Consider the following 64,508-nt stretch of genomic DNA (forward strand, 5'->3'; position numbering starts at 1 on the left):
CTTTTCCTTTTCCTGACCCTGCTCCAGGACCTTTAAATCAGCAAGGATTTATTGATTGATATAACAAAACAAAGGTCCGTATAGTAAAAGCTATGGTTTTCCCAGTGGTGATGTATAGAAGTGAGAGCTGGACCATAAAGAAGGCTGATTGCCGAAGAATTGATGCTTTTGAATTCTGGTGCTGGAGGAGACTCTTGAGAGTCCCATGGATTGCAAGAAGATCAGACCTATCCATTCTGAAGGAAATCAGCCCTGAGTGCTCACTGGAAGGACAGATCCTGAAGCTGAGGCTCCAATACCTTGGCCACCTCATGAGAAGAGAAGACTCCCTGGAAAAGACCCTGATGTTGGGAAAGATGGAGGGCACAAAGAAAAGGGGATGACAGAGGACGAGATGGTTGGACAGTGTTCTCAAAGCTACCAGCATGAGTTTGACCAAACTGCGGGAGGCAGTGGAAGACAGGAGTGCCTGGCATACTCTGGTCCAGGGGGTCACAAAAAGTCGGACACGACTAAACAACAACATATACCATTTGATTTTAAGAAGCCCTCCAAGTGGTTTGCAAAAGATGGTTGATGTGCACACACAATACATTTAAAGCACACTGTATCCCCACACAAAAAATTAAAATAAAATCCTGGGCCCTGTGGTTTGTGAAGGGTCCTGGGCCTTTCAGCTACATGAGGGATAAACTACAGTTCCCAGGATTCTTGAGGGGGACTATATATAATTTGCATCCCACCTTTTGTCTCCAAGGAGCTCACATGGTTCTCCCCCATCCTTCTCATTTAATCCCCACAACAATCCTGCAATGTAGACTCGACCGAGAGAGACAGCTGGAGACCCCATTCACCTTCCCAGATGTTGCTGGACTCCAACTCCCATCAGCCCCAGCCATGCCTGAATAGCTCAGTCCATAGAGCATGAGACTCTTAATCTCTCAGGGTTGTGGGTTCAAGCCCCATTGGGAGAAAAAAATCCTGCTTTTCAGGAGGTTGGACGAGATGACCCTTCAGGTCCCTTCCAACTTTGTGATTCTATGATTATGGCCAAATTTGTTGGAGGCTGATGGGAGCTGAAGTCTAGCAACACCTGGGAAGGATAGCAGGAGGCCTTCAGCTCTGATTTAAACCTTCAACAGCAACCTGTCACAGAAACCTTAAAGCAGGGAAGGACTTTGCTGCCTTAATAACTACTGTTAACGGTGTAGTTTAGTGGTTAGAGTGTCGGACTAGGATCTGGGAGACCAGGGTTCAAATCCCCACTCAGACATGAAGCTCCCTGGGTGACCTTGGGCCAGTCCCTCACTCTCAGCCTAGAGAGCCACAAGCAAATACCAACCAGACAGACACTCAAAGAATTAAGCAAGAAGACATCTTTCCCATCGCTTTATCTCCGCACTGGGAAAAGCTGGGGATAGGAACAGGGCCGGATTTAGGTTTGATGAGGCCCTAAGCTACTGAAGGTAATAGGGCCCTTTATATGTCCAGCTGTCCTTTGTCAACAACAAATTGTCCCAGTTTTTTGTGTTGAATATATGCTATATGTTAATTTATGGCTCTAATTGGTATCAAAAGCCGTTTGCACATGTTGCCATGCAACCAGTCCATGCAGAATGTAGGCACCCTATATATTGAAATGAGCAAACCAGTGATATTTGAGGGGGCAGACATGGCCCATTACTTACATCACAGGAGCCTACACAACACAAAACACTGTTGCTGTATGTAGTTTATTTGTTTTTCATCTTATATTTTGGAAATGTACATTCAGTTGTTGTTTTCCCCTGTAATTTTTTCGGGGGCCCCCAAGAGGATATAGCTTCTAGCTTGTCTAGCTTATACATAAATCTGGCATTATCATAGGAAAGCAATCCATAAATGATTTAAGTAAACAAACTCAGGTCTGCCAAGGAAGGAAGGAATCAGCAATCAGACACATTGACGTGGAAGTCAGTCCCAGCGAGTGCAATGGGACGAAGCGCACAATTGATCCGGGATTGCTCAATCGGCAGAGTATGAGGCTCTTGACCTCCGGGTCGTGGGTTCGATATCTGCATTGCAGAGGGCTGGACTACATGACTCTGGGGGTCCCTTCCAATTCTACCCTTGTGTCCAGGCGCCTACCTAACAGGACTGGCCGCAACCCACTGGGACCCCCACCTCCTCCAAGCTCTCCCCCCTACCCCGCGGCTGTCACTCACCCTCCCCGGCGCCATCCAATCCGCGCTCGGGAGAGGCGGGCCCTTGGCACTTGCGGGGAACAGCTGCTTCTGCTACGCGGAGGGAAGTGATGCGTCTGAGGAGTGTGGATGCAGAAAGAGAGGGAGGAGGAGGGGGGTCCCTTGGAAGAAAAGGGGGGGCTGCGCTGAGCGGGGCGGAGCAGCGAGCCCCTTGCATTAAAAAACGGGGCGGGAGCGAGCTTTTGCTTCTTTGAAGACCGGAGGAGCGGGGGTGGTGGTGGAAGAGGCGCCTCTGCAAAGCCTTCCCCCTCTTGCGGCGCATCTGAGGCCTGAAAAGTGAGGGGGGGAGCCAGTTGCATGGAGGGGGGCCGCAGGGCGAAGTTGCTCGCTTGCACCGCCCGCTTCTGGATGTAGAGATTTGCAGAGGCTGGAAAGGAGAAGGAGGGCGCGCTGGCATGGGGGGTGGGCTGAGGACAGCAAGGGCATCGCTGGGGGGCGCCCTCTTCCGTTTGCAGACTGCTGCAGGGAGGGGTGGGTAGGTAGGTAGGTAGGCAGGCAGGCAGGCAGGCGAAGGTGCTGGGCTCTTTGATTCCTGGAGATCTCCTCTGGCTGCTGCTACTGCTGCTGCTGCTGCCCTCCCCCAGTCTCCAGCCTCCGCTGGGCCCGGGCCTCCTCCACGCTGGATGCCCTCTGCCGCCTGCACCCAGCTGGAGCCGTGGGCCCCCCATGCGCCGCCCCCGCTGCCGCCCTCTATGTTCTACGTGGGCTTGTTCTTCGTCAACCTGCTGATCCTCTACTACGCCTTCCTGCTGGAGTACATCGCCCTCAACGTCGGCATCGTCTTCCTGCCCGAGGACATGGACCAGGCCCTGGTGGATCTCGGGGTGGTCTCCGACCCGGCTCTGGGACTCTACGAGCTGGACAGCGAGGTGGAAGTGCTGGACGGCTACTGGGAATAACTGGGGCACCCTCCCCGAAAGAGCAACTGGCACGGGCTGGGAAGAGGAGCGCCGCTGCATCCAGATGTGGGCACAGCTGGACGGACCCTTTGTAGACTGCGATGGGGGCACAGGGACAGCCAAGCTGGGCAGGTGCCGGGGGTGCCAGGAGTTTCTCTGCCCCGCCTGCCCCAGTCGTGGGTTTTCTGCTTGAGCTGGAAAGACTGGGGAGAGGCCCACCGACTTTTGGGGGTGCCATGCTAAAGGCAGGCAAGATGACGGCACGGCAGGAAGAGGGAACCAGAGTTGGCACAGACGGACGGGGTCCCTTTGGGGCACTGAAGTAAGTGGCATTTTACGGTTTGATCCAGCTGTGCAGAGGGAAAGAAGTTGCACGTTGAAAAGGTCTGGGGGTGAGGGTTTGATCCTGTATCAGTTCTGCCAAGCTGGCACTCTCCAGGTTTTGGACTACAACTCCCAACTCCCAACAACAACAGGTGCGTTGGCTGGGGTGTGTGTGATGGGAGTTGTAGTTCGCAACGCCTGGAGGGCGGAGGCTCTCGTACATATTGGCATGCCTCTGTGACGATCCAAGCGGTTGCTTTTATCTGCCTTGCCCTTTCTCCTGTAGGCAGAGAGCAGGTTCAAAACTTGCCCAGGTAGAAGGGACTGCTAGTGCTCCCCCAAACCGCTGTGGAACACAGAAAGGGTAAGACTGTCAGTCCATCTAGGTCAGTGTTGTCGACACGGACTGGCAGCAGCGCTCCACATCGACTGGGCTGCCGGCCCTATCCCTAGATACAAAGTAAGAAGCCTCGTGGTGCAATGGGTCCCTGTGTCTGGCTGTTAACTAGGAGGTTGGGGGTTCAAGCCCACCCTGGGATGGCTGTGGGCAGGATTCCCTTCCAACTGTACGATTCTACGAAATCTCATTCCTCATGATTCGGTATAAAAGGCTGCCTTATACAGAGTCAGATTGAGCTCAGTATTGTCTACACAGGCTGGCAGTGGCATTCCAGGATTGTAGTGTGGGGACAATCCCTGAATTGAACCTGCGACCTTCTGTCTCACGAATGTTTAGCACTGAGCACTCTCCGTTATGTGATGCCTCTAATCAGACATGAACACCAGCCATGAAAATGCAAGCCCCCCCGCCCTGGCTGCCTGCACAGTTTCACTCATTCCTAACCCACCCATAAGATGCGGCTGGGGCACCCATTTCTGCAAAGCCCCATCTCCTCCCAACACATTCGGCAAGGGTATTTTGTGTGCATAGTGCAGATCCGCACCATGCATTCCGCACACCCTTAAAAAGTCTGTGGCTTTCTCCCAAAGAATCCTGGGACTTGTAGTTTGTTAAGGATTCTGGGAACATGTAACTTTGGTGTGGTGAAACTACGGTTCCCAGGATTCTCTAGGGGGAAGTCACATTTGCCTGAACGAAAAAGCTTTCATCAGGTGCCAAGAGTGCGGTGAAGGTGCCTGCCGTCAATAGGCAGGGAGTTCCAAAGTGTGATTTCTTTCTTTTCTTCAAATTTTTTTACTGATTTTCACAAAATTATAGACACACAAACATACAAACAAACATAAATCATAACCTTATTAAAACTAATCTTATTAACATTAAGTGACTTCCTCATAGCCCCCTAGTTGAATTTCAGTGCAAATCATTTTAACGGTTTTCCAAATCAAAATTCTTATAAACTTAACTTAATCACTTAACATCTTTCTTACCAATTCAGCATTAAACATATTAATTCATCACATTACATATTTAAATCCTAAGCCTATCTGGTAATTGCAAGCTTTTTCCAATTAATTTAACTTAGCGTATTTAACTAAATAGTCATTAAATTTCGTCCATTCTTCCCAATACTCCTCCTCCTTCTGGTCGTGGACTCTTCCTGTCAGGTCGGCTAGCTCCAAAAAATCCATCATCTTCATCTGCCATTCTACCACAGTTGGTACTCAAAGTGTGATTTCTTGCAAATGCAGAATGAGTATTATGCAGAGAGAGTAGATGGGGCCTGAGACCTTCTGCGTGCAAAGCAGATGCTCTGAGCTGTGGCCCTGTCACAGATCACATGGTGGCTGGGCATTATGGGAGTTGTAGTCCAGAGGGTGCCAGATTGAGAGAGGTGAGATTAAACTCAGATTGAAGTAAAAAAAAAAAAAAAACCACCTTGGATCTGATCTTATACATCTGCCAGATGTTTCTATCTTGTTGTTGTTGTTTAGTTGTTTAGTCGTGTCCGACTCTTCGTGACCCCCTGGACCAGAGCATGCCAGGCACTCCTGTCTTCCACTGCCTCCCGCAGTTTGGTCAAACTCATGTTTGTAGCTTTGAGAACACTGTCCAACCATCTCGTCCTCTGTCGTCCCCTTCTCCTTGTGCCCTCCATCTTTCCCAACATCAGGGTCTTTTCTAGGGAGTCTTCTCTTCTCATGAGGTGGCCAAAGTATTGGGGCCTCAGCTTCAGGATCTGTCCTTCCAATGAGCACTCAGGGCTGATTTCCTTCAGAATGGATAGGTTTGATCTTCTTGCAGTCCATGGGACTCTCAAGAGTCTCCTCCAGCACCAGAATTCAAAAGCATCAATTCTTCGACGATCAGCTTTCTTTATGGTCCAGCTCTCACTTCTATACATCACTACTGGTTTCTATCTAGTCAAGGCCAAAGTGAGTTCTGTTTTCTCTCTCCCTTTGCTACCCAGCTGGCTCATATGAGTTGCGCTTGACTCCGGGTAGCAGTTTCAGATGGCGTGAAAAACTTACCTTACCCTCAGGCCGGCACTGTTAGTTGCTCAGTATCTGCTCCCTCAGCTGAAATGGAAATAGTTTTAGCATGGTGCTTGCTATTTATTCATTTAGTAACTGCAATTAAGCCCCATATCTTAAGCACCTGCACCAACCAGATCTACAAGGTAGACCTCTGTTGCTCCCATTTCACAGACGGGAAGACCGAGAGGTGCTAAAGCACATCCTAAGCAGCTGCAGCAGATCAAAGCAAGGTGGTGCTGGTGGGATAATGCAAGTCAGGACCCAGAAGGGACTTCTTGCCTGAGCACCTGCTGTCATTGCCTTTTTGGGGGAGGGTTGCTCTCTGTTAACCCTCCCAACCTCCTCGCTAGCTGTCCCTCAGCTCCCTCACCCTTCCTTTAAAACTTGAGTTATATTATTGCATTTCTTGGTATCTCTCCAGAATACAGAGAGAGGAGCCATTTAAAATGTCAGCAAAAGCAGTTTAAGCCTTAAACGAATGAGGTTCAGATCTCCCTTCCATATGCAGCTATCAACATCATGATATATATATATATATTAAGCACACTGATTTGTAGAAAACCATGCTGGCTGTCAGTTATTTGGCCCGTGGGCCAGATCCTGACCACCCTCCCCACCACCACCACATTGACAGCAGGGGACAATTACAAAGGGGTGTCGATCGTCTGGTTGGGGTTTATATGAACCTCCTTTGAAGGGGATGCAAACCGTGTTTGCGAAGGAACTTTTCCCTCTTTGCAGACCAGCAAAGGTGCCTGCAAAACCATTGGTGCTGCCTGTGAAGTTGGCTTGCCAAACCTGGGCTAACCCCCTCATTGCCCCTGCAATGGATGCTACTCAAGTCCATTAAACTGGCTGGGATGTTGTCGAACTGGGAAGATGCTTGCCTGCCTGGATAGAGGCTTGAAGATGCCTCTGAATGTTGTGCGGCTGGAATGTAGCAGAGGCAAAAGTTACATCTGTTGCTCCACCCATTATTTGCCTCTGGCCCCGACAAAGGTTACACCAAAGGGGAGAAAGGGTTAACTTGCCAATACAATGCCCCTCTGACTGTATATTTCAGCCTTTCTCAACCTGTGGGTCCCCAGATGTTGTTGAACTACAACTCCCATCAACCCCTAGCTAGCAAGGCCAGAGCTCAGGGATGATGGGAGTTGTAGTCCAGCAACATCTGGGGACCCACAGGTTGAGAACCGCTGGTTTAAAGCAGCACCATACCAATGTAAACAGTCGTGGCTTCCCCTAAAGAACCCTGGGAACTATAGCTCGAGAGCTGAGAGGTGCTGGGAGGCCCCTATTCCATGCCGCTACAGTTCTCAGAGTGGTTTCACAGTCGCTTCTGCCTCCCAGGGAACTCTGGGAATGGGAGCTCCGTGAGAGTCCTAATGACTTTCAGCACCCTTCAGTGGCAATCTGTCCATTTTGCCTCAGGGGGCAAAATGTCCTGGGACGGCCCTGTCAAGCCCTATCGGTGGTGTAGCATGGGTTGCCAGAGCCCAGGGCAAGGAAATTATTATGCCTCCATGCGGTACTGCTGCTGCCAGGCAGAGCAGCAGTTGGACATGCATGTGCATCTCCTCAGGCTGGGGCGCTGCCACTGCTGTGAGCCTTGCCCTCTGCCCGTCTCCACCACCAGTGGGGAACGCAAGGGCCTACCCTAGTGGTGGCCAAACTTGGCCCTCCAGCTGTTTTTGGACTACAACTCCCATCATCCCTAGCTAACAGGACCAGTGGTCAGGGATGATGGGAATTGTAGTCCCAGCTGGAGGGGCGAGTTTGGCCACCACTGGCCTATCCTCTCCCACTTCTTGCTCAGTGTGCTGCTTCGGTGAGGCGGGCGGAACGGGGAGCACCTCCAGTCGGGGCAGCAGCTGCAGAGGCTCCCCCCTAAAAATGGTTGCACCCAGCGCGATCATCTTGGTAGCCTCCACCCCCCCATGCTGCGTCTCTGTCACCCTTAAACTACAGTTCCCAGGATTCACTGGGAGAAGCAATGCTTAATTAAAGTGGTAAGATACTGCTTTGAATGTGTAGTGTAGATGGGGCACAAACCTGCCCCCTTCCTCAGATGGTTTGCCTAGGTCTGAACTCAGGGCCGGATTTAGGCATAGCTGTCAACATTTCCGTTTTTTTAAGGGAAATTCCCTTATTCCGAATAGGATTCCTTGCGAGAAAAGGGAAAAGTTGACAGCTATGGATTTAGGTTTGATGAGGCCCTAAGCTACTGAAGGCAATGGGGCCCTTTATATGTCCAGCTGTCCTTTGTCAACAACAAGTTGTCGCTAGTTTTTTGTGTTGAATATATGCTATATGGTAATTTACAGACCTAATAGGTATCTAAAGCCATTTGCACGTTAACATGTATTTTATCCAAGTAATTGTTACAACCAGTCCATGCAGAATGTAGGCACCCTATACCTAAAGGTAAAGGTAAAGGGACCCCTGACCATTAGGTCCAGTCGTGGCTGACTCTGGGGTTGTGGTGCTCATCTCGCTTTACTGGCCGAGGGAGCCGGCATACAGCTGGTCATGTGGCCAGCATGACTAAGCCGCTTCTGGCAAACCAGAGCAGCGCACGGAAACGCCGTTTACCTTCCCGCTGGAGCAGTACCTATTTATCTACTTGCACTGGCGTGCTTTTGAACTGCTAGGTTGGCAGGAGCAGGGACCGAGCAATGGGAACTCACCCTATCACGGGGATTCGAACCACTGACCTTCTGATTGGCAAGTCCTAGGCTCTGTGGTTTAACCCACAGCGCCACCCTATACATAGAAATGAGCAAACCAGTGATATTTTCGGGAGCAGGCTAGCAGGCAGGGCCCATTACTTACATCATAGAAGCCTACACAACACAATGTACTGTTGCTGTATGCAGGTTTTATTTTATTTTTTTTTTATCTTATATTTTGGAAATGTACATCCAAGTTTTTTTCCCTTTAATTTTTTTGGGGGGCCCCAAGAGAGTGGGACCCTTAGCTATAGCTTGTTTAGCTTATACGTAAATCCAGCACTGTCTGAATTGCACAACTCTGTGCTCCCGGTGTGGGGTGGTGCTGGGAGCAGATCATCACGTTTCCTCCTTGAGAGCATTTGGTTCCTCTTCACAGGTCCCCCAAAGCACCCCCTCCCTTTGTCCTGAGTCGCAAAGTGCACTTTTGGCCACTTGAGCCGAAATACCGTTAATGCACTGACTTTGCAGAAAGACGGTGACCAGAAGGAAAGCATTAAAAGGAATCTGTCGCTGCCCAAAGCTGTGGCAATTGTTGCAATGCAGGGTATATAAAAAGCAGAAGGCTTTGGCTTGGCGCTGCCTGTGCCTCGGGAATCCATCAATGTCATACAGATTTAGCAAGCGCAGGAGATGATCCGGTTTCAAAACAGAAGATGTTATTGACCACTCAGCCTCCAGGAAAGCTGGGTAAAACGGTTTATGGGTTCCTGCGGTAGGAATAGCAGAATAGGAAAACAATACATAATAATACCTGCTTGCATTAGGTAAAGGTGAAGGGACCCCTGACCATTAGGTCCAGTCGTGGCCGACTCTGGGGTTGCGCGCTCATCTCGCTTTATTGGCCGAGGGAGCCGGCATACAGCTTCCGGGTCATGTAGCCAGCATGACTAAGCCGCTTCTGGCGAACCAGAACAGCGCACGGAAACGGCGTTTACCTTCCTGCCAGAGTGGTACCTATTTATCTACTTGCACTTTGACGTGCTTTCGAACTGCTAGGTTGGCAGGAGCAGGGACCAAGCAGCGGGAGCTCACCCCGTCGCAGGGATTTGAACTGCTGACCTTCTGATTGGCAAGCCCTAGGCTCTGTGGTTTATCCCACAGCGCCACCCACATCCCTCCAGCTTGCGTTACCTAATTGGCATCAGCCTTGGGGAAGGGTCGTAGCTCAGTGGGTAAGACACCTGCTTTGCATGCAGAAGGTCCCAGGTTTGATCCTCCGTATCTCCAAATAGGGTGGGGAGAAAGAGTCCTGTTTGAAAATCTGGAGAGGTGCTACCCGTCAGTTCTGGGATAGTTGGACCAATTGTCTGACTCGATAAAGGAGAGTTTCCTAACTTCCTATTTCAACCTTTTTTTCAGAACCATGTGGGATCAGGGCATGTTGAATAGCTTAACTTTCAAATTTGAAAAATTAGGGGTGCTAAGAAGTTGTAACATGACTTGGGGATTTAAAGGATGATTTGGTTAAATTAATATAATTTAGGTTTTCTTGGTAAGTAAAATGTGTGTAAAACTGCATAGAAATCAATATAAATGATAGCTCATTATTATTATTATTATTATTATTATTATTATTATTATTATTATTTATTTAGCATTACCTGGTATTTTCAGAAGGTATAATAATAATAATAATAATAATAATAATAATAATAATAATAATGATGTGGATTTTTGTGGGGGTGTATTGAGTTGGTGTTTTTATTTTTATTAGGCATTTTATGGTTTTATATCTTGATTTTATTCTGTCAACCACCCTGAGACCCCCCTCCCCGGGTATAGGGTGGTACATAAATTCAATCAATCAATCAATCATAATTAAATTTCTTTGGTTTTCCAAAAGCAGTTTATGTGCTTCTTCATCAGATGTAGACTTACTAAGTATTGTCTAATCACAAAAATAATAGCAGGTTTGAATTCCTCACACCCAAAAACATGTTTTTAAGACCCCTCACTGCAGAAATGTGCAAACATTTATGTTTCAGACCCTAAAATGGCACGCCCGGATGTTTGTAGGATCTTGCTTTATCTGGGGAATGGCCCTCACTCTGGGGTGTGGAACATCTGCTTCAGATGAAGGAGGTCCCAGGTTCAGATTCCAGCATTTCCACATACAGCTGGGAGAGACCCCTGCCTGATACCCTGCCAGTCAGTGTAAGGAACACCAGGAGCTACTCAGAGGATAGGACCTGAACCCGTGGCTTCAAGTCACAAGAAAGGAGATTCCAACTAAACATCAGGGTGAACTTTCGGAGAGTAAGAGCTGTTTGACAGTGGAATGGACTCCCTCATGACTCTCCTCCCTTGGGGGTCGGATGACTATCTGTCAAGGATGCTTGAGTTGAGATTCCTTCATTGCACGGGGTTGGACTAGATGACCCTCAGGGTCCCTTCCAACCCCACAATTCTCTACTTTGACTCAGTATAAGGCAGCTTCTTACATTCCTAAGAGACAAACGTGTATTAGGAAAGTAAGAAGAGCCCCGCTCAATTGGAGCTAAGGCTTTCTAATTCAGCATCCTGTTTTCAGTCTCCAACCAGATGCCTATGTTTGTAAAGGTAAAAGGACCCCTGACCATTAGGTCCAGTCGCGGACGACTCTGGGGTTGCAACGCTCATCTCGCTTTACTGGCCGAGGGAGTCGGCATACAGCTTCCGGGTCATGTGGCCAGCATGACTAAGCCGCTTCTGGCGAACCAGAGCAGCGCACGGAAACGCCGTTTACCTTCCCACCAGAGCAGTACCTATTTATTTACTTGCACTGGCGTGCTTTCGAACTGCTAGGTTGGCAGGAGCAGGGACCGAGCAGCGGGAGCTCACCCCGTCGCGGGCATTCGAACCGTTGACCTTCTGATCGGCAAGCCTTAGGCTTTGTGGTTTAACCCACAGCGCCACCCGTGCCCCTGCCTGTGTTAGTAGTCTCCATTAATTCCAATAGATCTACTCTGAACGGGACTAAGACTGAGATGCAACCCATCAGGGTTTGAGCATTCTGAAACAGGGAGGGAAATCACTTTCTGTTTCCTGCTTAATTTCATCCAGCTCTGTCCTCTCCCCGGCCGTGCTTTTCTCTTGCGTAACGTTTCCTTTTCCTTTTTTGAAATCCAGATTTGCACACGTTTTCTGCACATGTGAAAAAGAAGCTGGGAGCACCAGATTACGGGGCAAGACGGCACGGTCGTGAACTTGCATCTCTGCGAGAGGAAACGGCTTCCAGAGCAACGTGGGCTTCCTAACAGCCTGGCTGAGGATGTCCTCAGTATTTGCTTGTTTTTCAGGGATTGGCCATGATTCTGCAGGAAACTGATTATGCACAGCTATCAGAATTTGCTTAGATATTCCAGAAGGGCTTCCAAGTCACGAGAAATACTGCCGGGTCATTTTTAATGGCGAGCCGGGCTGCCAATCACACGTCACAAACTTCCAGGGAACGGAGAAGTCGATGCCGATATGTTGAGCTAGGTGGTACTGTCAGGATAAGAAGCCTGAGTGCAGGTGTGTGGTGAGAGGGGGCCCAGATATTGCTGAACTACAAATCCCATCAGCCCCAGCAAGCACGGCCAAAGCCCAGGGACGATGGGAGCTGCAGTTCAGCAAAATCTGGAGGGCCAAAGATTTTCCCTGCGCTTGCTAAAGTGGTTGATGGAGCAGGATGGGGCATGCTTTTACACAGGTGGGTGGGGAGACTTACAATTATCCAGATATTTCTGAACTACAACTCCCACCATCCCTGAGCATCAACCATGCTGGCTGGGGGCTGACGGGAGTTGGCACTGAACCACATCTGGAAGGCTCCCAATCCCTGTTTTTTTAAGGGGCGCTGGAAAAACCACCATGAGATCTCAAGAAGTATTGCAAGAGAGCCCTGGCACATTTTTGCACCGTCTGCACACAGTTAGAGGGTTGGTTTTGGCCGTCCCCACAACCTTGCATGCGGTCCTGGGCCCAGTTTGCACAGACCGGTCTCATAAGGGTAGCCACCTTCGGTTCAGGACCTGGTGCATTCCTTGTGTATCACCAGTACAACTCTGCAATGCATGTGAGTGGTTGCTTTAAAAAATCTCTGCCATGTCAATGTTTGTGTTTGGAAAGCTTGCGTGTCGTTAAAGGACCCTTCTCCCTGACATGCTAGATTTCTACAAGCAAGGGAGAGTTTGATGTGGGAACACTTGCATCCGGAGTTGTTACTAGTCCACAGGGACTGCAGTTGCACCCTTCCTAAAACGTGCAGGATCTACTCTGCCGTCATCATAACCTCCCAGCCGACAATCTGCATTTGCTGTTGATGAGCTATAGAACAGGTCACACTTTTCTGAAAGGAAAAAACCCCCCACCCTAATCCCATTAAGCTTCAGGAACTCATTTCATAACCCTCAAAACGTCGCCTTTTAAAGAATAAAAAATGAAGAGAATTGCAGCGAGTTGGTGCGTCTGCCACACAGTGTTACGGGAAAGAATTGCTTTTGTAAGTATTTTTGTAATTTGGGGAAAGGAAGGGGGTCTTGTTAATTCCCACGTTATTTTGCCTAGTGTTGAAATGCAGTTCTTATGTTTAAAAAAATAATAATGTAAAAAGCAATATATTGATAACCAGCCTCTTTCAAATACACAAGTATGCAGGTCAGCTGATCGAGAGTGTTGCCCATTCATTTATCTGTGAAGCGGTTTCAGTTCCCGTGTCTTCTTGCGGTTATCTTGTGTCGTCCCCGACAGCAGGGCCCGAGCCATTGTGCTCCAATGACAAGCAGAATTGTTGAGAAGAAACCTTGAAAGGCTATGCCTCCTCCATTAGAGGCTTTTAAGCTGAGCTTGGATAGCAGTAGATCTGCATTCTGCCTGCGGTTGGATTTGCGGCCCCAGCTATGTTTCTAGGATAAATAGCCCTCTCTGCAACCATCAAAGAAGGCGCATGCAAAGAGGTTACCTAAAAGATTTAACACACATTTATTGAAGATTATATGCATATTTACTGAAGGTTGCACACGCGGTAAAACCGTGTTCAAATGACTCACAGACAGAGACAGGGAGGGGGCGTGGGAAATCTACAATGGTCTAATAAGAAATGTGTGTACAGTGGTATCTTGGTTCTCAAACGCCTTGGTACTCAAACAACTTGGAACCCAAACACTGCAAACCCGGAAGTAAGTGTTTCAGTTTGCGAACTTTTTTTGGAAGCCGAACGTGCTCTGTTTTGAGTGTTATGCTTCCAATGTAAGTGTTACGCTTCTGTTTTGAGTGTTACACACTTAATAATAATGATAATAAATTTTTATTTATACTCCGCCCTCCCCGGCCAGAGCCGGGCTCAGGGTGGCTAACACCAGTAAAATTACAATAAAAACATAATGTGGGGGGGCAATTTAAAATACAGGTTAAAAATACAATTTAAAATTCCATTTGGAGTGTCTGTTTTTCCTATTTATTTAGTGCTTTTGTTTTTGCGGCTCTTTTTTGTTTGTTTTTGTGACTGTGTGGAACCCAGTTCAGCTACTGATTGATTGATTGATTGATTGATTTTGTGACTGCAGTACATTGTTTATTGCTTTCATTATATGGATCAATAGTCTCGTTAGATAGTAAAATTCATGTTAAATTGCTGTTTTAGGGGATGTTTTTAAAAGTCTGGAATGGATTAATCCATTTTGCATTACTTTCTATGGCAAAGCGCGCCTTGGTTGTGGAACGCTTTGGTTTTGGAACGGACTTCCGGAACGGATTAAGTTTGAGAACCAAGATACCACTGTATACACAAAAAGACCTTGCACTGCTCCACAGTCTATTCATCTGCTAAAGATCATTTTGCAGAAACTGCGCTTTGCATTCTCTTGTGGCTCCTCAAAACCGTGTCAAGCTATTTCCCAAATCTATGCTTTCAGGACAGAGGCCCCCGTAGCCGGATGTTGTCGATTTCCGATTTTCATGCATGAAGCACCCCATGCAAAATGTCAGGTTCTTCGTCCTCCATTCGGAAGGATGTGCCTGTCAAGTCATAAACACACACATCTTTTCTGGCTTGCTTTTGTTAAGGGCGTAACATCAGAAGAGTCTTGCAACCTGATTTCGCAGTGGCCACTCAGACGTCCCGATGGGAAATCTCCATGCAGGACCCGAGTGCAAGAGCCACACTCCTCTCCTGTGGTTTGCAGCATCTGGCATTTATCTGGGAGCATCACTGCCTCCAGCCGTGACGGCAGTAGATTAAGCCTTTGGGGCTAGTAGCCATCGGTAGCCCTCTCCTCCATTAAAAGGTAAAGGGACCCCTGACCATTAGGTCCAGTCGTGACCGACTCTGGGGTTGCGGCGCTCATCTCGCTTTACTGGCCGAGGGAGCCGATGTACAGCTTCCAGGTCATGTGGCCAGCATGACTAAGCTGCTTCTGGTGAACCAGAGCAGCGCACGGAAATGCCATTTACCTTCCCGCTGGAGTGGTACCTATTTATCTACTTGCACTGGCATGCTTTTGAACTGCTAGGTGGGCAGGAGCTGGGACTGAGCAGCGGGAGCTCAACCCGTCGCGGGGATTCGAAACGCCAACCTGATCGGCAAGCCCTAGGCTCAGTGGTTTAACCCACAGCGCTACCCGCGTCTCCTCCATTAATCCTCTTTTAAAGCCCCCTAGTCTGCATTCTGAAGCCAACGTTTTCACGCGATCTTCTCCCTGCGGTGCTAAGCAATGCAAAGACTTAAGGGTGGTCTCCGAACTAACAGTAACTCGGAGCAAACCATAGAAATAAATGGACATGGCTAGGCTAGGTCCGTTGCTTTCAATGGGTTCTGAGCAAAAGCTAGCTGAGTACAACTCAAACACACTTTCCTGCTACGACCTCTCAAGCGGGCCAAGAGGACATAGAAAGAGCTGGATTAGACCTGCAGTGGCCAGCGAGAGGCATTCCTTCCTGGGAAGCCTCCTGGGAACTGAATGCCTGTACTGGGTTAAAAGGGAAAATGGGTGGGGCAACAGAATCAATTTCCAACCTGGCCTTCCAACTGTAGGTGGCACCAGAGCCAATGTGCACTACACATTTCAATAGGTGGAATGATACCTTGAACCGTTTTTCAAAATAATAATAATAATAATTAATAATGCATTTTCATTTTAGTTGTTCTGCTTTCAGACCCATTTAAAATTTATTCGGCGTTCAGGTCCCTTCTGCGCTGTACATTTGAAGCACGACGATACCACTTTAAACAGGAACAGCTTCTCCCAGAGAATCTTGGGAAGTGTAGTTTGCTAAGGGTGCTGAGCAATGTGAGGAAGCCCCTTGTTCCCTTCACAGAACTACATTTCCCAGGCTGGTATAGCAGTCATGCCCTCTTCCCAGGGAACTCTGGGAATTGTAGCCCCATGGAGGGAACAGGGGTCTCTGAACAAGGCCCTAACTAACTACATTTCCCAGGATTCTTTGGGGGGAAGCCATGACAATTTAAAGTGGCACGATACTGCTTTAAGTGTATAGAGTAGATTGGACCTTAGATCAGTGCTAGCAGAATTAAAGAATTCTATATAAACATAAATAACATTTAAACTACATATATGGACACAATTTATTCCGGCGGCAGAATCTGGGGGTTTTAATATCTGACCACAGTATCTGAGATGGCTGGCAGACAATTCCAGCTCCACATATTGAACTCCTGATAATGGATGGGGAGGCATGGTCATTTGAGGGGGGGTGGAATCAGCAGGAATATTTCATTTAAGAGGGACTATCACTTTTTACAGGAGAGCAGAATGCAGGAGCCAAGAACATCCTAAATACTGATTCAAAATACTTACGCATTTCAAAATCCCAACCTTGTTTGGCCCTGGTTTTGCTGGATCTAGAGTAATCTGATTCGAGAATCCAGCTGCTGCAGATGATCTAGAAGTCCATGGGGAATAGTGGGGTTCCATAGCCTGAAAAAGGGGGATTGAAGAAAAGAAAACAGAATGAGGAAATTTGCTTTGTTGAAGCCCCTTATCTTGAGCAAGGATATACAAATCTATGGGTTTCAGTTTCTCACAGATTTTGTATTTCCAATTTTCAAATCTCTTCATTTCCATGTAAGTTTGCATTTCTTTCAAAGTCTTCATTATATATCAGCATTTCAGTACAAATTTCTTCTAATACAAACAGCTTTGCATGCCCTGTTGCCCCAATACAGACGTTTTTGCAAGGCATTTCCTCCCAATGCAATGCATTTTTAATGTTATTTTTCACTAATATGCATTCTTATGTACACTTTGTCCTGGTGCATGCATCTTTCTGCACATTACTTGGCACTGCATTGCAAAGTTTGGAGAAGCAAAGATTTCGAAAACGGCTGTGTTTCAGTTCATGCAATTTGCAAAGTGTGTTCACCTTTCAAATGTTTAACTGCATTGTATTTCTCCATTATTAGTAAAATTACACCATTATTAGTAAAATTACACACACACACACACACACACACACACACACATATGGGTAAGATATGCAAATAATGGAAGAGACTCTGGTAGAAGGGAATGGGAATCCAGATAATATAGTAGAAAAGATTCACAATCATGGGTTTTGTGTATTAATGGTAAAGGTAAAGGACCCCTGGACAGTGAAGTCCAGTCAATGGCAACTATGGGGTTGCGGCACTCATCTCACTTTCAGGCCGAGGGAGCCGGCATTTGTCCACAGACAGCTTTTTGGGTCATGTGGCTAGCAGGACTAATCCGCTTCTGGCACAAGGGAATACCTTGGCGGAAACCAGAGCGCACGAAAATGCCGTTTACCTTCGCACCACAGTGGTACCTATTTATCTACTTGCACTGGTGTGCTTTTGAACTGGTAGGTTGGCAGGAGCTGGGACAGAGCAACGGGAGTTCACTCCATCACGGGGATTCGAACCGCCGACCTTCTGATTGGCAAGCCCAAGTGGTTTAGACCACAACGCCACCCGCGTGGTCTACTGGATGCATTGGGGAAGCCATGACTGTTCAAAGGGCTTGAAATGCTTGGTTTGGATATGACCAGGGACCACACCCAGCTGAGAGCATTTGCGTGTGTTGCGTGATCAAGGTGGGATGCCAAGCCAGGCAAAGACTTACGCCACACTCTGGACGCGGGGACATTTCCTCAAGCTGTCCGTCAGGTGCTGAGCTCCAGCAGCCGTTATCTTGTTGCAATGGATGCTGGAAAGAAACGAGTGTACCAGCTGTTAGCCTAAAGAGCCTCCTCTGCTTTGCTAAACCTCAGCAGTAGCAGGGTGGTCCTGAGTTTCCTTACTTCATTTGCTTTAAATATTTAAAACATTTAACAGAAAAACACACAAACACTTCAATTCTCTCCCCCACCCCCCGCATTTCCCTGTTTTTCAACCCTAAGCGTTTCACAACATAAAAACAACAAACAGCGCCATGAAAGCAAAACCACCACTAGTGAATGAGGAGGGGGAGAATCATAGAATTGTAGAGCTGGAAGGGACCTTAAGGGTCATCTAGCCCAACCCCCTGCTCTCTGGGAATCTCAGCTAAGGCATCTGGAGCACCACCTTGAGCTCCTTGGTGATAAATATTTTTTAAAATTTTTTATATATATATATATATATATATATATATATATATATATATGTGTGTGTGTGTGTGTGTGTGTGTGTGTGTTTATATATATATACAGTGGTACCTCGGGTTACATACGCTTCAGGTTACAAATGCTTCAGGTTAGACTCCACTAACCCGGAAGTAGTACCTTGGGTTAAGAACTTTACCTCCAGAACGAATTAAGTTCTTAACCTGAGGTACCACTGTGTGTGTGTGTGTGTGTGCGCATGTGTTTGTATATATGTATGTGTGTGTGTGTATGTGTGTGTATATGTGTGTATATGTGTGTGTATACACACACACACAAACAAACAAACATACATACATACATATAAATAAAAATGTAATGGGGGGGGGGGAATTGTTCAGAAAGAAGCAGGGGCCTGATTTCATGCAACAGGGAAAGCCGAGACAGAAAGATACAGCCTTACAAGATGTCTGCAGCAAATGATGGTTTGTGATTCATGTAAAAAAAGGGTAAAAGGTAAAGGACCCCTGGATGGTTAAGTCCAGTCAAGGGCGACTCTGGGGTTGCGGCGCTCATCTCGCTTTCAGGCCGAGGGAGCCGGCGTTTGTCCACAGACAGCTTTCCGGGTCATGTGGCCAGCTGGACTAAACCACTACTGGCGCACAGAGAACCGTGATGAGTGCCACAGCGCACGGAAACGCCATTTACCTTCCTGGTGTGCTTTCAAACTGCTAGGCTGGCGAAAGCTGGGACAGAGCAACAGGAGCTCACTCCGTCGCGGGGATTTGAACTAACGACTTTGCCATCGGCAAGCCCAAGAGCCTCAGTGGTTTAGACTACAGCCCCACCCACATCCCATGTAGGGCAGAAAGAAGGGCATCCCCGAAGTGAGGTTTTGGTTTGGGTGGCTTGGGCAGGTTCTGGTGGGGGAGGAAGAAAGGTGTATAGAAGGAAGGAAGGGAAACCCCACACAGAACGCCTTGCAGTATTTATTTATGCCGACGTGGGGATCCAGGGCACAGTCCTCCAATGGCTGCGCTCGTTTCTCTCTGGTCGGGGACAGAGGGTGGCGCTTGGGGGGGAATTGTCATCGCGCCACTCCTTGGTGTGTGGAGTGCCTCAGGGTGCGATTCTCTCCCCGATGCTTTTTAACATCTTTATGCGCCCCCTCGCCCAGCTTGTTCGGAGTTTTGGGCTGGGTTGCCATCAGTATGCCGATGACACCCAACTCTATCTGTTGATGGATGGCCATCCTGACTCGGCCCCAGACACACTGACCAGATGCCTGGAGGCTGTGGCTGGATGGTTACGTGGGAGCCGGTTGAAGTTAAATCCTTCGAAGACAGAGGTCCTCTGGCTGGGACGGGACGATATGGGATTGAGGGGGCAACTCCCATCTCTTGCGGGGGTGCAGTTAGTGCCAGCACCGTCCGTTAAGAGTTTGGGTGTAATCTTCGATACCTCCCTCTCTATGGAGGCGCAGATTACAGCTATAACAAAGGCGGCATTTTTTCATCTCCGCCAAGCTAAGCAGTTGGCCCCTTATCTCTCTCGCCCTGACCTAGCCACTGTGATCCATGCGACGGTCACCTCCAGACTGGATTATTGTAACTCGCTCTACGTGGGGCTGCCCTTGAGACTGACCCAGAAACTCCAGCGGGTGCAGAATGCCGCGGCGAGACTCCTTATGGGGTCTTCGCTGCGAGACCACGTTCATCCGGTGCTATATCAGCTGCACTGGCTCCCGGTGGAGTACAGGATCAGGTTTAAGGTGCTGGTTTTAACCTTTAAAGCCCTATACGGCCTAGGACCCTCGTACCTACGGGACCGCCTCTCCTGGTATGCCCCACAAAGAAACCTACGGTCTGCAAATAAAAACATCCTGAAGGTCCCAGGCCTCAGAGAGGTTAGGCTGGCCTCAACTAGAGCCAGGGCCTTCTCGGCTGCGGCTCCAATCTGGTGGAACGCTCTGTCAGAAGAGACTAGGGCCCTGCGGGACTTGACATCTTTCCGCAGGGCCTGCAAGACAGAGTTGTTCCACCAGGCCTTTGGTCAGGGCGCAGCCTGACTCCCTCCTCTGGCAACCTGCACAGAGTTTTGCTTAATGGTTGCCATTAACTTGATTTTAATTAATTTTTATAATGAAATATTTTTAGAATGTTGGTTTATTTGATTGTTTGATTATTTGATTGTTGTTAGCCGCCCTGAGCCCGGCTTCGGCTGGGGAGGGCGGGATATAAATAAAATTTTTTATTATTATTATTATTATTATTATTATTATTATTATTATTTGCATACCATTATATCATGGGGGGAAATACCAAAGCCGCTTACAGCAATAAAACCACTAAAAAGCCATTATAAGCAGACACCAATCAACCATTGTGAAAGCACCTTGAACCTGGCTCTTTGTGGGAGTTACATGCCCTAAGTCTTCATGGCCAAATGTTTTATACTCACTCAAGCACTCTCAAAGAAGCTGTCTCTGGGAGCACTCTGGCAAAATGTTCTGCCCCCGCATCTCCAATGTTGTTATTGTATAAGCTGCAGGAAACAAAGGCAAGTGTGACCGTGGATCTGTCTGAGAAGCAGGTCAGAGCATCGCTTTACAAGAAAGTTCTGCTCGTACGTGTGTTTTTGACCCATCCAAAAGCCTCCGTCCATCTTCAAGTAACAAATCATGCAAACACAGTCCGGCTTGCCCAATGGAGCTGACATATTTAAATAAAGAAGGTCAGAGATGTTTGGAAAAAGGATTAGGTCGCGGGTGGAGAAACTGTAGCCCTCCTGAAATTGTTGGACTATAATTCCCATCGTCAAAAGGACGGTGGAGGCTGGTGCCCTTTGGAACGGGTAAGGCAGGAGCCAGGGAGCCCCACACTAGGTGGCGCCAGAGCCCATGACAAGCACAGACAAGTGATTCCAGCCCCTACTCCAAAAGAACAAAAACAGGAGAAACTCTTGTGGCACCTTAGAGTAGGGTTACGAGACGTCCCCGGTTTCCATGATAGATCTCTGTGAAATCTTGGAGGGTGTGGGATTTGTTAGGAAACTCCGCAGAGCGTTACAATTCCCATCATCCTTGATAAACTGCAGTTCCCAGGATTCTTTGGGGGAATACATAGCTGTGTACATTAAAGCACTTCCCCCTCCTTGCAGAATCCTGGGAACTTTAGTTTACCCCTCACAGAGTTCCGGTTTCCAGCACCCTTAAACTACAGTTCCCATGATTCTTTAGGAAGGCGCCATAATTGCAAAAGTTACATGTGCCTTTTTTCTTGTCAGCTGCTGTTGATCTTAATCACCTTTTCAATAATATTTTCCAATAACAGCTTCAGTTTAATCAGTAATTCAAACGTTTCATTCTGGATTTTCATAAACTGCCTAGAGGCAATTTTTTTGCTACAATCAGGTGCTACTTTTACTTTGTAAAATAAAATAAATGTGTTGTGTGTGCACGGCCCATGACCGCTAGCGTGATATAAAAGTGCTTTAAATGGTAAAGGTAAAGGGATCCCTGACCATTAGGTCCAGTCGTGGCCGACTCTGGGGTTGCGGCGCTCATCTCGCTTTATTGGCCAAGGGAGCCGGCATACAGCTTCCGGGTCATGTGGCCAGCATGACTAAGCTGCTTCTGGCAAACCAGAGCAGCGCACGGAAACGCCGTTTACCTTTCCGCCGGAGCGGTACCTATTTATCTACTTGCACTTTGATGTGCTTTCGAACTGCTAGGTGGGCAGGAGCTGGGACCGAGCAAAAGGATCTCACTCCGTCGCGGGAATTTGAACTGCCGACCTTCTGATCGGCAAGTCCTAGGCTCTGTGGTTTAACCCACAGCGCCACGCGCGTCTCTGCTTTAAATGGTATGGACATGCTAAAGATGAAGAGAGCAGCACTCACCTTAGTGTCTTCAGCGAACGCAGTGATGGAAGCGCTTTGGCTAACTTCTCTGCCCCCAGGTCTGTTATTTTGTTCCCCGACAGGCTAGGAAGAAAGCATTGCAAAGTTCAGGACCTGCGCTTAGCTCCTTTGAGGACAAAGGTGACGGCGAGGATGGCATTTCTCCCGCCTTAAACCAGGCAGCTTACTTTAACATTTCCAGGTAGGACAAGCGAGGAAGGACGCTGCTGAGGCTAGTCACTCCTTCGTCTCCGATCTCGTTCTCGTTGGGAGAATCCAAGCTGCAAAAATGACAGGGGAAAATGGTCACCAAAGCTGGGTGCTTGCCCATCTCCCTGCTGAGCGTTGGCAAGAGCCCACTGGGTCCCAGCACCTATGGTAAAGGTAAGGGACTGGGTGACTAAGTCGTGGGATAGGAGAGCTGAAAATAATGTCAATACGGTGGTACCTCTGGTTGCAAACGGGATCCGTTCCAGAGGCCCGTTTGCAACAGGAAAAGAGCACAACCCGCAGCGGCGCATCTGCGCACGCGCGGGTTGTGATTCACCGCTTCTGTGCATGCGCAAGCGGTGAAACCTGGAAGTAACCCTTTCTGGTACTTCCGGGTCGCCACGGGACCTAAGCTGGAAGAACGTAACATGAAGCGGACGTAACATGAGGTATGACTGTATTGGTAAAGGGAAAAGGGAAAGGACCTCTGGATGGTTTAGTCCAGTCAAAGGCGGCTTTGGGGTGCTGCGCTCATCTCGCTTTCAGGCCGAGGGAGCCGGTGTTTGTCCGCAGACAGCTTTCTGGGTCATGTGGCCAGCAGGACTAAACTGCGTCTGGAGCAATGGGACATTGTGAAGGAAACTAGAGCGCACGGAAATGCTGTTTACCTTCCAGCTGCAGTGGTACCTATTTATCTACTTGCACTTTGATGTGCTTTCGAACTGCTAGGTTGGCAGGAGCTGAGACAGAGCAATGGGAGCTCATCCCGTCGCGGGGATTTGAAACGCCAAACTTCCAATCGGAAAGTCCAAGAGGCTCAGTGGTTTAGACCACAGCGCCACCCGCGTCCCAGGCACCTACATGGGGGTCTGTGTCCCTTTGGAGATTAGAAGACACGTCTGAGACTGTTGTGGCTTTAAGAAATAGGGTTTCTTCACCTATTTACACCTTCCATCTGCATGGAGGGAGTCCAGATCTTATAGCATGGTCGTTTCAGAGGCAGCAGCACCAGCATCCAGGCTCCCCCAAAGATGCCCTTCTCGCTCCTTCTTCCTCCCAGCAACCCTTGCTGTCCCCCCCCCCGAGCAGTTACCCTGGCAACCATCCAAATAACCAGTTTCTGCTGACACCTGGGGCAAGGGGGTAGGAGTTCCCTTGTATGGAATTTAAAGGTAAAGGTAAAGGTACCCCTGCCCGTATGGGCCAGTCGTGTCCGACTCTAGGGTTGTGCGCCCATCTCACTCTATAGGCCGGGAGCAAGCGCTGTCCGCAGACACTTCCGGGTCACGTGGCCAGCGTGACGAAGCTGCTCTGGCGAGCCAGCACCAGTGCAGCACACGGAAACGCCGTTTACCTTCCCGCCAGTAAGCGGTCCCTATTTATCTACTTGCACCCGGGGGTGCTTTCGAACTGCTAGGTTGGCAGGCGCTGGGACCGAGCAGCGGGAGCGCACCCCGCCGCGGGGATTCGAACCGCCGACCTTTCAATCGGCAAGCCCTAGGCGCTGAGGCTTTTACCCACAGCACCACCCGCGTCCCGGCTTGTATGGAATTTAGTGTCCCTCATTATTCTTTTGATAGCTCAGCCAGGTTGCTTTGCATCAGCTAGCCCAGAAATTCATCTGCAAGTTTGCATTTTATGTCCGTAACCCAAATCCTAGCATTTATTCATTTCACCCTAAATTTATAACAATATTGTAGTGATATAGAGGGAGTTGTGACAGCTTTTTTGTTCGTTATCAATATCCGGGTATATCTTGTTTTCCATCTGCGTCAACTGGAGTCATGGCTCCCATTCACCCCTCCCCACCGCTTTGCCACTCACTCTAAATGTTGCAGAGCAGGAAACGTGCCCAGGATCCTCACTAGCTTTCGGAAGCCCATCAAGCCACAGACACGACCCAACCTGCACAGCAAAGAAGAAAATAACTTGTTTGCTTCTCCTGCTCCCCCAAGATGTCTAAAAGCACAGCCAACAAAGTTTGTTTCTGCCTTTTGCAAGGGGCTGAGTCAAGTCCCGTCCCCAAACATGTCTGGAGAGGGGTGGGAGAAGGGGAAACAGTATCTTTAAACCACATCGGACCATCAGTTCCTCTAACTCAGTACAGTGGTACCTCGGTTTAAGAACAGCCCTGTTTATGATCAATTTGGTTTAAGAACTCTGCAAAACTAGAGGTAGTGTCCCGGTTTGCGAACTTTACCTCGGTCTATGAATGGAAGCCGAACGGTGGAAGGGCACTGGTAGCGGGAGGCCTCATTAGGGAAAGCGTGCCTCAGTTTAAGAATGGTTTTGAAATATTAATGATATAGCTATCATTAATAGCTATATCCCACACATCTTTATACCATTCTTCCATTTTATATTCTGCTTGCCCCTTCCACTTCCTAGCTATAATCATTTGTGCAGCTGTCAATAAATTTGCGAGCGAGGCCTTCATAGCCTTCCACCCCATCGTAAATTGATAATAATGCTACCACTGGACTTTTGGTCAGCTTTGACCCAGTGATTTCTGTTATCTCCTTAAACACCCTTCACCACAAAAAATGTACATATTTACACCCACCAAAAGATCCATTTAAAAAACCCTCTCTTACTTAAAAAGGTAAAGGTACCCCTGCCCGTACGGGCCAGTCATGTCCGACTCTAGAGTTGTGCGCCCATCTCACTTAAGAGGCCGGGGGCCAGCGCTGTCCGAAGACACTTCCGGGTCACATGGCCAGCGTGACAAAGCTGCATCTGGCAAGCCAGCGCAGCACACAGAAACGCCGTTTACCTTCCCACCAGTAATAATAATAATAATAATAATAATAATAATAATAATAATAATAATAATAAAATAATAATAATAATAATAATAATAATTTATTATTTATACCCCGCCCATCTGGCTGGGCCTCCCCAGCCACTCTGGGCAGCTTCCATAGAAACCAAAAATACAGTAAAATATCACACGTTAAAAACTTCCCTGAACAGGGCTGCCTTAAGATGTCTTCTGAATGTCAGGTAGTTGTTTATCGCTTTGACATCTGCTGGAAGGGCGTTCCACAGGGCGGGCGCCACTACCGAGAAGGCCCTCTGCCTGGTTCCCTGTAGCTTTGCTTCTCGCAATGAGGGAACCGCCAGAAGGCCCTCGGCGCTGGACCTCAGCGTCCGGGCAGAATGATGGGGGTGGAGACGCTCCTTCAGGTATACCGGACCGAGGCCGTTTAGGGCTTTAAAGGTCAGCACCGACACTTTGAATTGTGCTCGGAAACGTACTGCGAGCCAATGTAGGTCTTTCAAGACCGGTGTTATATGGTCTCGGCGGCCGCCCCCAGTCACCAGTCTAGCTGCCGCATTCTGGATTAGTTGTAGTTTCCGAGTCACCTTCAAAGGTAGCCCCACGTAGAGTGCATTGCAGTAGTCCAAGCGGGAGATAACCAGAGCATGCACCACTCTGGCGAGACAGTCCGCAGGCAGATAGGGTCTCAGCCTACGTACCAGATGGAGCTGGTAAACAGCTGCCCTGGACACAGATTTGACCTGTACCTCCATGGACAGCTGTGAGTCCAAAATGACTCCCAGGCTGCGCACCTGGTCCTTCAGGGGCAGTTACCCCATTCAGGACCAGGGAATCCTCCACACCTGCCCGCCTCCTGTCCCCCCAAAATAGTACTTCTGTCTTGTCAGGATTCAACCTCAATCTGTTAGCCGCCATCCATCCTCCAACCGCCTCCAGACACTCACACAGGACCTTCACTGCCCTCACTGGTTCTGATTTAAAAGAGAGGTAGAGCTGGGTATCATCCGCATACTGATGAACACCCAGCCCAAACCTCCTGATGATCTCTCCCAGCGGCTGCATGTAAATGTTGAAAAGCATGGGGGAGAGGACAGAACCCTGAGGCACCCCACAAGTGAGAGCCCAGGGGTCTGAACACTTATCCCCCACCACCACTTTCTGAACACGGCCCAGGAGGAAGGAGCGGAACCATTGTATGACAGTGCCCCCAGCTCCCAGCCCCTCAAGACGGTCCAGAAGGATGTTATGGTCGATGGTATCAAACGCCGCTGAGAGATCCAGCAGAACTAGGAAACAGCTCTCACCTTTGTCCCTAGCCCGCCGGAGATCATCAACCAGTGCGACCAAGGCAGTTTCAGTCCCATGATGAGGCCTGAATCCCGACTGGAAGGGATCCAAATGGTCCGCTTCTTCCAGGCGTGCCTGGAGTTGTTCGGCAACCGCCCGCTCAATCACCTTGCCCAAGAATGGAAGATTTGAGACTGGGCGATAGTTGGCCATCGTGGCCGCATCTAAAGATGGTTTTTTAAGAAGCGGTTTAATAACTGCCTCTTTCAGCGGGTCTGGGAAGGCTCCCTCACGGAGGGAAGCATTCACCACCCCACGAAGCCCATCGCCCAGTCCTTCCCGGCTAGCTTTTATAAGCCAGGATGGGCAAGGATCCAGGAGACAGGTGGTTGGTTTCACTCGTCCAAGCAGCCTGTCCACATCCTCGGAGGTAACAGATTGGAATTGATCCCACTCAACTTGACTAGACAGAACTCTAGCACTCTCCCGCCCCGGCCCTGCTCCCACAGTGGAGTCTACATCTTCCTGAATCTGAGCGATTTTATCTGCAAAAAACTTTGCAAAATCATTGCAGGAGAACATGTGGCCCGTACTGGGCCCCGATGTTGCAGGTGGTTCTGCTAAATTGTGAACCACCTGAAAAAGTCTCCTGCTGCTGTTTTCTGCAGATGCAATAGAGGCGGTGAAGAAATTCTTCTTCGCCGTCGCTATTGCCACTTGGTAGGCTCGACGTTGAGCTCTAACCTATGTCCGGTCAGATTCGGAATGAGTTATCTGCCACCGGCGCTCTAGCCGTCTCAACGATTGTTTCATTGCCCTCAGATCCGTGGAAAACCACGGGGCTGTCCGGGCTCCATGCAATCGGAGAGGGCGCTTCGGAGCCAAACAGTCAATAGCCCTGGTTAACTCCACATTCCAGCGGGCCACCAGGGAATCAGCTGAAAGGCCATCAACATGGGATAAAGCATCCCCTACCACTCTCTGGAAACCATTTGGATCCATTAAGTGGCGGGGGCGGACCATCCGAATTGGTCCCACCTCCCTGCAGAGGGGATGGGTCGCAGAGAAGTCCAGTTGCACCAGGAAGTGATCTGACCATGGCACTTCTTTCGTTTCGCTTTTACTTAGTGTCAGATCACCAACATCCATAGAGGTAAACACCAGGTCCAAGGCATGTCTGCGGCTATGGGTTGGGCCAGACTTATTCAGGGACAGCCCCATGGAGGCCATGCTTTCCACGAAGTCCCGAGCGGCCCCTTGTAAGGTCGTGTTGGCATGGATGTTAAAATCCCCTAGGACGACCAAGCTAGGTGTCTCCAGGAGAACATCTGCCACGACCTGAAGCAGCTCGGGCAGGGAATCCTTGGTGCAGCGGGGAGGTCGGTACACCAAAAGGAATCCTGTACTGCCCCTATTGCCCAACTTCCAGAACATGCACTCGGAAAACTGGGTCTTCCCAATAGGACGCCTGGTGCAAACTAATGACTTCCTAAAAATCACTGCAACCCCCCCTCCCCGCCCACATGACCTGGGTTGCTGTGCGTAAGAGAAACCTGGTGGACAAGCAGTGGCAAGGACAGGCCCATCTGCTTCATCCAACCAAGTCTCTGTTACACATGCCAGGTCAAGTCCTCCATCCATGATCAAGTCATGGATGACAGTGGTCTTATGAATCATTGACCTGGCATTGCACAGCAGCACCTTCAGGTCATGTGGGTATCCCTTGCTGATTCTAGTATCCATCCTGGGCAGCCGGCAGCAAGCAGCAAGCAGGCACTCACTCAGGGGAGTCCTCCTGGGGAACAGGCAGCAAGCAGCACGCAGTCCTTGTGAGGCTTCAGGCCCCGCCGCAGGCCAGATGGTAAGTGGCAGGAAGGAGCAGGGCCCTCAGGCACTCACTCAGGGGAGTCCTCCTGGGCAGCCGGCAGCAAGCAGCACGCAGTCCTTGTGAGGCTTCAGGCCCCGCCGCAGGCCAGATGGTAAGTGGCAGGAAGGAGCAGGGCCCTCCCTACCTATCTACTTGCACCCGGGGGTGCTTTCGAACTGCTAGATTGGCAGGCGCTGGGACCGAGCAACGGGAGTGCACCCTGCCGCGGGGATTCGAACCGCCGACCTTTCGATCGGCAAGCCCTAGGCACTGAGGCTTTTACCCACAGCGCCACCCGCGTCCCATCTCTCTTACTTACGTGAATTCTAATTGTTTAAGCTCTGTGACGGCAGGGATGAGGCGGGCGCTACCACCAGCTGAATCAGCCTCGCTGAACAAAACAACAATAAGAATTTGGTTAGATATATTACCAGGGCTTAACATTTTCGAAAAAGATGAGGATGACACAACCCCGACTCCAGAACGTATTTCTTCTAGGGTGTCAGACACGCGTCTCGGGCTCTCTCAGGAGAAATGGTAGGTATGTTGTACCCTGCTAGGGATTGCATCTATTTATCGCACTTATATCCCACTTGTTTTCTCCGAGGAGTTCAAAGCGGCATACGCGAATCTCCTCCGCTCCTCGTTTAATCCCCACAACAACCGTGAGAGGTAGGTCATGGGTGAGTGAGGATTCGAACCCTGCTCTCTTCCAGGTCCTTGTCTGACCTTTCATCCACTATGTTGGTGATCCCTCCACTATGGGGACTAATTTATAGGCTGAACTGTAGGGCAAGGCTGTTGCTGGACTCAGTTCCCTTACTCTATCTGTCTTGGCCCCTCTTCTGCATGTAATAATAATAATAATAATAATAATAATAATAATAATAATAATAATAAATTTTATTTATACCCCGTCTTCCCCAGCCAAGACTGGGCTCAGGGCGGCTAACACCAGATATAAAACAATTGATTGAAATACAACTTAAAAAAACAAGATTAAAATACAACATTAAAATGCAGCCTCATTTCAGCAGAAACTCAAAAACTTTTTTGGGGATGAAAACGTCAAGTCTTCACCAAGGCTAACTATCCAGACTGGTCTTACGTGGGCCAGAAAAAAGCCAGGGAAGTCCCCAAGTAGGAGTTCCATCACAGAAGGAGAAAGGAAAAAAGAAGAGTGGGAGGGGATCAAGTTGATTCCAAGCCAAAGGCCAGGCGGAACAACTCTGTCTTACAGGTCCTGCGGAGAGAAATCAGATCCTGCAGGGCCCTGGTCTGATGAGACAGAGCGTTCCACCAAGCCGGGGCCAGTGTTGAGAAGCCCCAGGCTCTGGCTGAGGCTAATCTGACTTCCTTAGGGCCCGGGACCTCTAGGGTGTTGCTATTTATGGACCTTAAGGTCCTCCATGGGGCATACCGGGAGAGGCGGTCCCGTAGGTAGGAGGGTCCTAGGCCGTGAATGTAATTGTCAGGCTTCAGGGAATGCGACCCCCCTCCCTGAAGACAGGCTGCCAGTAAGGGAAAAACAGGAAGCTCTTACCAAGGTGTTTTATTCAGTAATCACAGAGAGAGACGTAGGATGCTGTCTCTAGGACAATGGCACTCCTCCGAGTAAAACTCCACCCCCTCCGTCTCTCCTATGATACGTCATCACTGTGTTGGCTGATCTGTGCTTTCTGCCTCTGAGCTATCTGTTCCCCTACTTTCAATGCCCTCTGGGTCCTAGCGGAAGGGGTGGAGGAAGGGGGTGTTGGAGGCGGTCCGCCCCGGGTGTCATCACCCGCCCTCCTGCGACTCCCAAGCCTACCTCGAGCCGTCGGGGGGAGGGGGGAGCTGCACCGCTTTGCCGGCAGCCTTTCCCCCTTCCCCCCTTCGATTTGACAGCTCGGGGAAGGCTTGGGAGGTGTGGGCGGGCAGCGCGCCCTTGCCCCCCCTCCCCGGCTGCTTCCGGGGGGAGTAGCCTCCCCCAAGCTGTCAAAAGGAAGAGGGAAGGGAGGAAGGCTGCTGGCAAAGCGGCGCAGCTCCCTTGCCCACCCCCTGGAAACAGCCCACTCTGCTGCTCCCCCTCCCTTTCTTCCATTATCTCCCAGCTATGTCCCTCTTCTGTCTTAAGAGTCATGACCTTCTGCAAACCACCGTTCTAAATCTATACTGTCCTCCTCTTCTCGGAAAGGTCTAGGAGAAGGGGGATGCAGTCTCTACCATTTCCCCTCCGATGTCCCATCCCTGACAGTAAAATACATTTAGATACAGTGATACTGACAAAAAAAGAATGTTATAAGAAAAAACTGCTCCTTTCCCCCTTATGGGGTATCCAAGAGCCCGTATAGAGTCCTTATGTAGGTTCTCTATCGGTAGGAGAAAATAACAGAGGCCAACCAGAGAATATTGAGAAGCAAAGCAGCTGGTAAGCCTGATCTTCATTAAACTGTTGCAACAGGGTCCTCACTCTGGAGGGAGGAGAGGAACCCAGAATATTGGTGTACGAGCTCTTACAGAGACTTTTGAAACCGTCCACCCGGTAGCTCAAGACCACCCCCAAAAACATCATACATACATCACAGAAAGAGGTGGGCCCCAGCAAAAATGTGAGTGTGTTGCTTCTCTCCTGTCTGCCAGGATACCTGATAATGCCTTATCTGATTTCCTTTTCTGGGTAGCCTGGCCGTTCCTTTGAGATGGCAAATACCGGTACAGTTATACCTCATGTTACGTTTGCTTCATCTTACGTTCTTTCAGGTTACGTCCTGCGGCGACCCGGAAGTACCGGAAAGGGTTACTTCCAGGTTTCACCACTTGCGCATGCGCATAAGCGCTAAATGGCGTCACGCGCATGCGCAGAAGTAGTGAATCGCAACATGCGCATGCGCAGACACACCACTGTGGGTTGCACTCTTCATGTTGCGAACGGGCCTCCGGGACGGATCCCGTTCACAACCAGAGGTACCACTGTACTTAGTTCTTGAATCTCTTAGGCATATGGATAGTGTGCTCAGCTTAACAGATACTTGCCAGGCTGTATTTACAGGGAGGTGTAAGCCCCTACAGTCCAAAGACTTTTCCCATTTCCTTCCTCCTTGCAGAGAAATATATTGAGGTCAATTTGGGAGAGCCAAAATGGCTTCAGGATTGTTCTCCTGTACCATTTCAGATACGTGGTTTATATACTTATGTATGTGTTTGCCTTGTACATTCACGAACATTTATTTTATAAATATAAGACCTTAGAATTCCTATAACAAGAAGCCCTCCTACCTTTGGGTCATTTTCTCCTGCATGTCGACAAGAGCACAGAGGTCGTCAACGTCCCTCATCGTCTTGGCTTTGAATGGAACAACAATAAACTTCTCAATGGCGGATTGCAGCTGGTCTCTTTCCTCGGCTTCCCACAACTGCCTCCAGAGCCGGACGGCATCGCTGAGGGATGCCCTGCAGAGAATCAACATGCCACACTGAGGTTGGGAGTGTCTTTGCGGAAGATGGGAACCTCCGGCAATCCACCCCACAGATTTCAATGGGTCCCTGGGCCCCATGACCTGGAGCTTGGCCGTCGCTGAGGTACAACACCCACAAACATCACCACCCCAAACATACCTGAATGATGCAACATTCTTCATGGTGACCAGCTGTTTGAATCCTTCTGAGTCAATGGCGCTCCCTCTCAAATCTAAAGCAAATTTCCTTTTGGCTTGTTTGATGACAGAGTGGAGAATATAGACATTGGGTGGGGTAAGGGCAAACCCCGAGAAGGAGAGGTCACACTTGAGTTCTAAAGCCATTTGCTTCAAAAGGCAACGATCTCCCGTTTCGTAGAGACAGTGGAGAAAATCAAGGAGCTTGTCCGGAGTGAAATCACGCTCCATGAGTTTCCGGACGTAGTTTGAGAAGCTTCTCTCCTTCTTGCCGGCCATTCTCTTGGCGTCCATCTCCCCCTCCTCTCTGAAAAGGACAGAGGACCTCAGTTTGCCCCCTAAAAATAGCAAGCCGGACAAAAAACAAGGTACCAAGCTCCAAGAGAAGAGAAACTTCTTGGATTTGGTGAGGAGCCGAAGGTATTTGGTGAGCGTTTTGTCCTTGATCTCTTTAGCCAGCACCAAATGTAGGGCAACCAGGAAATTTTGGACCACGAAGCTAGGGAACACGTAGCCACATTCCTCTTTGCCACTGCTCGAGTCTTTTGGGAATGCGAGGGGGACGACCAGTCCGCAGCTGAGAGCAAACTCCTTCACTTCCGTGGATGGAAAGTTGTAGCTCATGAGTGTGTTCCGGTGGTCCTGTCCGGAAGACCAGGCCACCTGAGCTAAAGCGGCGATATTCTGGTGCTTGGGGGAAGATCTCTGCGTTGACGAACGCATCAGTTTTTGGAGGAGGAACTTGGCCAACAGGCCGGTAAGCGTGGAAGGCAGTTCCTTGCACCCCCCTTCAGACACAGCCTCGCAAACGAAGCGACACAGGTCAGGAGTGTAGCAATGGCTGAAGAGGTAAGGGCATTTCCTGATCAAAGCCACCGCCTCGCCACAGCAGGGCGATCCTTCGAAGTACTGAGCAATGTACGACTCGGCTTGCTGTGTGGAGAACCCTGCCAGTTCCAGCGTCGTGTCCATCTTCGATAAATGCTGCTGCAACTTGTCCTTGGGGCGGGAGGTTAGAAGCACCGTGCAGCCGCTGAGAACCTTCTTCTGGAAGATTCCGGCCAGGATGCCTCCAATTCCCAAGGGCTCCTTGTGGGGCAGGCTGTCTACACCAGATGTTAAGCCATCCCGGTCCTTCAGCTCTTCAAAACCATCAAAAATGAGGAGGACCTTTTCCGGGTACCGCAGAACGTGCCTGTAGATGTTGTCACCGCCATCTTGAGGCCCAGCGGAGAGCTCAAACAGCAGCTGCTTCAGGCTGTAGCGGTTTTCGGGGAGGAGGCCCAGCATCCGGCAATCAAAGCGGAAAAGGAAGGCGTAATTGGGAAAATGTCCTCTGGACCAGTCCAGACAGATCTTTTGGACCAGCAGGCTTTTCCCCATTCCGGCTTTCCCCAAGACGACGACGACTTTGGTTCCCAGGTTGTTCTTCCACGGCAGCTGAAAGAGCTGGCTGCTCCTCACCGCAGCCTTCCCTTTCTCTCTGAGGTCGCAGGGCCTGGGGTCGGCATTTTTCCCGGCGTTCTTGCTTTCCACGAGGCACAGCGCCATGTCGCGTTCGATGTAAAGGCGGTCCAGGGCGAACTCTCGCTCCATGGGCACAAATTGGCACATCTCCCGGAAGTGGTCTTTTAGCCTCCTGCGAAACACGTCCACAGGGCCTAGGATTAAAAAGGAAAGAAGGTTATTTTTTATCATATGTGGTGGTTTTGTAGTAAGGTTAAAGCTCACTGGGAAATGATATACAATGAAATGAAAAAGATGTTTAAAATAACTTTTGTAAAAAAAGGGGGGCATCTTATACAAGGAGGCGTGTTATACACGAAAAAATATGGTAATCCCTTTTTGGAAGGGGTGAACTGAAACTGCAATTAATTTTTTTTTTAATGAACTTGCCAAGTGATTTGACAGCTGCATAAAAAACATCCCAAGCAGCACAAAATAGTTCCAGATGGACCTTATGAGTGGAGTTTTTTAACAAGGCGTCCACCATCCTTTTGCAAGCAGCTCTTTTTAAATTTTCCTTTCATCCATTCTTTGTCATTCTTAAGGCAGGAAACCCAGCTTTCTGAAATTCTGAATGAACCAGACCAGCAGCAGGAAAAACCCCTCAGTGTGGGTGCTTTTTCTGCCCATCTTTTGGGTGCGTGGTTTTGATGTGAATAATGGAACTTCTGGAGACACTCCTCCAAAACAGGGATGAGGGATCTGTGGCCACAGGTGAGCCACTCCTGCTCTCAAATTACCTGGCTTGCATTGAAACAGGTTAAAAAAGCAGCGACACTCACCTAGTCGTTTGTGAGCTCGCTCTGAATGAACAGGTGGGGCTTCAGGTCCTTTGTCAGCCACAACCACATCTATGAGACAAAGGGGAGCATATTGAAATACAGCAGGCCTGTAAACCCCCTGTAACGTCCCCCAACTGTGGTATAACCAGCCTTAAGTCTAAGTTGCTTAAGCCTAATTAGTGCGTGAAGGGGTTAATGTCATAGAGTAAGCTGTCCTGCCAGGCTTAGCTAGGGCATTCCCCCTCACCCTGGGGACAGGACGCGGGGTGGCGCTGTGGTCTAAACCACAGAGCCTCTTGGGCTTGCTGATCGGAAGGTCGGCGGTCCGAATCCCCACCACGGGGTGAGCTCCCGTTGCTCTGCCCCAGCTCCTGCCAACGTAGCAGTTCGAAAGCACACCAGTGCAAGTAGATAAATAGGTACCACTGCAGCGGGAAAGTAAACAGCGTTTCCGTGCGCTCTGGTTTCCATCACGGTGCACCAGTAGTGGTTTAGTCCTGCTGGCCACATGACCCAGAAAGCTATCTGTGGACAAACGCCAGCTCACTTGGCCTAAAAGCGAGATGAGCACAGCAACCCCATAGTCGCCTTTGACTGGACTTAACCGTCCAGGGGTCCTTTACCTGTTTACCTTGCTGTATCTCAATCTACTTGAGAAGCTTAGTGTGTAAAGAGGTCTGAGCTGCTTGACCCTTGCGATCCCTTCCAGCTCGACGATTCTATGATTCTATGAACGCACCTTGCACCTGTGTTCACATTGCAATAGCAAAGGATTTTAAACCCACAAGCAAAAATCTGATATGAACCACTGATTCTTTTTACTGGAATCCCATAGTCAACTGGAGGCGTTTTTGACTGATTAACCAGTAGCGCATGGGGGCTGTCAGCAGGGAAAGAGAACAGCTAGCCTGTGGGTTCACACTTGTTATCAAACTGAAGGAGCACCTTGCTGGAAGAGATGAGGGTCCAACTAGCCCAGGGTGCTTTGCAAACATCCCAGTAACCAGGAGGAACTAGGGCAGCCTGCCCAAAGCTGGCCAGCGGTCCAGGGTTGACCTTAAGCTCATTCCTGGCGTGCATCGTAATCTTACCTTCAAGCTTTGCCTTCTATGTTAAAAGGTAAAGGTAAAGGGACATCTGACCATTAGGTCCAGTCACAAACGATTCTGGGGTTGCAGCACTCATCTCGCTTTATTGGCTGAGGGAGCCGGCGTACAGCTTCCGGGTCATGTAGCCAGCATGACTAAGCCGCTTCTGGCGAACCAGAGCAGCACACGGAAATGCCGTTTACCTTCCTGCCTGAGTGGTATCTATTTATCTACTTGCACTTTGACATGCTTTTGAACTGCTAGGTTGGCAGGAGCAGGGACCGAGCAACGGGAGCTCACCCTGTCGTGGGGCTTCGAACCGCCGACCTTCTGATCGGCAAGTCCTAGGCTCTGTGGTTTAACCCACAGCGCCACCCGCATCCCTTGCCTTCTACGTTACTACAGCACTAAACCTCTGGGGGGCAGCAGAGAGTGAGGAAAGCGGAGCCGATTCTCCCAGCAGGATTGCAAAAATATTCTAAGATCTCTGTGCCCTACGAATGTCTTCCAAGAGCCAAAGGGAACTTTACCTTAATCATGCCTTTGCATTTGCAAGCGGGGAGGACTTTAAATTTTATTTTAGAGACCAGGGCCACAGCCCCAATGGAAGGGCATTTAACCCTAGCCTCCCATGCAATTCTCCCAACAAGAGTTGCATCCCACCCCCAGTCCAGAAACCGATATTGCAACCAAGAGCTGTTCTCATCCTGGGGAGAATAACAAGGGCAGAGAAGGGTGCAGATTATGGACAATTGCAGCAAAAATCATGACGCTTACCAGGACAGGCATTAATGATGGCACCTTCTGGCTCAGCAAGAATATTCACGCACTGATTGAGAGGCTCGAAGGCAAAGACTACCTGGATATCTTCCATGCCGAGTGGGCAGTAGTACAGGTTGGGGCTTGCAAGAGGCTCTGCAAATGGGGAGAGAGGGGTTTGATCATCAACATCGGCTCAGAAAGATCGGCTCAGCAACAATTCTCTGAAGAAGCAACCCATTGCCCCTGTTGCTACAACTGCAACAGCAGGGCTCATTCTGTTTGTAACTCAAGGGTTAATTCCATTAGCATGAAAGTCAACTAGCAACCAGGCAAACTGACAGGATCTTCTCATGCTCTGATTTACAGTGTAGTTCTGAGGGAGTTTCTACACACACACTCCCTGTATGTTTGATTGCATGTCTTCCTGCCATTTACAAAGCTGAAAGGAAGGAAGACGAGGCCGCCAATCTGTTTATTTCCACTCAAATTATACACTAATTTGTCCCAGTTCCTCAGCCAAGTGTTTTCAGGATTTCCTTTCCCTCTGGACTCCACCTGCGTTGTTTAAGTGACTTTGTTAACACAGGGCCCGCCTTGCAAGGATCATTGACCCTCTCCACCTGTGTGGTGGGGAGCAGGATGAGAGCAGCTACACTGGAGTAGCTGAGACTGCCAGCTGGGAACCATGATGTAATCTCCCTTTTATCGTGCATTTGGCAAGGAGGCCTTAAAACAAGATGCAGTCCATCTTGCAGTGGGTTGGCATTGCAGTGTGAAAAACAGAGGGTGCCAGTGGGGTGAGTGTGAGTGCAGTGGCTCCCCTGAAGTCTCCCTGGGGTGCCCATGAGGCCCCTGAGCCTTCCCACTCACTCGCTTACCCCCTTGGCCTTCAGGGTGGCTACCCTGAAAGTACGTAGAGCTGAAAGTTGGGAGAGTGGCACTGAATTGGAGCAAATGGCAGAACCTAAATTGCAAGTTGCTTGGAAATGCAGACTGTATATGTGTGTGCTTTCACTGCCTCAGGTGGTGCAACAGGTGAGGGCGTCTGGCTGTTGAGGAGGAGCAGTTTGGATCTGATATCCCACTTTATCACTACCCGAAGGAGTCTCAAAGCGGCTAACATTCTCCTTTCCCTTCCTCCCCCACAACAAACACTCTGTGAGGTGAGTGGGGCTGAGAGACTTCAGAGAAGTGTGACTAGCTAGCCCAAGGTCACCCAGCAGCTGCACGTGGAGGAGCAGAGAATCAAACCCGGTTCACCAGATTACGAGTCCACCGCTCTTAACCACTACACCACACTGGCTCTTTAAGCAGCAGGTTGGTGGTTCAAGGCCACTGCGTGGCGGTTGTGGGCAGGAGGGTTGGACCACATGACCCTCAGGGTCCCTTCCAACCTACAATTTTATTTTATTTTATTTTATTTTGACAAAGTAATAATCATAAATAAATAAGAATAAAAATGTGCACTGCGCCACAGAGACCGTTCCATTGTAACTATCCAATCTCCGCAAATTTCAACACCTCTTGCGATGGTTTCGACCCCTTTCCATTTTAACAGTACAAATTCTACAAACGCCCTCCATATCTCCTCAAAATCATTCCTCCTGCATATTCCACCGTCTTATCTTAATGGCACATGTTAATTTATCATTAATAGCTATACCCCACACCTCTTTATGCCATTCTTCCATTTTATATTCTGCTTTCCCCTTCCACTTCCTAGCTTATAATAATTCATGCAGCTGTCAATAAATTTGTGAGTGAGTCCTTCATAGCCTGTGAACCTTCCACCCCGTCGTAAATTGATAACAATGCTACCTCTGGACTTTTGGTCAGCTTTAACCCAGTGATTTCTGTTATCTCCTTAAACACCCTTTGCTAAAAAAATTAAAAAATAATAATGTACATATTTACACCACCACATGTGAATATAATTCCCTGTTTCCTGGCATCCCCTCCAACATAACACCAAATATTCCTTGTTCATCTGATTTAATGTGACTGGTGTTAAACACCACCAACCTACAATTCTATGAGCCTCTGAGTCTAACTCTTGGCACCAACTCCAAGCTGAATGATAACATCCAGCCCCACATAGTTTCAGCAGGATTTCAATTCCTGCTTCTCTGATGCTGCCCATTGCTTTGTTTGTTTTCTCGAGCCATTTTCAGTTATTGCATAATGGGCTGCTTTATTGCCTGACATTGTTTGCGGGTAGCAGACTTCGGACCCAGAGATGGGGACAAAAATCATTTACATAAACAAAAAAGCAGCTAGGTGAAAAGTAGAAGTCCACCAGACTGAAGACAAAACACTTCTAAACATCTTTGGTGCCCTGAGATACCTTTACTTGAAGGTCCCAGGGTGACCTGAGGTTCTGCTTTTCCAGAGGAGCAAGCGAGAAGGCATGGGGTTTTTGTTCGCATTTCACTCCTCCCATTGCAAGGATCATCTGATTCTTGTTTATTTTCTGTTCCATGAGAAAGGAAGCCAGTCTGTGTGACTTCCATCTCTGGGACTATTGTACTTTTTCTTTCTGCTCTGCCTCACAACGAGACATGATGTCTGTATGAGGCCTGTTCCTCTCACACAGTGGTACTTCTGGATGCGAACAGGATCCGTTCCAGAGTCCCGTTCACATCCTAAAGCGAACGCAACCCGCGTCTGCACGTGCTGCGATTCGCTGCTTCCATGCATGCATGTGACGTCATTTTGACTGCGCATGCGCGAGCGGCAAAACCTGGAAGTAAAGCACTCCATTACTTCCAGGTTGCCGCGGCGCGCAACCCAAAAATACTCATCCCGAAGCTACTTCAACCCAAGGTATGACTGTACAGTGGTACCTTGGGTTAAGAACTTAATGCATTCCAGAGGTCTGTTCTTAATCTGAAACTGTTCTTAACCTGAAGCACCACTTTAGCTAATGGGGCCTCTTGCTGCCACCACACCGCCGGATCAGAACGAATTAAGTTCTTAACCCGAGGTACCACTGTACTGATAATCCCAAAGGGTGCAGAAGGCAAACCCACAAGTATCGTTTCTCATACCGAAGGCAGGGCTGATGGTGGTCACTGAAAACTCCATGTGGAAGTCGGGCGACGAGAGAGTGTCGGCCGGGGAGCAGCTCAGAGGGATGGTGATGCAATTGCCATTGACGACGCAGAGAGCCGGTGGATGCGCTAGCGAGGAAGCAAAAGCAGAGCGATGTCACGGGGAGGCAGTTTTGGTAAAACTTCTTCTCCAGGCTACTATCAGGCTCAGGACTGGCTTATTTATTTATTTTAAAAAATGTTTATATACTGCTGTATCATAAAAATGTATCACAGACAGTTTACAACAATACAGGCATCTCTCCCCCCCCCGCCACTTATGCATGCTCATGCACAATCGTGTACATGAGCGCAATATGCATCAGCAGGCTCAGTTTGATCAGAATCGAGTACACACTTCCAGATTTAACACTCAATATATGACTTCTGGTAAATGAGCCGCCATAAATGCTGGAGGGCCAGGCTTTTCAGACTCAGTTACCCATGTACTATCTGAAACCAAAGGGGCTCATTGGTTGTCAGATGTGAAATATATGGGCATTAAAGGGATGCAGGTGGCACTGTGGTCTAAACCACTAAGCCTCTTGGGCTTGCAGATCAGAAGGTCGGCGGTTAGAATCCCCGTGACGGAGTGAGCTCTGTCCCAGCTCCTGCCAACCTAGCTGTTCGAAAGCACACCAGTGCAAGTAGATAAATAGGTACCGCTGTGGCAGGAAGGTAAATGGCATTTCTGTGCACTCTGGTGTTCCATTGCTCCAGAAGCATTTTAGTCCTGCTGGCCACATGACCCAGAAAGCTGTCTGTGGACAAAGGCCGGCTCCCTCAGCCTGAAAGCAAGATGAGCGCCGCAACCCCATAGCCACCTTTGACTGGACTAAACCATCCAGGGGTCCTTTCCCTTTTCCCTTTACCAATATTGGCATTATTTTCAGCTCTCCTATCCCACGACTTAGTCACCCGCCATTTGCAAGTATAATTGCAACAGGAAAACGAGATAAGAACATCAGGTGTGGGTTTCTTTGCAGAGAGGATGTAGTTTTGGAGAGGCAAGTTCCATTATGCACATCCAATGGAGAAGCAAGCTGTTTTACACTGCTCTGGCTAGGCGCATCTATCTCGCTGCGGTGCCCAGCTATCGACACAACCCCCAACTCACCGAGTTTCCTGCGTTTGGGCTCTGGAGCATCAGAGCAGCTGCCTGAGGGTGGAAAGAAAGGAAGATGAAGGCCCAGCGCCTTGAACAATGACTTCAGTAGGTGTGACTCCTCTCTGCCAGAACCGCAGGGATGGAAGTAGCCACACAGCTGGGAGAATCCCTGATATTTGCAGATTTCTGTGTGCTTTTAAATTACATTCCTACTGGGTGAGGACTGACGCCAGGACAGATTCTGAGAGCCCTTCCTTTCCCCTAGAGACTTATGAAATAAGCAAACAGCTTGAAGGTCAAGGGTTCCTTACACCTGCTTTAAAAATAACTATTGTGAGGTTCAGGGAAGTTTTTAATGTGTGACATCTTAGTGTATTTTCGGTCTTTTGTTGGAACCCGCCCAGAGTGGCTGGGGAAACCCAGCCAGATGGGCGGAGTACAAATAATAATAATAATATTATTATTATTATTATTATTATTATTATTATTATTATTATCATCTCCTGTTATAACATGTTGCTTTTGTAAGCTGCCTTGATGCTATTTGCATAAGGCTGGTTATAAATGCCTAAAATAAAAACCTAAAATAAACAAGGAACTGCAAGATGTTCCGCCCTCGGCTGCCGCGCGAACCCGACCGATTCACCTCCTGCTCACCCCGTTTCTTGGCCTCCCCTGGGGTTTCAGCCGCTGCCTCATCTAGAACCAGGTTTCCTGTTTGGTTTGAAATAAGAAAGGGAAAAACAGGCTGTTTATTCATGATTAGACAAGGCTGCATCAAGACCTTTAGAGGCTGTACCTACTGAAGTCTGTTGTGAGATAGACTGCCATGAGGGCATCTCAAATGCAATGCTTTTCTGGAAGGGGAGGGGGGCACACAAGAATCTTACCGAACAGATCTTCCTCAGGTTTTTCTTGCTGGTCTTTCAGCACGTATTCAGCCAAGGAAGCTATTTAAAAAAAAAAAAAATAGAGGGAAAGAATGCAAAGTGAGAAGCTGTACAGGTGAATTTTTCTACAAATAAAAGCTCAAACCTTCCCCACAGATGTAGGGAAGCTTTGGCCCTCTGGGTGCTGCTGAACTACAACTCCCAGGATCCCTGGACATTGACCTCAGCAAGCATGGCCAAGCATCAGGGGTGCTGGGAGCAGGGATGGTGTTATAGTCCAACAAAACCTGGAGGGCACCAGAGACCCTTCTGTGATGTAAGAGCAGCTCATCCAATCAGCACCTGAGGCTTCTGTACACTGCTTGAGTTGCAAATGCAGAAAAGTAAGGTTTTGTTTTGTGTTTGTTTTTTTTTAAAAAAAGAAGGGACAAAACATATCAACTAAGGTTGTGCATTAGATTCAGCTGAAGGCCTGGAAAGGGGATGGACGGGGTGTCACCCAGAGCTGGGTGGAGACAGTCCCAGATCGTCATGGGTCGTGTTGGGGGGTTCAGAGCGATCTGGGTTTGTCAGGCAAAAGGAGAAGGAGCCATTGCTGAGGAAGAAGAAGAGGTCAAGTGGGAAAAGAAAGAAAAAGCAGTGAAAAGGTTTAGGAGCATAGCTGTCAACTTTTCCCTTTTTTTAAGGGAAATTCCCTTATTCCGAATAGGTTTCCTCGCAAGAAAAGGGAAAAGTTGACAGCTGTGGCACTGTGGGTTAAGCCACTGAGCCTAGGGTTTGCCAATTGGAAGGTCGGCGGTTCAAATCCCCGCGACGGGGTGAGCTCCCGTTGCTTGGTCCCTGCTCCTGCCAACCTAGCAGTTCGAAAGCACGTCAAAGTGCAAGTAGATAAATAGGTACCGCTCTTGCGGGAAGGTAAACAGCGTTTCCGTGCGCTGTTCTGGTTCACCATAAGCGGCTTAGTCATGCTGGCCACATGACCCGGAAGCTGTACGCCGGCTCCCTCGGCCAATAAAGCGAGATGAGCGCCGCAACCCCAGAGTCGGCCACGACTGGACCTAATGGTCAGGGGTCCCTTTACCTTTACGTTTAGGAGAGGCCTGCCGAATTGGCTCTGTCTTCCCAAAAGAAGGTTTGAGCTATGTTTGAGCTGTGGAGTACCAATGCAGTGATGCAGTCAATAAAATCCCAGCTCCTTTGTGACCTCTTTGCAGGGAAGATGCCCACCAGCCGTTCTTGGTCAACTGCCTCTCTTTCCTCTGACCCTACATTTAATTAAAGTTAAACCCCAAATATACACCGGGTCTTCCCCCTGATAGATTTGAGCCCAGATCTGTGGCAGGTGATCCTTGGGTCAGAGGGAAGAAGTAGTTTGTGCAACCGTAATATTTGCATTGTTGGTTTGTTTATTAAAAACCACACCGCCATTTTAAAAGTCTTTGACTGCAAGACATCCTAACAAGAAGATCTAAAAGGAAAAGGTCTTGTCCATGGGTAGGCAAACTAAGGCCCGGGGGCCGGATCCGGCCCAATCGCCTTCTAAATCTGGCCCGCGGACGGTCCAGGAATCAGCGTGTTTTTACATGAGTAGAATGTGTCCTTTTATTTAAAATGCATCTCTGGGTTATTTGTGGGGCATAGGAATTTGTTCATTCCCCCCCCCCAAAAAAATATATAGTCTGGCCCCCCACAAGGTCTGAGGGACAGTGGACCGGCCCCCTGCTGAAAAAGTTTGCTGATCCCTCTTGTCTTTTTCTTTACTATGTATTTTGTGATTTTATGTAGCGATTCTGAAATATAGATGCGCTTTTGCTCTTGCAAGATTGAATGTCTTGCCCTTGGCTGGACTTGAGGGACAATTCCAACAGATTCCACATGAAGAAACCTATGTCCCTGTGGAGATGGCAGTACCAAATCAGTGGCGCATGCCCTTCTGGCTTGCACTCTTTATAAAGACTTGGGGAATGAGGTTATCACCCCTCTTTTATTGTCCGTTCCGGGTCGCCCAGTCACTGCCACAGTGCCCTTTCTCTTGGCAGATCAAGAGCAGGTGAGCAGGTGACAGCAAAGGTTGCAAGGTTTTTAGCTGGGGCAATTAGAATAAGATCCACTATTTGACTATTGATTCAAAACCCTAAAATGTATTTTATATAATTGACTTTTTATTTTTATTCTTTCTATATCATATTGTTGTTTTATTGCTGTGGCCGATGGCTGATGCAAATAAAGATTTATTCATTCATTGTGATTTTTGTTGAATGGTCACTTTAAAATGTGAAGGTTCATTATTGCTTCACAAGTTGTGTATGTCTTTAAGGGCCAGGGCAAATAACGAGGCCTAGTCTTACAGCTGTGAAGCATAGCAGGTGCTGCTGAGTTGTATTGATTAAGCTGCGTCAGCAATTGGGTATAGTATATAAGGAGCAGCACCTAGCTCTCCCATTACCCTGGGGGATGGGTTGGTGGTTGGGTCTGGTTTGGTTGTTAATGTATTTAGTGTAAATGGAGTTTTTGTTTTTGTTATTAAAACCTTGTTTAAGTTATTTTTGAGTCCCTTTTTAATGCATGGTGTCAGGGGCTCAGGAGCAGAAGCACAGGGGAGAGAGCAAATAGAGAGCGAAGGAGAGGGATCCGAGGGGAGCGTAGGGGAATATGACAGTGACCCGAGAGATTCCATGAGCTTCTCCAGCGAATCAGAAGATTCCCAGAAGGGGGCGCCTATGGTAAGGGCAAGGAGGGGTCCCAGGGGGGACGCACCAGAAGCAAGGGGCCAGCGGGGACTCCCAAGGCAGCAGCGGAGGATCAGGACCAGCTCCCCCACCAGAGCGCAGTGGGGGGGAAGAGTCACATGTGTCAGGACCAGCCTCTCCTCCAGCGGGGAGAGAAGATGAGTCAGGGCTGACCACGCCCCCATCGGAAAGTGGGGAAATGGAGGGGAGGTCAGGTCCAGCTAGCCTCCCCGAAGGAGGGAGCAGTGACACAAGTGTAACGGTCAGAAGGAAAGTGGGAGGCTGGGCGCACGCGCCAAGTTCAAATGTGCAGGCACACGGGACAGCAGAAAACCCGGATTGGGAGCCAGGTCCTAAAGCCCGAAAGAGGGAGGGGGAAGAGTCAGGGGACTCAGCGTCAGAAGAGTCTAGGAAGGGTGAGACCCCGACGGGCAGGCGGACCCAGAGGAGGAAGGAACAGAGGAAGAGGTGTAGCAAGGCTAGAGTCTTAAACTGGTGTCAGGGGGGAGGAGATTCAGACGGAGCTTCGGCGGTCTAAAGTTAGAGGCGTAGTGTTGCACGCTGCGGCTGTGGAAGTGAAACTGAACTTCAATAAAGACTTTTATACTAAACAACGAAGCAGCGTTGGTCTTCTGTGAGCTGGGACCTCGGGCAGCGCTGACACATGGTCTCCCCAGCAAGCTCTCTGCAGCGCTACTAAACTGCAAATAGCCAACTTCTTTATGTTTTGAACCACCCTGAGACTTGGGGGTATAGGGCGGTATACAAATTTAACAATATCTAAGAAACAAGCTCCTCTCCACCCTCGCCATTCCATCTTCCTACCTATTTTATCATAGGCCTCTCCAGTGTCCGCACACAGGCAGACTTGTTCTCCACTCTCATTACTTTCCACTGTGTAAAAGACATCGGGGTTGTTTTCCTGATCGTCAGGTTCTAGAGTTAAAAAAATAAAACGAAAGAGGCATTAATAGTGCACAAAGACATCTCTGCAACTTTTATCTTACTACACAAAGCATCAACCGCAGAAACACCTTAAATATCTGCAAAAGCCAATCAAGGGTGCCACTCTAGAACACCACACAATTGACAGGTGGGCTGTTTCGCACGCAGGGGCAAATTTCACCTAATAGGCACACTTTGGTATGTAATTTCCCTGAATATACACATTTCTGCAAAGGATTTCCCCCTGATATAATGCATTTCTGTACGTAACATTCATTAGTATATGTATTGTCGCACACACCATACCCTTGTATATGCATTTCAATATATATTTCTTGGCCGGAGAACTGTATTGCAAAATTCAGAGAAGTTAAAATTTCAAAGGCTGGCTGTATTTCAGTTTCGGAAAATGAAAATTGGGTCGGTTTAAGCTGAACCAAATTTCTCATCCATCCCTGCTGGCAGAGTACTGCTTAACCCCCACTGTTTTCTCGACCCATTGCTGCTTTTGGAGGGGCATTTAGGAAAATGGGTCAAGGCAGAGGTTTAAATACACCTTCAACACCCCTCTTCCACCCTGTTCCTACCATTGCTCTCGTAATTTCACTTTAAAGTCTTTGTTGTTGTTTGCTTATTCCTTTTTTTTCTTTAAGAAGCCAGGTGGAAAAACCAGCTCAAAGATATCTGATTTGGCCAGAGGTTGCCCTCAGAGAATGCTTTGAATTTCTGGCTCCCAGAAAGTACCATACTTTTCCCTGCAAAAAGAATGTTTAAAAATTGGGGTCGTCTTATACGTGGGTAGTTCAGTGTGGTGACGGGTGATTGGTTGCTGCCGTGAGTAGGAGATTGTCAGCCGCTATTGCTCTGGTGATTGGTGACTGCGGCAAGGGCTGCTGTTGATTGGCTGTCATTGTGGCAATTGGGCGGGCGATTGGCGACTGCTGGTGGCGAGCGGACAGGAGATTTTTGGCCTCTGCGATGTGTGTTATTGTCAGCATTGGCCAGACAGGTGAGTGATTCCCCTCCGCAAACAAGTCAGGCCAATCCCTCCCCCCATTTTCTTAATTTTGAGTCCCCAAAAATAGGGGGCGTCTTATACTCGGGGGCATGTTATACACGGGAAAGTACGGTACTTCCTGTGCAGCCCTTCATCAGCCATTGACCAGTCCAAAATAGAGGATGAAGAAGACTGGTCAGTGCAGAAGGACTGCGAAAGCAAGGATGAATATTTATGTGGGCAGCAGCTGCAATGTACCCCAAACCAGCCAACCTGGCTTTATTTCCTAGATGCAGAACTGCCCTGGAAATGCCTCTTCCATTGTTTCTGCGCTTTCATCTTGTCCCCTGGGTTATCTGACTCTTGATGTGTCTTTTGCAGCTTTCACAATAAAAAACATTATGGGGCGTCAGGTAGATGAGAAAACAAAACGAGCAAGGGATTATTCTTCATGTCGCCCGGGGGGAAAACTCACCTGTTTCCACTACCTCCTTATACAGAACCGGAATGTCGACGTCACTGAACAGGAGGTCCAGGTAGCTCTTCCCAGCCAGGACTCCTGGGTCCATGGTGTCACCTGAAAGCATCGCCACCATCATCAGTAAAACGAAAGATGTATGATTCAGTCGCTTTTGGCATTCGCCTGGCTCACAGGTGCCCTTCCGCTCCACACGCTTCCCAATTCCCCCCCCCCACACACACACATACACACACACACCTTTGCTTAATAAAACTTGTTTCATTTCCTCTATATTAGTGCTGAAACCAGTTAGGACTTGCTCTGTTTAGCTCGTGTTTTTCTCACGCCTCTCAAAAAATGCCCACATCTGGGGTAGGTTTTTTTTCCTAGCACGGGTCAAAATTGTACAAAAAGGTGTGAATTTGTGTGCATTTTTAAAACGCAGGTGCTGATTTGCCTCAGTGCTTTAAAGGGAAGTGCCCCCCCAGTGCTCAAAAACAGGAAACACACACACACACAGTACAGTGGTACCTCGGGTTACATACGCTTCAGGTTACATACGCTTCAGGTTACAGACTCCTCTAACCCAGAAATATTACCTCAGGTTAAGAACTTTGCTTCAGGATAAGAACAGAAATAGGGCTCTGGCGGCGCGGTGGCAGCAGGAGGCCCCATTAGCTAAGGTGGTGCTTCAGGTTAAGAACAGTTTCAGGTTAAGTACAGACCTCCGGAACGAATTAAGTACTTAACCAGAGGTACCGCTGTATATATGTGTGTGTGTTAAATGCTTGCAACTTGGTCTGATTGGCATGGATAATTTAATCGATAAGCTTCATCCGAAGAGAAATCTGCATGGTTCTCCTGCCCCCTTTCACCTCATGGCAACCCTGTGAGGTAGGTAATGAGAGTGTCTGGACTCTGTGTCAGCCAACGATGTTCATGGCTAAGGGGGAATTTGAACCTGCAGCTTTTCAGCACTCTGACCACTGCACTGCACTACCTCAGCAGTAATCTGTCACAACATCACATTCACAGCAGGATCCCTGATTGGCTGGGATCCAACAGTGAAGAAGACTTTCCAAGTTAAATTTCTTTTAAAAACAAAGAAATATGGAAATCTCTCTTGCTCTTCATTTGAGAGTGCATACCCTCCAACATTTCTCCGATGAAAATAGGGATGTCCCATTCCATAATGGTAATTTTACTATTTATACCCCCCCCCATCTTATTGGGGTTGCCCCAGCCACTCTGGGCAGCTTCCAACATATATAAAAACATAATAAAACATTAAACATAGAAACCTTCCCTATACAGGATTGGGAGTCAGATAACGCCATACCCTCCAACATTTCTCCAATGAAAATAGGGACATCCTAAGGAAAAGTGGGACATTCCAGGATTGAATCAGAAACCGGGACAGCTTCTCTAAATATTATTATTATTATTATTATTATTATTATTAATTTTTTATTTATACCTCGCCCTTCCTGGTTCAAAAACCGGGCTCAGGGCAGCTAACAACAAATTTAAAACACTTAATTATAAAAGCAGCATAAAATACAGTATAAAAACACGAATAACAATAAAATTCAAAAATCAATTTAGGGGAAATAAGCATTATATAATCCCCAGGGCTAGCTGGCTGAATTGGTCCTATTTGGGCCAGCAAGGAGACTTAGCTGTGGGGTCTCAGAGCGGGTGATCTTCATAAAAGGGGGGGGGGGAGGGAAGAGAAGGGAAATAAAAGATCAGGCTGAGGGATGTCCCTGGAAAACAGGGACACTTGGAGGGTCTGAGAGCTGGCTTTGCGTTTGACTGTCCAACAGTCGAGGTGCAAACAGCGGCCAACTAACCTTGAGGCCCTGGCAGTTTGCTAATCGGTCTTGAGCAAAACCGGCGCATTAGCTAGCTTCACGTTTTGCTTTTCAGAAGAATGAAATGTCGTGCCCATTTAATCCTAAATTATAGGAGGACGCTGAAAACGTTAGCGCGGAGGTGGCGCCCTTTGCCTCCTGACCATGCCCTGGTTGTGGTCACAACATGTGATACGCCTCTCCGCATCTGGCGGCATCTGGCAGGCCGCTGTGGGGGAAGAGGATGCCAGACTAGACAGAAACCACTTTGATGGTCCCCCTCCCTTCTTAGACATTTCCCTTCTCCCAGCCCACAGACAAACTGCTGCTGTTAACAGGAACAACTTTCTGCGTTTCGATTTGAGTATTGTTTTGGTAGCGTAGCTTGTGTGGCAGTTGGCGCCAAATAAGAGAAGAAAGAAAGTCCTGCTGGAGAATCACCCCCTAAGCAGCTTCTTGGATCCAAGTGCGGGACTTTGGACTGGTATAACAGGAAACAAGATGCTAAATGAGCTCCAAGTCCCCTCTTCCTTTGCAGGCGGATATGGAAGACTCCCTGGTCCTGAATGGGGTAACTGTGTCCCTGAAGGACCAGGTACTCAGTCTGGGAGTCATTTTGGGCTCACAGCTGTCCATGGAGGCGCAGGTCAATTCTGTGACCAGGTGTCTACCAGCTGCATCTGGTACACAGGATGAGACCCTACCTGCCCGTGGACTGTCTTGCCAGAGTGGTGCATGCTCTGGTTATCTCCCGCTTGGACTACTGCAATGCGCTCTACGTGGGGCTACCTTTGAAGGTGATCCGGAAACTACAACTAATCCAGAATGCGGCAGCCAGAATGGTGACTGGGAGTGGCCGCCGAGACCACATAACACCGGTCCTGAAGGACCTTCATTGACAGTACGTTTCTGAGCACAATTCAAAGTGTTGGTGCTGACCATTAAAGCCCTAAACGGCCTCGGCCCAGTATACCTGAAGGAGCGTCTCCACCCCATCGTTCAGCCCGGACACTGAGGTCCAGCACCAAGGGCCTTCTGGCGGTTCTCTCACTGCAGGAAGCGAGGCTACAGGGAACCAGGCAGAGGGCCTTCTCAGTAGTGGCGCCCGCCCTGTGGAACGCCCTCCCGTCAGATGTCAAGGAAATATACAACTATCTGACTTTTAGAAGACATCTGAAGGCAGCCCTGTAACGGAAGATTTTATGTTTGATGTTTTATCGTGTTTTTTATATTCTGTTGGGAGCTGCCCAGAGTGGCTGGTGAGACCTGGCCAGATGGGCGAGGTATAAGTAATAAATTTTATTATTATTATTATTATTATTATTATTATTATTATTATTATTATTTCTGCATACACTCTGTGTCCCTTCATTGGGCAGCGCATAGTGGCTGCTGCAGAGCAAGCAAGGAGTAGGCGAAGCTGCCGCCGCTGTGTGAGTCGCCAGCTCTGAGATGCATCTACAAGCACCACGTGGCTAATAATGTGCTAACAAAATATTTATAACATTATATTGTTCCACCATTCATAAGCAGAATATATATAATCCTTGCATCAAGTCACAAATAATAGGAACCAAACAAATGTTCCATGAACCGAATTGGAAAGCGTCAGTCAATATCAAAGAACACTGAAATGAAGGCAAAGTGCATTTCAACAGTCAAAATCTTGCAGATGTGCGGTGATAGGGGTGCCGAATAGTTTTAACGAACTGCTTCAATAATGATTCTTCGTCAGCAAATAAGTTGTCCCTACAGGTACTTCAAATAGCAATGGATCGGCAATCACTTAACAGTGCAATCACTTAACAGCCGCAAGTTGCTTGCGGTTGTTCAGAGTTTTGTTTTTGCAACATAGGGGATTACCTTTGTTGTATAGCTCTGAAATGCAGGTAGAAAGCAGAGCCGCCCTGGGTGGGAAGAAAGGGGGAGTGGAGCAGGGGTCAAGAAGCCTTGAATATTTATTTATTTGTTTGTTTGTTTATTTATTTATTTATTAAAACAACAACAACATTGCCCCTTTCTGTGAATAATTTATTCTTTGGTATGTGTTTTTCTTTTTGTAAATCTACCAAAGAAAAAAATAAATCCAGGATTAAGGGGTTTTCTCAGATGCTGGAGGGTCTGTGTGCTTTGTCCCACTGATATAGTGGTGGTGGAAATGTTCTGTGGGTGAGGGAGACAAAAATGGGGGTGGGGAGGTTCAGTTGGGGGACAGAGTGAGAAATATCCCTATTTTCATCTGAGGAATGTTGGAGGGTATGCGTCTGGTGGTGTCTTCCCCACTTCCCCAAATCTTTTATTGGTTCCGGTTCTGCATCTATCTATCATCTATCTATCTATCTATCTATCTATCTATCTATCTATCTATCTATCATCTATCTATCTATCTATCTATCTATCTATCTATCTTTTTCCTGGGGTACGCATACCCCTAAACGTTTTGTGAATCTAAGTTTGGCCTCATTGAGGGGCAGTATTTCAATATGAGTAAGAAAATGAGAGTACCCCTAAACATTTTTTAGGAAAAAAGCACTGTGTGTATATGTATATGTATATACATATACATTGTTGTTGTTGTTGTTTAGTCGTTTAGTCGTGTCCGACTCTTCATGACCCCATGGATCAGAGCACGCCAGGCACTCCTGTCTTCCACTGCCTCCCGCAGTTTGGTCAAACTCATGCTGGTAGCTTCGAGAACACTGTCCAACCATCTTGTCCCCTTCTCCGTGTGCCTTCAATCTTTCCCTACATCTACACCTACACACACACACAAAGCAACCATCAATATTCCACAACCCCACCCCACTCAGAAGCACAAAACGTCCATTTAATTCTATTTAACTTCTAAGTTGTTATGTACTGAAGTTCTCGCCCTGAACCAGCAGGGGGATACTGTAGATAGTTATGCAAATAAGGGATCGAAAGTGACGTTCAGTGATTGGATAGTTTTAGAAAATTGTTACAGTTATGTTGTACTGGAGCTCTATATAAGCAGGCTGACTGAACCCTTCAGTTCAGTTTAGTTCTGTTCTGGCCTGTGAATAAACAAGAGCTGTTTGAAGAATCTGTGTCATCTGATATGTTCACCCACAACTTAACATAAGTCATTTCAGTTTTTCAATGAAGGTACTGTTCCACAAACGGTGTTTGTGTCCTCGGAGACCCATGACCATGTTCTATCAGTGGTGTGCATGCGATAGGACCCTGCCAGGTTGAGGGGAGAGCAGTGGTTTTCTTGTGTCTCGGACACGGGTTTCCTGGTCCACTGGCCCAAAGAGGAGGGTCTGTGCAGATGGTTTGGTGCAGGGGCACCAAAGAAGGATGTCAAAAACAGCAGAGCAGTCAGGAGGTGAGAACTTAAAAGGCAGCTTGCAGAACCTTGCTGCTGTTAGAGACTAGGGATGGATGCCAAAACAACAAGCCTTTATTGTGACTTCTCTGTGCCTTAGCAAGCGTCTCAACACATTACTCATACAGGAACTGGCATATGACTCTTTGGCCAGAACCTCCCATTGGTCCACCTGGCCAATGCAGGTGGCAGGCATCCAAGTCTTGCAGATAGCTCCCTTCCCTAGGCCAATAGGCCAAGCATCCCAAGCTCACAGATGCTTAGCACAGCATCAAAGGAAGCCAATTAGCTGATAACAAAGCAAGAAGGTAAACATAGACAAGCTCATTCTTGCAGCAGAGAAGAGTTGGTTAGTCCAAGGGTTAGCTTGACTACCAAAAGAATCAATTAGCAGGAATAAAATTATGATGGAAAGTGCAAGATAAGAACCCCGAACTGCCAATGGCACTACAGTGGTACCTCAGGTTACATACGCTTCAGGTTACAGACTCTGCTCACCCAGAAATAGTACCTCGGGTTAAGATCTTTGCTTCAGGATGAGAACAGAAATTGTGCTCCGGCGGCGCGGCAGCAGCAGGAGGCCCCATTAGCTAAAGTGGTGCTTCAGGTTAAGAACAGTTTCAGGTTAAGAACGGACCTCCGGAACGAATTAAGTACTTAACCCGAGGTACCACTGTATCACTGAGATGCAGGCAGAAGGCAGAGCCGCCCTGGGTGGGAAGAAAGGGGGAGTAGAGCAGAGGGCAAGAAGCCTTGGTTTTTTAAAAAATACAGTGGTACCTCGGGTTAAGTACTTAATTCATTCCGGAGGTCCGTTCTTAACCTGAAGTTGTTCTTAACCTGAAGCACCACTTTAGCTAATGGGGCCTCCTGCTGCCACTGCACCGCCGGAGCACGATTTCTGTTCTCATCCTTAAGCAAAGTTCTTAACCCAAGGTAATATTTCTGGGTTAGCGGAGTCTGTAACCTGAAGCGTCTGTAACCTGAGGTACCACTGTAAACAACAACAACAAGATTGCCCCTTTCTGTGGCTAATTTATACCTTGGTGTGTGGTTTCCTTTTTGTAAATCTACTGAAGAACAAAACAAAACCACCAGAATTAAAGGGAGCACGTTAAACCACAGATCTCAGCTTACATGGAAAAAGCAGAAGGGGTGTGTGCAAAAACCCCCCCACACCGTTTCGATGTCTCCTCTGATCTGAAATGTATCTGTATTCAGTCGCATTCTGAATGCTGGAGAGATCTAACTGGGACATTTTGCAGTTTAACTAGTGCATGGGTAGGCAAGCTAAGGCCCGGGGGCCGGATCCAGCCCAATCGCCTTCTCAGTCCGGCCCACAGACGGTCCCGGAATAGCGTGTTTTTACATGAGTAGAATGTGTCCTTTAATTTAAAATGCATCTCTGGGTTATTTGTGGGGCCTGCCTGGTGTTTTTCCATGATTAGAATGTGTGCCCGGCCGCCGCTGCCACTGCCAAGAGCCCTTGTGATGGCCTGGGACTTGGGCTTGGACTCGGAACCGGAGGAGTCTTAGTCCGCACCAGATCCTTTGCCTCAGGCATCATCTGAACCAAGTCTGAGGCCTGATCCTGAAGAGCCCCCGTCTGCACAGGTTCCCCTGCAACAAGCACCAGCTGGGCCGAGTCAGGGGCCTGAGCCTGCCCTGGCTCCAGATGTGGGGATTACCTTGTTGACTTCAGCTGGGCAATCACTTACAGCTGCTCCACTACCGGTTGGGTCAGGGGAGGCTGAGGCAGACCCTGGGTCTAGTAACCCACCGATATCTCCCGAGCTGCAGAGACTCAGGTCTGAGAGAAGGAGAGACCTGAGTACTCGCAGGAGGAGTACTCGCCTTTGGGCGAAACAGGGAGGTGAGTCGCCGGGGGATCAGGACCGGCCGTTACCCCGACAAAGATAAAAGGCTGACGGACCCCGCCCCAGGTTGCGGGAGCAATGTTGCTGTTTGCCAGAACCTGCCTGAGACCGTGACCTTGCCTGGTTTCCTGCCTCATGTCCTGCCTTGACCCTGCTGGACTGACTCCTAGCGGAACCTTTGGGTTCTGGCCCGGTCCTGGACCGCGTTTCACGGGTTGACCCCGGGCCCAGCACAGCGCTGACCTGGGGGGGGGGATGAGGAAGGAGTTGGGGGAAAAGCAGTGGCAGCATCTGCAGCAGCGGGGTGGCACACGCGGTGGAGCTGGATGGGCTGCTCCTGCAGAAAGGAGCAGGCAACGGGGCGGCAGCGGGGGGCGGCACCACCCGTCGCAGGGTGCCTTAGGCCAAGCCCTCAAGCCAAGCCCAACAGATGGACATAACCTCTCCCCTGGCGCCAGGGATGTCAGCTCCGCCGGCCATGCGCATGCTCCTTTCCCGCCCGGGGAACCCGCCACCCACCACAGTGCGGGCTTCCCTCCCTCCAGGCCGCCCTAAATTTGGGGGCGCTGGGAGGATCTTTGCACCCTGGCGCCACATATGCTAAAGACGGCCCTGAGTGGAAACCTGCCTCCAAATGCAAAATGAATCCAATTACCTTCGCGTTCCAAAGGCTGGACCACTCCAGTGTAAACTGGGCACCACACAGTGAGAAATAGGGCTTAGAATCCCCCTTGCATGCTCTTCTTTGTGCCCCCCCTTTTAAAAGAAAATTGAATACCTGGGGTTTTGGTGGTGGACCCCTGGAATGTGCTCACCCCAATTCCCCCCACCCCACTGTTTGCTTTCAGCCCATATTGTTGCCCCACTCCCCAAACCCCACAACAGGCAACAAACCCAATCAAACCCAAATTTTCCTTATCAGCAGGGTGCCAGTAGCTCTGAATGCCATTTTGCTGAATCATAAGAGCACCTGAAGCTTTGTTATCGCAGTAAATGACTCATTGGCTCACCGCCAGGAGGGGGAGGAAAAAGGGAAACACAACAAAGGACTGGCCTCGGTTAGTGCAACATCAATAGGCACGATGGTACTCAGATTATTGGTGGGTGCATTAAGGAAACCCACAAGCACCCTCTGACTCCCCATAAAAAGGTAAAGGGACCCCTGACCATTAGGTCCAGTCGTGACCGACTCTGGGGTTGCGGCGTTCATCTCGCTTTATTGGCCGAGGGAGCCGGTGTACAACTTCTGGGTCATGTGGCCAGCATGTGGCAAACCAGAGCAGTGCACGGAAACGCCGCTTAACTTCCCGCCGGAGCGGTACCTATTTATCTACTTGCACTTTGACGTGCTTTCGAACTGCTAGGTTGGCAGGAGCTGGGACCGAGCAACAGGAGCTCACTCCATCGTGGGGATTCGAACCGCCAACCTTCTAATCAGCAAGTCCTAGGCTCTGTGGTTTGACCCACAGCGCCACCCACGTCCCTCTGACTCCCCATACATTTAGCCAAATCATATCCCTACTCACAACCTTTGGGAAACAGGAACTGAGGGTTCCCATAGGTGAAGGGGATAAGCATGGAACCAGAAATTTAAGGGGAGGGAGCTGAGCTCTAAGTCATGTTAGCACACTCTTGATCCTCACCCTACTCAGAGAAGAACATATCCGAGACACCTGAAAAGCAGCAGGGAGCCTTCCAGATGGATGCTCATTCGGCAACCAGCGCTCCCTCCACCTGTGCAAGATTTACACAGTGTTTGCACAACGCCGTTGGCATGAAAACGCCCTCCTGTATTTCCCTTCCTTCTGTTATACTGGATTTAACCCTTTCCCCCAGGGTGAACCTGATAAGTAGGCCTGGCACCAGCAAGTCAGACAGGTCAAGGGTCTGGGGGAGGGGCACGGGGGCCCCTTCACCAGCCCGACTCATTTGTGGCGCCCTTCATCCTCCCACTGGGTCTCTGGATACAAGCAGAGCATTCGAGAGCACTGCTACCCATCTATAGTTGAAGTATGTCTGGGGCCCCAATGGAGGGCACAGAGCAATGCTGCCCCTAGTGGTGGCAGCAGAGGAAACAAGTGGCGCTCACAGCTGCTGAGATCAGACCAAGTCCTGACCTGGCCGGAGGGTGCATGTGTGTGAGTCCCACTGTTGGCATCATGCCAAGCTCCCAAAGGCTGGCCAACGAGCTTACCAAAAGAACCCCACCCAGTTGCCAACGCCTCATTTGCAGTATCTGAGCAACAGGACCGCAGCACTGAGCCCCTACCTGGAGGCCCGGAACAAAAACAAATCTAGCAAACCACATAAGGCAACCGTGCCTCTGAGGGCAAAAAAACCCTGGGTGCGAAATAAAGAGAGCAATTTCCCAGGTGAGGACAAGAAAGCAAAGTAACAGCTGTTTGGATTTGCTGTGGCTCAAATAGACTTTCCCAGAGGAGGCAATGAAAAACAAACCAACCCCCAAACCGTGGAAAGCACTGCCCTGCACCCCAAGATTTTCCAGTAGGCAAAGCAGGGAACAGGAGGAGAAAAGGAGGCGATGCTCTCGAGAAAGAAGGCCATGTGGCGAGGATGAGAAAGAGGAAGAAAACTGACCTTGGAGAAGCTGACTGTCAAATGGTCCCATTCCGAAAATCTGCAAGGTGCAGGTTTTACAACTGAGATGCTCAAGCAGCAGCTCAGTCATGTAACAGAAGAGGAACTAATTAAAGTGATCTCTCTCTCTCTCTCTCTCTCTCTCTCTCTCTCTCTCTCTCTCTCTCTCTGCACAACCCAGAAGTGGGGAGTTTGGGAATGGCCATCACAATACTGGGGAAATCCCGGAAAGGGGACAAAATAGGAAATCCCCTTTTATTCTGGCACCACCGGTCAAGAGCAGGAAGCATCCTCCTCCCTGCTGCACACATTAAATATGCCACCTGTTGCACAACTTTGAAGGCAGCCCCATTTAGTTTCCTAATCTGCCTCGCTGCAAAAGAAATAAACAAACCCACAGTCCTTCCTGCAAGGAGACTTTGCAAAGCCAGAAACTTACCGGACGCTGGGAGAGCCCTCTGCTCCACTCTCCCCCCTTGAATGTCAAGACAGCACACGAAACCTCAGCCTCAGTCCCACCCCAGGAATAAAAAGAGACCACCACATGAGACCTTCTGTTCACCGTCCATGCAACATGCAGCTCATGAGAGCAGAAGTGAAAGTAGGCAGGAGTGTGCTTTATTTTCACTTTCGGTCCTATTTTGTTGCTTGTGATCCAAATTTATCTTGCCATACTGTTTTCAGGAAGCCTGCGGTACACTCCCACATTAACTTCAACAGAATGACTAATTGTTATTGCTGCATACCACCCCTACCTCCAAGTGATGTAATAATAATAATAATAATAATAATAATAATAATAATAATAATAATAATAATTCTTATTCTTATTCTTTATGTACCACCCGTCTGACTGGTTTTCCCCAGTCACTCTGGGCAGCTTCCAGCAAACTAAAACACAGTAAGACATCAAACATTAAAAACTTCCTTAAACAGGGCTGCCTTCAGATGTCTTCTAAAAGTCAGAAAGTTCTTTATCTCCTTGGAATCTGATGGGAGGGTGTTCCACAAAGCAGGTGCCACTACCGAGAAGGCCCTCTGCCTGGTTCCCTGTAACTTCGCTTGTCGCAGCGAGGGAACCGCCAGAAGGCCCTTGGAGCTGGACCTCAGTGTCTGGGCTGAACGATGGGGATGGAGACGCTCCTTCAGGTATACTGGGCCGAGGTTGTTTAGAGATATAAAGGTCAGCGCCAACACTTTGAATTGTGCTCGGAAACGTACTGGGAGCCAATGTAGGTCTTTCAGGATCGGTGTGATATGGTCCCGGTGGCCACTCTCAGTCACTAGTCTGGCTGCTGCACTCTGGATTAGTTGCAGTTTCCGAGTCAAAGGTAGAGTGCGTTGCAGTAGTCCAAGCAGGAGATAACCAGAGCATGCACCACTCTGGCGAGACAGTGCGCAGGCAGGTAGGGTCTCAGCCTGCATACCAGATGGAGCTGGTAGACAGCCACCTTGGAAGCAGAATTAACCTGCGACTCCATGGACAGCTGTGAGTCCAAAATGACTCCAAGGTTGTGCACTTGTTCCTTTAGGGGCACAGTTACCTCATTCAGGACCAGGAATGTCCCACACCTGCCTGCCAGGGTTCATGTTTCCATTTGGGAATGAGGCACAGCGGAGCCTGTGATGTCTTTAGGATATTTGGCTTATTTACGCATCTATTTGCAACCTGAGCCTACGATGGAGGGTTTCCATAGCATTCTGAACACTGCAATACGGTTTTGTTTCTCCCAAAGCCACAGGCTTTGAATCAAAGCAGAAATCAAACATTGCCTCTGAGTCTCTGCTCGACTCTCTCTCCAGCTTTGCTGCTTCACTTCTAAGTCACATTAACTCCTCTAAAACTCCCTCTTCTAAACTCTGGCTTTATTTCTCAAGGGAGGGGGCCCCTACCCATTTGCAGTCTTGCACCATGCCCCTTAGTCCTCCTTAATGGCCCATAATTTCTATGGGACCCTTTATGTAAGTGGCCTCCATGACTCTTTCTGTCGGCCCATATGGGACCAGCGCGAGTGGCCGGGCCTGGTGAACTTTTAATTCCCTACCCCTACGGTTATGATTCGCGGGTTCCCACTTAATTTTATTTTGATTTTAAATGTGATTCGAAATGTATTTTAAACTAATCGTTTGGTTTTGTGTTTTTAATGTATTATATATTTGGTGTTTGCCGCCCTGAGCCCAGTCTCGGCCTGGGAGGGCGGGGTTTAAATAAAAATTATTATTATTATCACCCTCCCAAACACCCTCAAGCTATCCTGGCTGGTCCAAGAATGAGAAGCTTTGATTCATTTCTAACACTACCTGATTCCAGAGATGAGAGGGTCTGGCACCCACCTTAACACCCAACTCAGAACGTTATTTTTATTTTTATTTATATCCGCCAGCATCCTGTTCTCACAGTGGCTAACCAGATGTCTCTTCTAGAAAACTGGCAAGGAGCTGAGCGCCTCTTGTGGTTTGTTGCAAGAGGCACCCGCCCTGTGGAACGCCCTCCCATCAGATGTGAAGGAAATAAGCAGCTATCTTATCTTTAAAAGACATCTGAAGGCAGCCCTGTTTAGGGAAGTTTTTAATATTTAATGCTGTATTGTTTTTAACACTCGATTGGGAGCCGCCCAGAGTGGCTGGGGAAACTCGGCCAGATGGGCGGGGTATTAATAAAAAATTATTATTATTATTATTATTATTATTAGTAGTAGTAGTAGTATTAGTAGTATTAGTATTAGTATTCAGAAGCATTGCTGCCTGCAACTGTGGAGCTGAAGCATAGCCATCATGACTTTGTTTAGTCGTTTAGTTGTGTCCAACTCTTCGTGACCCCATGGACCAGAGCACGCCAGGCACTCCTGTCTTCCACTGCCTCCTGCAGTTTGGTCAAACTCATGCTGGTAACTTCGAGAACACTATACAGCCATCTCGTCCTCTGTCTCCTTGTGTCCTCCATCTTTCCCAACATCAGGGTCTCTTCCAGGGAGTCTTCTCTTCTCATGAGGTGGCCAAAGTATTGGAGCCTCAGCTTCACGATCTGTCCTTCCAGTGAGCGCTCAGGGCTGATTTCCTTAAGAATGGATACATTTGATCTCCTTGCAGTCCATGGGACTCTCAAGAGTCTCCTCCAGCACCATAATTCAAAAGCATCAATTCTTCGGCGATCAGCCTTCTTTATGGTCCAGCTCTCACTTCCATACATCACTACTGGGAAAACCATGGCTTTAACTATACGGACATTTGTTGGCAAGGTGATGTCTCTACTTTTTAAGATGTTGCCTAGGTTTGTCATCATGACTAGTAGCCACCAATAGCCCTCTCCTCCATAAATCTTATTCTCTAGGCTCTGGCCATTGCGGTCCTAATGTCTCCACTGTGGAAGGATGTGTGGATCCACAGTGCCCAATCCCCTTCTAAATCTGGCCTGTGGCTAGTCCGGGAATCAGCGTGTTTTTACATGAGCAGAATGTGTCCTTTTATTTAAAATGCATCTCTGGGTTATTTGTGGGGCCTGCCTGGTGTTTTTACATGAGTAGAATGTGTGCTTTTATTTAAAATGCATCTCTGGGTTATTTGTGGGGCATAGGAATTTGTTCATTCCCCCCAATATAGTTCAGCCCCCCACAAGGTCTGAGGGACAGTGGACCGGCCCCCTGCTGAAAAGGTTTGCTGACCCCTGGTCTAGGATGTTCCTCTGGGAGTTATAGCTCAACTGCCTCAGGCACAACATCTTCCCATCTTCTGCAGCCACCTCTGAGCCCTGACCCAGACGTGGTTTCATATCTGATGCCCCTGTAGCACCCAACTCTGTGCCCAGATCACTGCTGGCTAAAGGGGTCGCGCCTGCAAGGGATGGGGAAGTGATCTGATTCATTTTGGATCCGAAAGCAAACTGCCCCTAATCTTTGCTTTCTGAAACAATACAGGAACCAAAAACAGCCAGTCCCCCTGCATCCGGACTTCTCCAAATGCCGCAGTGCCAAACGAGCTCAAAGGAAATGCACGTGATGCTCAGGTAAAATGCGTACAAAACACATCTATTTGTGAAAAGCGAGAGAAGATTGCTTTGCCAAAACGTGGGTGGTGTAGGCGAAATCTGAACACAGACTTGCGTGGATCAGGAGGGTTCCGTTGATGAATTTTCAAGAGAACTTTAAAAATCAGTAAATCGTAACCTGATGCGGAAATGGAGAGAACTGAATTTAGGATTGGGAAAAGGAGAAACTGAGGGAAATTGATAGATTCACCCGCCCCTATTGCCTTCTCCATTTGCTCTCCATGTGCTAAACATTGATGTGCAACCTCAAAGTCCCTGCTCTCTCTTAGGGTCATAGAACCCCTATTATGACTCATTGCAATGCAAGACTCACAATGAAATAATGCTTTGTTTAAAAACCTTCAATGGAGGACAGTCTACCACCTTCCTAAGGAATCCACATTCCACTATCAAATGGCTTTTATCACCAGGAACTTCTTCCTAATGTTTTCCCCTGCAATCCCCTTTTTGTCATTTGAATCCATTGGTGCAGACATGCCAACAGTCCTACTGTTCAGGATTGGAAAGCTTTGAAGTGCATAGCCCACTATTTGAAGGGGACTTTGCACTACAGACTGAGATTCACAAGTCAGAAGACTGGATGTCTTGAAATCTTTGCAGATGCTAGTTTTGGAAGTGACACCACGGATGGTACCAGCACTTCTGGAGTGTGCTACATGTACAACCACTGTCTGTTTGACTGGCTGTGCAAAAAGCAGACGACAGTAAGCCTAAGTTCCTGTGAAGCAGAACTCAATGCCCTGTCATTTTCACTCATGGATTGTGAATGGTTGATGCAACTGTTTCAGGACATCAGAGTTTCTGTGAAGTGTCCTATACAGGTGTATCAAGACAATAGATCCTGTATGGCTTTGCTGAACTCAGAGAGTTGCAAGCAAAGAACCAAATACTTGCAGATTAAGTTACATCGTGCAAGAGAGTGTATTCAGAAAGGACTCGTTCAAGTGTCCTACATGCCAGGAAATGAAATTCCTGCAGAATCCTACCCTCTGGAGCAGCCGAAAACAAGCTTGCTCCATCATCCATGTGACAGCCTGTTAAGTATTTGGTCATTTTCCTTTACCGGACTGGGTAAAGGTAAAGGGACCCCTGACCATTAGGTCCAGTCGCGGACGACTCTGGGGTTGTGGCACTCATCTTGCTTTATTGGCTGAGGGAGCCGGCGTACAGTTTCCGGCTCATGTGGCCAGCATGACTAAGCCACTTCTGGCGAACCAGAGCAGCGCACGGAAACGCCGTTTACCTTCCCGCTGGAGCAGTACCTATTTATCTACTTGCACTTTTATGTGCTTTCGAACTGCTAGGTTGGCAGGAGCAGGGACTGAGCAACGGGAGCTCACCCCATCATAGGGATTCGAACTGCCAACCTTCTGATCAGCAAGTCCTAGGCTCTGTGGTTTAACCCACAGCGCCGTAGCCCTTAAAATAAAAGGCTCCTTTGCCCAGAATGCCTTTGGAATAGAGGACTGTCCATTGATAAATAAGACACACAGTGCATCCCATCACTCGCAGAACTGAGAACAGATGGACGGCAGAATTTCTGCACTGAAAATGTCGAGCAAGTGTATGATAGAGGAAGAAAAAGCAAACTTACTACTCATGCTTCTAGCTGATGCTGCACCATGTTGGCTCAATTGCACGGCCGATTTTTCCACCAAGGTCAACGAAATCTTCCTTGCTAGATCCTCTCTGTCCCTTTCGTGGAGCAACGTCTGGTAGTATTCCTTTGATATGACTCCTCCTTCCAACATGAGGTCTAAAAGCGCCTGAATCTGGGTGGAAGACGCATCACAGACGATTCCTCTGACCCCTGGCAAGATCTTCCCAAAGAGATCCATGCCGGGGACGTCAACGGTGCGAAGAGGATTTGAGACAGACTCCGGATTATTGACACTTATTCTGTATGCATGTAAAAGAAAACACGCAAAAAGTTGAAGTGAAAAAGAGAGCTGTAGCAACAGTTTCTCAGGACTCTTGCAAGTGCATTTCCTCATTTAATTGAAGTTATGAATGCGACTACCAACTAAATCTAACCACAATGTTTTGATTTAATGCTAGCACAGCAAGAAATATATTCAAACCATGTGTGGCACCTATGAAGAAGAATTCAGGGTCCATCTGGTTCCCCATCCTGGTCTCACAGTGACCAAGCAGATGCTCGTGAGAAGACCACAGACCATGGAGGAAAGCTGTTGCAAACAAAACTGCCAATATCTATGGTGTGCTGGAACCACATTTAGGCCACATAGTCATAGTAACCCCCCAAAGAATTATTGGAGCCATAGTTTCTTAAGGATGCTGAGAGTCGTAGGGAGGCCCCCTATCCAAGTTACAGTTCCACACATCCCCTGGGAAGAGGGATTGATTCCTAAGCCACTCTGGGAAGGGAACAGGGGTCTCACCAAACAACTCTCTGCACTCCCTTAATGGACTACACTTCCAGGATTCTTTGGGGGAAGAAGCCATGTGTCATGGTCCGGTTCATGGGCGATCAAAGTCCTGGCTGGGGACGTCGGGACCGGGGGGGCAAGATGGCGGGGTGGGAGCAGGAACGGGAGTCCAGAAGCCAGGAATCACGAAGTCAAGGGTCCGAGGATCAAGAAGCAAGGAGTCACGAAGTCAAGGGTCTGAGGATCAAGAAGCAAGGAGTCACAAAGTCAAGGGTCGGAGGATCAAGAAGCAAGGGGTCAAGGAGCCAAACACAGCAAGGCAGGGAACGTGTTGCTGTGGCAAAGAGCCAAAGGGAAATGTTGACCTTATATCTCTTGCCACCGGGTGCTGTGAGGTACCAGTTGGCCTCACCTTGCCTCTTCAGAACAAACTTAGGAAGGCCCCAGTCCTGCAAAGTCTACTGGTCACAGGGCCTGGCTCCTGCACACACTCCTGACACCATGATTGCTTAAAGTGGCATGAAACCAGAAGGGGCGAGAGAGAGGTTGTCGGCCTGCTGGACTGGCAGGATTTTGAAGCTTCGAGGCACCAGGGCCAGATATACTGTTAGGTCTATAGTGATAGGGTTGCACTCCCTCTGAAGGAGCAGGTATATAGCTTGGAGGCAACATCTGGATCCTCTGCTGTCGCTTGAAGCTCAGGTGGCCTCAGTGGTACAGAGTGCCTTCCATCAGCTTTGGCTGGTAGCCCAGCTGTGCCCCTACCTGGACAGGGAAAGCCTAACAACAACAACAACAACAACAACTTCTTCTTCTTCTTCTTCTTCTTCTTCTTCTTCTTCTTCTTCATTATTTCAACCCCGCCCATCTGGGAGCAGCTCCCAACAGAATATTAAAACCACAATAAAACACAAAACATTAAAAGCTTCCCTAAACAGGGCTGCCTTCAGATGTCTTCTAAAAGTTAGATAGTTGCTTATTTCCTTGACATCTGGTGGGAGGGTGTTCCACAGGGCGGGTGCCACTACTGAGAAGGCCCTCTGCCTGATTCCCTGTAACCTCACTTCTCACAGTGAGGGAACCACCAGAAGGCCCTCGGCGCTGGACCTCAGTGTCCGGGCTGAATGATGGGGGTGGAGACACTCCTTCAGGTCTACAGAGCCTACTGACCTTTAGGGCTTTAAAGGTCAGCAGCAACACTTTGAATTCTGCTCGAAAACTTCTGCCTATGCTCTGGTACCCTCTAGGATAGATTATTGCAATGTGTTATACATTGGGCTGTCTGTGAAGGTGGTTCGGAAGCTTCACTGGTGCAGAATTCGGTAGCCAGCTTCCTCACGGGGCAAGAAGGTTTGAGCATATTGCACCGATCCTGGCCCGACTGGCAGGGTATAAAAAAGAAATTATGATTATTAATATTATCGTCATCATCATTGAATGACGTCCCTATTTTTATCGGAGAAATGTTGGAAGGTATGCATACGACAGCTATGTTTTGGTTCTCGTACTGTTTAAGGAAATGCAAATTTAATAGGTTCAGCTTCCAATGCAAAATGAATGGACTCCCTCCTCCTTCCTTTCTCAGAGGCAACTTTGACATGGTTAATTTCTTAAGCTTTCTGAAACTGGGAGGTTGCCAGAGGTAACTGCCAAAAAGATTTCCTTTAGCCAACTGTATATTGCCTTCTGTTAGACAATGGGCCTGAGTTCTCAGAAGTCACGTGATTTTTCCACTCTGTTTTCTACAAAACGCTTCCCTCCCAGATCAACAGGTTAACGCTGGCACGGCAACCGCTTGGATAAACACTGAAGACAAGTTTCGGCTTCAGAGGTCAGCGATTAAAATATGTCAAGAGCAAGAAGCCCTGTGGGTTGCTCAGTCAGTAATGAACAAGATTTATAATCTAAGAGTTGTATGTTCAAGCAAAAGATTAGGCAAAACATTCCTGCATTGCAGAGGGTTCGACTAGATGTCTCTCGTGGCTCCTTCCAACTCTACAATTCTATGATTGTAAGCGAACGGATCTTGCAAATAATCAGAAAGCAAAAAGATCTTTTAAAAACCGAAACAACCTAGTGGGTGGAGGCAGCTCAGCTATTATTCTGCCCCTCCCTTAAAGAACAGTAAAGTTATTTTTGTGAAATGTGGGTTTGTGTGCATGCGGCCCTTATCCTACGCTTGAGTAACTAACAACCAGATTCT

The 64,508-nt window shown here is 48.5% G+C and overlaps 2 protein-coding genes across 2 annotated transcripts; one reads left to right on the forward strand and one right to left on the reverse strand.

Annotated features, from left to right (window-relative positions):
- The first annotated feature begins 2,242 nt into the window (after positions 1 to 2,242).
- DEXI (Dexi homolog) lies at positions 2,243 to 13,258 on the forward strand. The gene is made up of 2 exons (XM_053364577.1): positions 2,243 to 3,464; positions 11,743 to 13,258. The coding sequence occupies exon 1, from the start codon at positions 2,867 to 2,869 to the stop codon at positions 3,140 to 3,142; it is 276 nt and encodes a 91-aa protein (XP_053220552.1). The 5' UTR covers positions 2,243 to 2,866; the 3' UTR covers positions 3,143 to 3,464; positions 11,743 to 13,258.
- Positions 13,259 to 13,559: 301 nt separating this feature from the next.
- CIITA (class II major histocompatibility complex transactivator) lies at positions 13,560 to 56,472 on the reverse strand. Its single transcript, XM_053364564.1, has 19 exons — positions 56,310 to 56,472; positions 46,209 to 46,310; positions 44,617 to 44,727; positions 41,063 to 41,122; positions 40,830 to 40,886; positions 40,182 to 40,223; positions 39,023 to 39,154; positions 35,991 to 36,128; positions 34,126 to 34,194; positions 31,800 to 33,498; positions 31,461 to 31,634; positions 28,522 to 28,593; positions 24,091 to 24,171; positions 22,245 to 22,337; positions 22,057 to 22,140; positions 20,617 to 20,700; positions 17,697 to 17,780; positions 16,413 to 16,532; positions 13,560 to 14,613 (listed from the first exon to the last, which is right to left on the reverse strand). Exons 2-18 carry the CDS (start codon positions 46,300 to 46,302, stop codon positions 16,457 to 16,459), a joined length of 3,150 nt encoding a protein of 1,049 aa, XP_053220539.1. The 5' UTR covers positions 46,303 to 46,310; positions 56,310 to 56,472; the 3' UTR covers positions 13,560 to 14,613; positions 16,413 to 16,456.
- Between the last annotated feature and the right edge of the window lie 8,036 nt (positions 56,473 to 64,508).

This window comes from Podarcis raffonei, chromosome 14, assembly GCF_027172205.1.
Source record: "Podarcis raffonei isolate rPodRaf1 chromosome 14, rPodRaf1.pri, whole genome shotgun sequence".
Taxonomy (NCBI): Eukaryota; Metazoa; Chordata; class Lepidosauria; order Squamata; family Lacertidae; genus Podarcis; species Podarcis raffonei.

What these genes read in the sequence shown, in the direction of transcription:
- CIITA (XM_053364564.1), bottom strand. Translation starts at nt 46,302, where the DNA reads ATGGACCCAGGAGTCCTGGCTGGGAAGAGCTACCTGGACCTCCTGTTC. An exon ending in ACCTGAGGAAGATCTGTTCG is followed by an intron (nt 40,887 to 41,062) that starts GTAAGATTCTTG and finishes CAAACCAAACAG; the next exon opens with GAAACCTGGTTCTAGATGAG. An exon ending in TCCTACCTGGAAATGTTAAA is followed by an intron (nt 22,141 to 22,244) that starts GTAAGCTGCCTG and finishes CTTTCTTCCTAG; the next exon opens with CCTGTCGGGGAACAAAATAA.
- DEXI (XM_053364577.1), top strand. Translation starts at nt 2,867, where the DNA reads ATGCCCTCTGCCGCCTGCACCCAGCTGGAGCCGTGGGCCCCCCATGCG.